General features: G+C 23.5%; 4 protein-coding genes and 5 long non-coding RNA genes across 10 annotated transcripts; 4 read left to right on the forward strand and 5 right to left on the reverse strand.

Moving 5' to 3' along the window:
* The first annotated feature begins 847 nt into the window (after positions 1-847).
* Positions 848-3,912, forward strand: LOC135143594 (uncharacterized). The gene is made up of 6 exons (XR_010282846.1): positions 848-914; positions 1,736-1,819; positions 1,967-2,095; positions 3,105-3,185; positions 3,602-3,710; positions 3,847-3,912. It is a non-coding gene; the product is annotated as an uncharacterized LOC135143594 (long non-coding RNA).
* Positions 3,913-4,461: 549 nt separating this feature from the next.
* On the forward strand, positions 4,462-6,381 carry LOC135143588 (uncharacterized). Of its 2 annotated transcripts, none has more exons than XR_010282840.1 (4): positions 4,462-4,547; positions 4,776-4,841; positions 5,982-6,064; positions 6,236-6,381. It is a non-coding gene; the product is annotated as an uncharacterized LOC135143588 (long non-coding RNA). The 2 variants fall into 2 exon arrangements; XR_010282841.1 differs by having other exon boundaries at positions 6,282-6,381.
* A 1,240-nt stretch (positions 6,382-7,621) lies between these two features.
* Positions 7,622-20,698, reverse strand: LOC135143595 (structural maintenance of chromosomes protein 5-like). Its single transcript, XM_064075484.1, has 22 exons — positions 20,636-20,698; positions 19,765-19,823; positions 19,612-19,693; positions 19,479-19,561; positions 18,937-19,010; positions 18,188-18,360; positions 17,857-17,928; positions 17,407-17,503; positions 17,240-17,331; positions 14,658-14,705; positions 14,457-14,600; positions 13,927-14,010; positions 13,191-13,298; positions 10,992-11,096; positions 9,379-9,443; positions 8,954-9,062; positions 8,808-8,897; positions 8,592-8,714; positions 8,463-8,534; positions 8,340-8,412; positions 7,955-8,285; positions 7,622-7,850 (listed from the first exon to the last, which is right to left on the reverse strand). Exons 3-22 carry the CDS (start codon positions 19,624-19,626, stop codon positions 7,622-7,624), a joined length of 2,187 nt encoding a protein of 728 aa, XP_063931554.1. The 5' UTR covers positions 19,627-19,693; positions 19,765-19,823; positions 20,636-20,698.
* A 15-nt stretch (positions 20,699-20,713) lies between these two features.
* On the reverse strand, positions 20,714-24,918 carry LOC135143582 (uncharacterized). The gene is made up of 4 exons (XR_010282837.1): positions 24,854-24,918; positions 21,778-21,928; positions 20,827-20,955; positions 20,714-20,770 (listed from the first exon to the last, which is right to left on the reverse strand). It is a non-coding gene; the product is annotated as an uncharacterized LOC135143582 (long non-coding RNA).
* Positions 24,919-28,174: 3,256 nt separating this feature from the next.
* Positions 28,175-28,543, reverse strand: LOC135143569 (uncharacterized). The gene is made up of 3 exons (XR_010282835.1): positions 28,491-28,543; positions 28,319-28,419; positions 28,175-28,260 (listed from the first exon to the last, which is right to left on the reverse strand). It is a non-coding gene; the product is annotated as an uncharacterized LOC135143569 (long non-coding RNA).
* Positions 28,544-31,313: 2,770 nt separating this feature from the next.
* On the reverse strand, positions 31,314-32,492 carry LOC135143584 (arginine/serine-rich coiled-coil protein 2-like). The gene is made up of 2 exons (XM_064075476.1): positions 31,786-32,492; positions 31,314-31,580 (listed from the first exon to the last, which is right to left on the reverse strand). Exons 1-2 carry the CDS (start codon positions 32,482-32,484, stop codon positions 31,326-31,328), a joined length of 954 nt encoding a protein of 317 aa, XP_063931546.1. The 5' UTR covers positions 32,485-32,492; the 3' UTR covers positions 31,314-31,325.
* Positions 32,493-33,702: 1,210 nt separating this feature from the next.
* LOC135143546 (uncharacterized) lies at positions 33,703-35,341 on the forward strand. Its single transcript, XM_064075422.1, has 6 exons — positions 33,703-33,969; positions 34,215-34,242; positions 34,299-34,485; positions 34,653-34,797; positions 34,857-35,072; positions 35,120-35,341. Exons 1-6 carry the CDS (start codon positions 33,823-33,825, stop codon positions 35,339-35,341), a joined length of 945 nt encoding a protein of 314 aa, XP_063931492.1. The 5' UTR covers positions 33,703-33,822.
* Positions 35,342-36,487: 1,146 nt separating this feature from the next.
* On the reverse strand, positions 36,488-42,608 carry LOC135143536 (phosphatidylinositol 4-phosphate 5-kinase type-1 beta-like). The gene is made up of 6 exons (XM_064075414.1): positions 42,545-42,608; positions 40,549-40,704; positions 40,376-40,494; positions 39,742-39,871; positions 36,646-36,838; positions 36,488-36,589 (listed from the first exon to the last, which is right to left on the reverse strand). The coding sequence occupies exons 1-6, from the start codon at positions 42,596-42,598 to the stop codon at positions 36,534-36,536; spliced, it is 708 nt and encodes a 235-aa protein (XP_063931484.1). The 5' UTR covers positions 42,599-42,608; the 3' UTR covers positions 36,488-36,533.
* A 10,056-nt stretch (positions 42,609-52,664) lies between these two features.
* On the forward strand, positions 52,665-53,631 carry LOC135143539 (uncharacterized). Its single transcript, XR_010282829.1, has 3 exons — positions 52,665-52,813; positions 52,894-53,101; positions 53,555-53,631. It is a non-coding gene; the product is annotated as an uncharacterized LOC135143539 (long non-coding RNA).
* The last annotated feature ends 8,232 nt before the right edge of the window (positions 53,632-61,863 follow it).

Consider the following 61,863-nt stretch of genomic DNA (forward strand, 5'->3'; position numbering starts at 1 on the left):
ACGTTTTTTATGAAAAAAAAGACTATTGTCAAAGAATTTAAAGCTCTATTTGAAGAGGCACAGAAAAGTTTCAATGTTTTAAAGTTTGTTTTTAAAAATTTATATTTTAAAAATTAAAATATTTTACTTCGTTTATATTTGTTTTTGCAGGGATGTACCACAGTATGGGCGTAAGCATTGGAGACCCTTTTTTGCTCAAGCTTTTACAGTTTATACAAAGTTATGGAAGTTTCAAAAAAAAAATAGGTTTATAATAGCAAAGAAATTTTACCTTAGACCCCTTATTTTAATAGTTACCTAAATTGTATAAAATTTACTTTACCAAAATATAGATTAATTTTTGTCATATTTTAAATAGAGAGATATTAAATAGCGAGTTTAAATTAAAAAGAAGTGATATTGGAGATATTGCTTCAAAAATTGCTCAGCTTTACTATCATTATTACTTAAGGACAAGTGATTATAATTCTTTACTAGAATCCTTCATCTTCTACGAAGCTATTAGGAAAAGCGAATATTTTGTCTTGACTGAAAGGGAACAGTTTAGATTTTTTTAATATTATTTTTTACCTTTTTTATTTTTTTTAACCAAAAAGTATATCTTGAAAGAAAAATTAAGTAAATCTTTTTGAAAATTTTCAAATTATAAATTTTTTACTATGTTTTTTGCACTTTTTAAAAAGTATTCTTGTGTTATTATTTGTATAGAAACTTTATTATTATTATCTTTTTACTGCCTTTTTTTCCTATTAATTGTTAAATTAAAATTATTTGTAGTGATTTGTTTACGTTTTAGATTTGTAGAAGATTTTACATATAAAAAGTTTCGGTATTACGCCCGTTTTATTGTAGTTTGTCTTTTACTGAACTTTTTTGAACTGGTGAAGGATTTAAAAGAAGAATGTAAAACTTTGGTAACTTTTCATTATAATAATTTTTATTTATAATTTTTAAAAGAATTTTGTCCGCTTTATCGCTAGATCAGAATTGTTTTTTTTTTTAACTTATTTAAATGTGTAAATTATTAATTAGAAAGTTAAACAAAGTTATAAAAAGGAAAGTTACTTTTCATAAATAATTTAGATCCCCCTTTAAATTTTTTTGGTGAAAAATAAAATATGCTTTTCTACGAGCTTTTATAGATCCTTAATTTACTTATTTATACTTTTTTTTTGGGATCATTTATATTTTTCAAAAGTTACTAAGTTTATATATAATATTTTTCAGTATAAATAAATTTCAATGTGAATCCTTTCGTTAAAAATCTTTATAATTTTTATAACAGTTTTTCTTTTTGGTTATTACTATTTACCTCAAACTAGTATAAACTTCTACAGAAATGGTAGAGTGTAAATTTAATTACAGGTGATTTCGTGAATCATATACATAAAAAGAGGGGAAACCGTTTTTGATTAGTTTTTGCTGAATTTCTTTCTGTAATTTGTGATTAGACTTTATAAAAAAACGATAAAATTTATTATTAATATTGTTAATATCACTAATACTAGTATTATTAAGTTCCCTAATTATAGATTTATTTATAATTCATAATTATATTAATTCAGTTTGCTTTCTACACCAAATCTTTTTTATGAAATATTTCTTTATCTATAATAATTTTTATTTTTAATAGTAATTTAAAAATATCTCCTTTATTTTTTGCTTCTTTTCATTATATAATAATATTATAAGAAACTTTATTATTACTTTTATAAATAATATGAATTATAAATAGTTAACTCAATCTTCTCCGTTTCTTCATGGCAACTTTTGCACTGATTGGATGCTTTTATTAAACCAACTTGACCATTTTTTAACGGTATTACTTATATAAATAAAATTTACAAATAATAAATAAATACTATAAGAAATAAATAAACACACATAAATATAAAACAAGTTATAAATAAAATTATAAAGAAATATATAAATATAAGCAAACAACAAACTTTTTTTTACTTAACAGCATGATCGTCTTAAAGTTTCTGGCAAACTCGTAAACCTTCGCGGTTGCTCTTCACGCCTCCCAAACTTTTTATTGGAAGATTCTTTAAAACTAAAAGAAGTTATTTTAATATCTAATAAACGTTCGCAGGTTTCTTATTTCAAAAATTCATTTTGTTTTCGTTTTTATGAAAGTTTTTTTTGTAATTATGAAAGTTAAGGAAAAATATAAATAAAGATATTAAAAAGTTTATAAATTTTACATGGATATAAATATAATAGTAATTTATTATTTTTCATATTAACTTATTTATATAAAATTATTAATAAAAATGATATCAAAAAATATTAATATTTCATAGAACTGAGGAACCTACAATAATATTTAACAAAATTAAGAAAAGTTTTTTTTTCTATAGCTGATTTTATACTAAAAAGTTTTATTATTATTATTATTATATTTTTATTACAATTCAACTTAAAAAGTTTAATTTTTTTGGTTTATTCTATTATTATGAAGTATTTTCTTATTTTTATAACATCTAAAAAGTTTTGTAGAAAGAAAGATTTTGGGTAGTTAGAGTTATATAATAATATTATAAAGTATAAATCAGTGTTATGTTTGTTATTATTATTATTTGTACACTTTTTAAAAGTTTAATAAAATACTTCTTAACAAACATTCCTTGTATATATATATTTCTTAATATTATTATTGCTAATATTTATACTTCCAGTATTATTATATGTACATCACTTTATTTTTATTTATTGATAATAAAATAATTTTTAACTTTTACTATTATAAATTTTTTATATCAATTTCTTTATGTTTAATTTTTATGTGTAAACGTTTATAACTTTTTTATTTTATATATTATTAAAAAAAATTTTTAACTTCATTATTTTACTCTATATCATAATTTAATATTCAAAACTTATCATAAAGTATATATTTTTTTAACTTTTGGTTATTATTCTAAATTTATATTCTTTCCTTTAGGAATTAATTTGTTTATTTATTATGAAACTTTTCTTTATAATATAAATTTTACTTTTATTATATTTATTACTATAATATTAATTATTATTGATGAAATTTTTTATAAATTAATAATTCATTATAAGATTGTAAACTATTTTTATTATTTATATAATAGAACAGTTTCAGTGAGCTGTCACTTGACTTATTTTATATGCTTCAAGTGCTCGAGCAAACGTCGTCAGCAGATCTTTTCATTGTATAATTTGCATACATTAGAGAAAAACACGTGCAGTGAATGTTTAGGAAAGTTTGGCGGGTTTAGTGTAGTACTCTAATCGCGTGGCTTTAGTCTCGGTTCGATCATGTGCTTTAAAGCTTTGATTAGCCAGCCACAATCTTTTACTTGGTATCAAGTTGTGATCGGTTGTCCACTAATTTACATAATAAAATATTCATTACCTTCGAATCAAAGTTTAATTTGAGCTCTTATATACATTTTTACTTTTATTCACCACTTCAAGCTCTTATTCTAACTTGAAAAATACTAAATCAATAAAGACTTTATAATGAAAATAATTTTATTTTCAAATTTCTTATGGACCCAAAACCTTTTATTTATTATTTAAATGTATTATTTATATTTTTTTTATATTTTTATGAATATAATAAAAGAATGAACAAGAAAAAATTACTAAAAACTTTCAAAGCAACCCTCATAAGTATATGCTTTATCCGTCCAGACTTTGCAACCCTTTTCTTGTTTATCTCTGCAGCATTAAAGGTTTTGAACTGTGATAATAACAATAATACAGAATATTATTAATATTAAAAAAACCAATAACCATAATAATAATAAATAAAATATTAATAAAACTAATATTAATAATAATAAAATAATAATATTATCACTATTCTAGGAACTTAATGATAACACTTCTGCTGTACTTTTGTATTTTTCGACTGAAGTATTAACTTTGGACGGTAAAAAAATAGTTTTAATAATAAAAATATTTGGAAAAATTATATTTTATTAAAAAATATATCTATGAATGTTTGGAGCTGAAGCATTTATTATTTTTTAGGTCGTTCTGAAGGACTTTTGTTAGGAGGAAATATAATAAAAGAAGAACAAACTGTTTTATATATTTTTTTATATTCATTAGATTTTGTTTATTTTTTTCTTCCCAAATTTTGAGGATACAAAAAAATAGTGTAGTTTTGGTATAGCAATAAATATTATTGGCACAAATAAAAAAAATACACTTTTGCCCAATTATATATAACTTCATATTTATATGAAAGAAAAATATTGTAACTGGCCACTGGATTTTGCCAGTATCTTTATTTGGTAGAACTACAGCTACTTGGTACCGAAAACCCCAAGCTTTTTAACAGGATGCATGCTTTTTTCACTATTTTTTCTTATTACATTATTTTATAAAATACTTTTCCAATATTTCTAATTTAAGCGTCCTTATTAAATTTTCATACCACTAAAAAGTAGAAGCTTAACACATGTTCACCAATAAAAGAACTGCTCTACCCGGAAGACTTACTTCGGCTCATTAGAAAGCCGACTTTGTTAATATTAGATATTGAAAACGTGAAACTTTTTAACGTACTTTTGTTCCTTCTTAATTATTATTATTGTATATATTTTATCAGGATTTCTGATATATTTTCAAAGGTTTTTTGTTAGTTTTTCTCTGTTATTATATAACTTTTTTACTTTATAATAATTTTTACATTTTTAAACTTATAAAGCTTTTTTATAATGATGTTATCTGAGGAACTTTTTTTTTATGTAGTATAAAACTTATTATATTTATTTTTAAATGCTTATCAGGATTTCTGCTCTCCTTTTAGCATACCGATATTATGCATTTCAAGTGGTCCAGCATTACCCCTGAGAGTATTTTTTTTTCTTGTTTTATTTGGACTTTTATATTAGTACCCACTAAAAGTACATCTATTTTGCACCCTTTTTGCACTAGCACCCCAAATTATATACTTTTCCACGTAGGCATGTGCTAAGGAAGAATTTTGATTTGTTAATAATTTAGTTAGCATGTTTTGTTGAGTTATATAGTTTTTCACCAAAAACGAAAGAATTGCAACAATAGCGAAGGAAATAATTTGTTTAGCCATTACTGTTTGAAATTATTCGGCTAAGTTAAACCCTTAAAAGAATTCTAGCGGAGTGGCAAGGCAAGTTTATTTCTTTGCCCATAAGGCGTTTGCTTTATAAAATCAGTAAAAATTTAATTTCATTCGCTTTGCGAAACTCCTCAGCTATTGTAATACGAATCAAAAATCTTCTGAAAAGATTATTTAAAATTGAGATCGTTAAATTCCCGTTAAGGCGTTTGCTTTTTAAGTAAATACAGGCACAATGTAAATTATCTCTTTGTAAGGCGCGTCATTTTCTTTCAAACGATTTAAACATATAAAAAGATTAATAAACGTATGAAGTAGTCTAGTCGTCTTTAACAAGTGCGACGATCTTTCATAATAAGTACTTCTGTAATAATAATTTACTTACGAGGGGCCAGGCGCAGGATATCTACATATATATTTAAGACGGTGCGAATTTTAGCATTTAGTAAAAACTTATATTATTGCTTCATTGGATGAAGTTTAAAGTAAAGTTATAACTTATTTGTTCTTTTTAAAATTTCCCATATTCCGATTCGGAGGCATACGATAGAATTTATGAGAATAGCCTAATTAAACTTATATCTAAATATTTTTGAAATTTACACATTAAAATGCAAGGAAGAAAATTATTTATATATACAGGATAAAACAAATATATTATTAACGGAAAATTACTTTAAGTAAATATTATTTTGTAACTTCTAGCAAGATTAAAAGTTCTCTTTATTAAGGATAATAGCTAACTGTTGGTGGCGACTAAAAAAATTTTGATGAGTGCATTTTTTAATATTTACAATATAAACCAACCATAAAAACTTTTATCTACCCTTTGCGGATAAAAAAATTTTTACTACAACTTTTTAATGAATTATCAATTTTATATGAATGCAACAAGGACTTTGGAGAAAAAGTAAAAACGGGCTCGACATTTACATGGTTTCTCTCCTCTCCCCTTGAAGCCGTGGCTCTGTTTTTTGGGTTTAACTTTTCTTTGTTATATTAGTATACTTAAAGAAAGCAAGAATCAGTTAATACTTATTTTTCTATGGTTTAGTTAAGGAGAGAATTTACGACTTAAAAATTTCTCAAACGTTAAGTCCTATACTTAAGTTTGGAATTTTTAGTGATTAAAATATTTTATTACCGAAGAAACATAATCGCTTATGAAAAGAAATTTATTACACTCGTTGAACAGAATACGTGAAATGGAGCGCAAATCTTATGAGCTTTGTGACGCTCGTTTATTACGGATTTACGGAGAAATTATAAAACTGATGCTCACTTCCTGTAAAGCAGACGACCACGACAGTATTATTTTTTTAAGATTACTTTTTACTTATTTGTCCAATTCAGTGACACACTCCCTATGTAATAAGTTTGTTAAAAAAAAAAGCGCAAATTGGGAAATTAGCTTGTGCTTGTTAATTTGTACGTTTTTGTGTCGTAAATGCTTTAAAATCTGCCTTCAGCCAATATGCTTAGAAAGATTAAGCAACTGCATCAATAGAGAATTATATACATATATATATACGTAAAATTGTAATCTTCACCGACTCCTTACTACTTGCTCTTGGATTGGTACGCAAACAATGAAGTTGTCGAGCCTTTTGGAGAGACTGGATTTTTCTTCACCTCTCTTTTAGGTTAGGAGGCATAAGGGTTGAGCAATCAAGATGTGGTTTGCATATTGATTGTGGTATGCCAGTAACAAATATGAGAGAAATAATATAAAAATGATTTCATTAGCGCTGAGAGGGCGTTGAAGCAAAACCGTTTCCAATTACTTTTTTCTGCTTTCTTATTGTAGGCGCTAAAGTTTATTACCTCCAAGCTAAGCGTTTAGAGGTCTTTATAACCAAGCCTTCAATATAGTCTGAAAAGGATTTGGATTAAAAAAGAAGCACTCGGTGAAATTCGTAACGTTGTAGTAATAATAAATATTTAATTACTGATCAACTGCAAGAGTTTAGCAAGGCAAGCGCGGATACTTTACACTACACCTAAAATAGGTTTTTAATAGAAATGCCTATTTATTTACTCAAGTTAGCTGGAGGCAGTTATTTTAAGCATCCTTAATGTGTGGATTCTATTTAAAATTATTTTTATTCTTATTTCAGTGTCATACTTAATAAATCTCACTAATTAAAAGGTTTATTAAAAAGCTCGTTTTGTTTAGTTATTCTTTATATATTTGTAAGAAAGAAAGATATAGGAAGCCTTCTATGATATTAATTTGAACAGTTTTTAAATTTTTTGAATTTTAAATTTTTGACACGTTTATTGCTTTTATCCTCCCTTTCACAAGCTTATATATTTTCTTAAATACTTGCTTTTGAAGGTGTGGTCTTGCGTTTTATAGGAGACAACATTATGCGATTGCTTATATGTCGGTTTGTGTTTTTTAACTCTTTTTTAAAAGAAATTAAAGTAAGTTTATTACTTTAATATTTATATTTTTACCTTTTTTTACTTTTTAATATAATTTTACATTTATAAAATTTTCAATTTTTTTGTATATAAACATAACTTTATTTTTTAGTAAGCTAAGCGGAACTTGATTAGGAATTCATAAACTTTTTTTTGCTCGTTTTCAGAAAGAGACCCAGCCCATGAGCAACTCAGATCTCTTAAACAACGTTTGCAACCACCCTCTTCTCTTAAACCATGTGGCAGAGCTACTAGCTTTGTTTGGTGTTGGGGACCGCAGAAGCACCAGTTGAAGTAAATATTAATGAAAAAATCGGCTAAAGATTGCTCTAGCCAACTTTTTTTTTACAAAAGAATTATTTTTAAAATAAAAATTCTAATTTTAATAACTTTTTTTAAGAACAAATAGTTTTTCTTGTTAAAAATTTTGACATGTCCCACTTTTTTTGGTTCATTATGGTATTACCGTTAAAAACGCATAAAATGGAAGTGTTTTCTGTAAACGTTAAAGAAGGCAAAAGTTTGGGGGTTATCAAAAAGTATTGTGAAGTCCCACTTTGACTTGCGACTGCTGATATTATACTGAAAACTCTTCGCTCGTTAACTGGATCCATTCCTTTTGCGGATTGGTTGATATAAGGTGGGGCAGAAGAATAAACTTTTTCGCTAAAAAACGTGCCTTGATTGATCTCATCAACGACCCGGAAGGGACATGTGTTTAACCCCTGCATGGCCATTAGATAAAGCATTGTGCTTACGCTTCTTTCTCCACCTTTAGAACCAATAAAGAGCTTGAAATTGGGCATGAGAGTAATTTTAGATGTACCTGATTGGCGATGGTGATCTAGAACGCTAAGCGAATCACAAGCACGGAATTTGACACGGATATCCAACCCGTACTGTGCAGCATTTATTTTATTATCAAAATTTTCATTATATTCATATAAACCATTGAAAAGTCATTATGCTCAGTTAAAAGCACTTCTCCTGCACATCCTATAGACCGGAAAAAAGTACTAAACTGCACAAATAAATAATTCACAAAGTAAAATAAATAAATAATAATAATAATAATAACCTTTTCATTAACTTCCTTCAACATCTCATTAAGAGGCGTTAACCATGTGACTTTGAGAGCTCCGATTTCGTTTGAAAGGGTTGCGTAACTGTCGAGGGATTGGGCCAAAGCTGACTTTCTTGTCTTTCAATTGGTAATTTTATAATAATAATTTATGTGAAATTAAATACGACGTTTTTATTATAGAAAAAAAAATAGTAATAATAATATAAACACGTGTATTTCTTTCTGGCGCTGTTCGTATTCTTCGAGCAAGCGAGGCTCTATTCCACCACTACAGCTAATAACAGCCTCTTTTTGGGCAAGCTAGTATGAATAATAATCCATTAAAAAAAAATGCTAAATAAGAGGATAACTAATACCAGATCGTTAATTTCTTCAAGGCTATTTGGAAGCAAAGAAAAAGCAGATGTGAAAGTTTCGTCTTGGCAGTCGCATTGCTCAAGGGCATCTTTTAGCAGCTTTCGTGCACTTTTAATTTTAATAAGAAGAATAAGAATAAGAATAATAATGAATGAAATATATTAATATCTTTTACTACAATATAAAGCTTTTTGAATTATTTAATTTAGAAGTAGAATTGTGCACTTTTTTTTGGTGAAGATTTAAGATAATAATAAATATTATAAACTTTAAGGCAGAGTACAAACAAATAACGACCAACAAAAAAAATAAGCCTCTATTGCTGACCGCACGAATTTTTTGCACGACACATTATATATTGCGTCAATTTTTTCATAAAAAGTAAAGCTGCCGCAAATATATTAAGAAAAGCAATTAAGTTTACTGTTCACGAAGTTCCTGAAGACGTTTTGAAATATTCTGGTAAGTATTTTCTAGATTGTTAAGTGCCTGAATAATAATAATAACAATAATAATAATATATAACGAAACGTAATAAGAATATTGAGATTGAAAAGCAAAAAGATAAGTAAAAAAAAGAAAAAATAGAAAACTTTTTTTACAGAAAAAGCGATCGTAACTTTAAAAAAATTGTAAAATTTTCTTAAATTTCTTTTTTATTATAAAATATAAAAAAAACAATTTTGTAAATTAGTATTAAGTATTTTTTAATTAGAAAATATTTTATTTAACTTTTTCAAGTGCTTATAAGGTAGTTTTAAAATTTGCTCTAAAGTTCATTATTTTTTCAACCGATAGAATACAAACAGTTAAATTTTTATGTTCACTATTTTTATAACCCATAATGACATTTTTCAAAATTTCCTTTATTTTTCGTTAACTTTATTTTTTATTATATTTTTGATTGTCAACTTTGTCATCAAAAGCAATACTTTTTTAGAATTTTTTTATTTTTTTAAAAATAATAACTTTTTATAAAATTTTCTTTATCTTCCATTTATATTTATAAAAAAATTTCCATTTTTAAGATTTAAAAAAAACTTTTTTAAGGAAAAAATAACTTCTAATAAATTTATTAAAATTTTTAATAGTTCTTTAATTTTTCACTTTACATAATTTTTATATAAACTTGAAAGTTTTTAATAAAAGTTCGAATTTTTAATTTTATTTTTGTGGGCTGAAAAATTTTTTTCTGTTGTAAAAATAATTTTCGTTGTTTCTCGTTTATTATATATTAAAATTTAATATAAATAAGAATCATAAGTAAATTATTTTTTTCTCCATATTTAAAAGTAAAATCATTAATAAAAACAAAAAGTAACAAAAAAACGCAAAAATAAAATTCATGTAAAAAAATTTTAAAAAAAGCAAAAACAAAAAATGATAAAAAACCTGAAAAAAATTACAAGAAAAATAATGAAAAAAAATACTTTATAAAAAGATTGCGCGTTAAATACTGATTTGCTTAGTTTTGTATATTTTTGTTTAAATTATTTTATTTAATGTTTGCGCGCTGTAAAACAAGTTTTTTTTTAAAATTTCTTATCGGGTGTTTCTTGTTTTTTAAAAAAAATTATTATACTCCGCTTTATAATATTTCATTTTTTATAAATTTCTATTAACTTTTTTAATTTTAATTAAATATAAATATACATTTTTACTTTTTTATTAGCATTCCTAATACTGTTTACATTTGAATATAATAAAATATTATTACATAAATATAAAATTAAAAATTCTTAAGTTTTTAATTATAAACTTTTAATAAATTTTATTCTGCGTATAAATATATAAATTTCTAAAATTTTTTAACTTTAGACAACCAATTAAAAAAATTCTCAAAGATTGATAATATTGGAAAGAACTTTTTGAAAATATATTTTATATAGTATATATGTAGTTGTTTCCTTTTTTTTTTAAAGTGCGGATATTTAACTATAAATATTATAAAAGGTAAAAGTCTTTTTCACAAACTATAAAATAAACTTTAATATATAAAAATAAAAAAAAGAACACGTATAAAAAAAAAAAGAAAACGTTAGTCAAGTCCTTAGTTTTTTGCTCGATAGCGACTTTTCTAGCTTGTAAAGAAACTAATTCAATAGCAGTATGAATGGCTTTTTCACTCATATTAGAAGCAGACTGTCAAAAAGTTATTGGTTAAGTACATATCATTAAAAAATGTGAAAAAAGTGTAAAAATTATTATTTTTTGTAAATAAAAAAAAATTCCGCAAAAAAATTATTATACTTGTTATGGAATCTATCTTTTTAAACTCATTAAAAAGATACAGATAACTTAAAAAAAAACTGCGCAAAGTTCATTAAATTCACTGATAAATTTTAAACAGCTCCAAAAAGATAAAAAAAGTGTAAAAGGATAGAAAATTAATTTTGTACAGCTTAATTTTTATAAATAACCATTAAACAACAAATATAATAATTTTAAAGTAAAAAAAGAAAACAGAAATTTAATGAAAAATTTCATGTTGGTTAAATATTTGTAATATAAACTATCCAATGCAAAGTTGAAATTAATAATTATAGTTAACTATTGGTAAGTTATTTTATTTTTATTCAAAGCCTCCAATACTGAAAAAAATTTGAAAAGCCACATAAAACTATTTGAAAATTCTTTTATCCACTAAAAAAATTATTAATTCCACATAACTTTTAGTAATTTAATTTTTTATTACCAAATATCCGACAGAAATTCTAGTTTATTAAAAATTATACTAAAACTAAAATATATTTTTTACAAACTAATAATCATTATAAACATTTAATAAAGGTTTACTCAAGTGTTCATAAATTAAAATATCAAAATATGAAATATTTAAATACAATATTTTTCGATCGAATCAAAAGCTTAACCTTACGCATAGCAAAAAATAATATGGTAAAAGTGTATATACGAAGAAAATTTGAAAAATTTTAATTTAAATTATAAGAAATAATAAAAATACAATAAATATATTTTTATTTTAATTAAAGAAGAACTTTTCTATTAAAATTTTGGTAGCAAACTATCTGACCAATTAGATCAAGAGACATTATCTTTAATAATGTTCGCACTTTTTATTTAATCAAATACTATTAACTTATAAAAGAGACTTTAAATTTTATTAATTTGGTAATTAATATTTGTTTTTACCTGACCAATAAAGTCCAGAAAATATTGTTTAACCTATTATCGCTTTTATTGGTCATATATAATAATTATATAATAAAAATTTTTAATACAAGACTTTTGATAATAAATTGCTTAACCGGTAAGAATAAACTAAGATGTTACTTTTATAATAAGGATTTTCCATACAATTCTTATACGGCCAATAAAAATAAAAAAGATATTAATTGGTCAGAAGTGTCAATTAAATTTTTATCTTTATATATATAAAAACATTGTAGAAAATATAATTTTTCCTTTAAAAAGTTTTGATACTTTTTTTTATTTCCCTACTAAAAAAAATTTTTTGCTACAAAAGGAAAAGTAATATAATCTATAATAAGAAAAACTTTTTTGTTTAACATTTATTAACTTCTTTATTGGTTCAGTATTCATTATTTTCATTATTAAAAATCATTAAAAATAGATCGTTTTAATCCCTTTATAATTAGCTACGTTTAGTTTGAGTTGTTTATAATAAAATCACTTAATATATATAGTTTTTATTACTTCTTAACTTCTACTTTATATTACTTCTAATATTTATTATAATATTTTATTTACTTTTTTGATAATCTTTCTAAATTATAACAAAATATTCATTTTTTGAAGTACCGACTATTTTTTAAATGTTTCTCATTATTATAAACAATTATTTTTTATTACGATACTTAATAAATTTTTTTTTAAATACCTAAACTTTGTTTCAAAATATATTTTTCTAAATCTTTTTAATACATATTTATTTATTAGTACGTTTATTCATTAAATATATTTATAAAAGTTATCGATAGGGGTATTATTTTTTTGTTATACGGTTCATTTAACTTCGTATAAGTAAAAATAAAGAAATATTCTCAAGTGATAAATGATGGACGACTCCTTACAATTTTGACATCTTTATTATAATGAACTATAAAGAACAAGAAAAAAAAGAAACTTTATAAATTTTAATGTAACAAATAACAAAAAATAGCGAATTAGTAAATCTAACAAAAATATAGAATAAAACATTATTAAAAGTAAAATAAGAAAAAATAATATTCAATAAATTAGAAAAATACAAACCAAAACATAATTTTTCATGGCGATAGCCTCAGCAGCTCTTTTTTCATTGCATTCTTGGACTTTCTGGTCAACAATCTTTTTTTCTTTATGGTAATCCCAAATAGTTTTCTAAAAAAAAGCCATAAAAATATTTTATAATTATTCTCCGCCTTTAATTGCGCAAAAAAGTTAAAAATATTCTTATAGAGCTTAAAAGTTAGCCTTTTCCTCCTTTTTATTGGTGCAAAAAGTTAATAAATATTTTTTTAAAATATCCCACGAAAGATTTTTACAAAATTTTAAGTTAACTTTAGATTTTCCTTAAAATGTTTTTCATTAAAAGATGTGCTTTATTCAACCTCTAATTGGTGCACAAAGTTCAAAGTAATCAATAAGATAACAAAAATCCCTTAAAAATATTCCTTGAAAAGTTTACTTCTGCCTTTAATTGGCGTAGTAAAGTGTAAGTTTTTCTTGTCGAAAGTATTCATTACAAAATTTTATTTATTTTGAATTCCAAAAAATGCCTTTAATAACCAATCAAACGGTGTTAACAAACTTTTTAGATTTTAATAACAATAAGAATAATGATTACTTAGAGTTTACTTATACTGGTTAAAAACGCAGTTTAAAAAAATAACAAAAATATTGATTTAATTATAAAAAACTACTTTATATATTATAATAATAATAAAAGTGTAAATTTTGAAAAATGTACATTTACTAAAAAAAACTTCATAATTGACTAAAAAAAAACCTTTAAGCTTTCCAGAGTCGATTGCTTTAAGTTCAAATTAGCGCGCAGTTTTTGTAGAGTATTATAAAAACATTTCAATTCTTCCTGATGAAAAATAAATAAAAAGTTAAAAAGTTTAATAATGGTTGCATAAACTTTTTTTTGGTCTATAACAAGTATTTAAATTAATGAATTCAACAAAAATAAATGCAAAATTCTTTATATTACGTGTTATTTTATTCGATAAAAATTGCTACCAAAGTATTCGAAGTAAAAAGATTCTGATAGTACGTAACAGTGTTTGTATCTTTTAATACCAATATACTACGACTTCGCGTTCGATTACATAATTTGTTACACATTGTAAAAAATGATGCGAATAAAAAAACAGCCAATTAGAAAAAAGAACAAGTTTTATGTATTTAGAATATAAATATTAAAAAAATGTTTCGTTAAAAAAAAGGAAATTAGCGCCAACATTTATTATGAATTTTTAAAAAAATATATAAATATTATAAAAGAAAAATATTCTAATAAAAGTAAAAAAAAACTTTTTCATTATTTTTTTCGTCAATTTGTCGTCGTAGATCGCCCAATAATTTTGTATTATCGTCCAACAATCTGCTTTTTATTTCAATATTTTCTTGTATCTCTTTTAGAGACTTTTCGAGAGATTTTCGATATTCCTGATCAACCTAAAAAAAAATAGCAAATATATATATATTTTATTTTTCATAACATTTTTTATTTACGCCTCGCTGAAGATATTTCGCTTTCGGAATAAGGTGAGTAGTAGTTATCTAAATATTTAATCAAAGTTTATATAAAAATAAAGAAATAATATAATAATAAAAGATTTGATAATATTCATTAAAATTAATGAAAATATAACCAAAAAGAAGTAAGGAAATTAAATATGTTTATATAATAAATATATTGAGTATTCATAAAAGATATAAGAAAAGAATACTAAAATTTCAAGTATTACTATAAATATATAATGATAATTTATAATATATAATGAAAAAATAAAATTCAAAAGATTAAATAATATTATATAATTTATAAAAAATGATGCAAAATATATACAAAATACAAAAAAGTTTAAATAATATTAATAATTTATAAAAATGATAAAAATAAGAAAAGTTTTTTATAATATTTAAAAAAATATATAACAATAATATATAAGAATAAAAAGTAAAGAAAAAAAATAAAAGTAATTATAAGATTTTGAATAATATTATGATATATAACAATAGTAATTTATATAAAAAAATGGTTTATAAAGATATTCATTAAAATATATACAATTTTATAAATGTATAACAAAATAATGATAACATTAAAATTTTAGGTATTATTATAAATATATTATAAAAACTTAAAAAAAAATGTCATAAATATATAATAATAATAATAATAATAATAATAATAATAATAATAATAATAATAGTAATAATATAACAATAATATATTATTATAGAATAATAAAATTTTTTAATATCATTAAAAAAATAGTGAAAAAAGCATAATTATTAATTAATATTATAAATATAAATATATTATAATAATTTCAAAAAAAAATAAAGAAACTATAATCATATGAATATATAATACTAATAATAATAAAAATAATAAAAATAGTCATTAACGTTTTTCAATTATAAAAGCAAGAATAATATATAAATAAATAATAATAAAAAGGCAACCATATAAGTTTTTTAATATTGTAAACATACAACAATTTATAATATATAAATCGATTATTATAATAAATAATAGTATAAATGATATAGATATAAATAATTAATTAAAAAAAGTATTAATTAAACTTTCTTATAAATATGTAACAATAGCATTATATAATAAATAATAATACAATAAAAATAATAATCTATGAATAAATAATAATAATAATAAAAATCACAAAAGTTTAAATAATATTATAAATTAAAACTCATGAACTTTACTAATAAAACAGTTCCATGCTTTAAAAAAAATTATAAAAAGTCATTCTTTAACAAGAAAAAGGTGCTCTCTATAAGTTAAAAAGAGTATTACTGGTTCAAAATTTTCAAATAATACATTTTACCCAATAATAAAGATGGAATTGGAAGTCAAAAATAAAAATGTCGAAAAAATATTGAACATAAAAAAAAAATAATGGCTTCTTTTCTTGGCAACTGAGAAAAATTATATTAGAAATTATAAAAGTAGGCAATTCATAAATTTTATTGTTTATTATTAGATAAAAAAATTTGTTGTCATTAAACTATTATATATATAATTACTACAATAAAATATAAAAATTTTAAAGCAATAATAATACCATATAATAAAATAAGCATGTTTTTTGTTATTATACGAATTATTTATATTTTTATTGTATTACAATATAAACAAAAATAATAGTATTAATATATAATTTTTTCTATTTTATATTTTTTAGTACTCCATTCATAAAACTTTTTTTAAATTATAAAAAATAATAAACTTCAGAAAAAAATAATTTTTTTTTTATAGATTTTGGTACTCCATTTTTAAAAATTTATATAAATTATAGTATAATAATAAACTCCAATAAAATTATTTTATTTACAATTTTTTAGTACTCAATTTTAAAATGTTCATAATACAGAAAAATAATAAATTTCGTAAACATAATATCAATATTTTCTTAAAACTCAACATTATAAAAATTATTATTAAAAATAATAAACTTTTATGATATAAAATTTAATAAATTTTTTTTATTTACTTTTTTTCTAGTACTCAATTTATTAAAATTCATTATATTATAAAAAAAAATAACTTCAATAAAAAATTATCAAAAAGTTTTTTTTCACATTTTTTTAGTACTCAATTTATAAAAATTCATCGTATAAAAAATAAATTTCAATATCGCAATAAATTTTTTATTTAAATTTTTAGTGTTCATTTTATAATTCATTAAATTAGTTTCAATAAAATATTTTTAATAAATTTTTTTATTATATTATTTTTATTACTCAACTTATTGTAATTCATATTATTATTTCATTAAATAAAAACTTCAACGATATAGTAAGAAAAAAAAGAATTATTATATAGTTACGTATTGTCTTTTATAATACTCGGTTTTTTATTATTCATAATAGTGTTATTATACTCTACTAAAAACTTCTATGGAAATTAATAATAATAGTAAAAAAACATAAAAGTATTATATCATATTATTTTATAGCTCTTCTTCAAATATTCATAAAAATATATATACATATTTTTTCATTATTATTTTATTTAGAAAATATATATTTTTTTAAGAACAATAAATATTAAAATAAAGTTTTACAAGTCCGCAATCTCCATAAATAGAGCGTTTGTTTTGAAAAAAAACGCCTTCAGAAAAATAATTGCGGACAGATTTTTCATATAATTGTTCGCCTTAAAAATAAAATAGAGTAAATAAAAATATGGTATATAAAATAAATTGTTGGGGGGAAAGGACAATAAAAATACCGAATTTTTGACACTTGGTGTCCCCAATAGCAATGCGGTAATGGGAAGCATATTCATTAAGTGCGCGCTTTACTGGCGCTGGCGCGTTATAAAGCTCCTTACAGTTGTTGAAGTTATATAAATGTTTAATTTTTCAACAAATACCGAAATAATCAGCGCCAACATTTTATAATTATAAAAAAAAAATTAAAAAATTCTGAAAAAGTCTATTTTAGAAAAAAAGACTTTTATTCAACAAGTAATAATCAATAATATAAAAAAAAAGTGCTTAAAGTCAAAATAGTAATATATCAATTTTTTAAGAGAACAGTAAATTACTAAAAAAAATTGTCATTAAAAAAATAATGAAACTATTTTTTATAGAACATAAAATACTTATCAAGTTTTCTTTAAAACAAATAGAAAGTAATACTTTAATAAAATTCATAAATAACAACGAAATAAACATACGGATATATAATGATGTAAGCCATACTGCTTCATTTGCTCGCGAGTCAAAGGTGTTGGGTACTCAACATTTTCCTAGTCGTAAAGAAAAAACACAAAAAATAATGAAAGCGTGGATACAAATATTAATAATAAATATAACAAAGAAATATATATAGAAAATCTCAATAACCCAACATTTAGGGAAAAAATATTTACCCCAAAAATAAACTAAAACTAGTTCCATGGTTAAAATAGTTATGAAGGGGCGAATGAGCGTTTAGTACGTTGAACAGTAAACATAAATATTAAACTAAATAAAAACAACATTATTGGCTGAATATATAAAACTTACCGGTGGCGCTAGAAGAATGTTAATTAGTAAATTTTGTTCGTCCTTGCATTTCTGCTTCAGCAGGAGCATATCACTTTTTGTTTGCACAATGAATGAAAATTTGTGGTGATTGGAGATCGACGCTTCAATAAATTCAGCGAATTTGATGTCCAACACATGAAGTTGGGTTAAAACTTTTAATAGTATAATATAGTTTGTTAATACAACAAGGAGTAAAATCATTGTACTACAGTAAAAATAGTGAGGTTTCAATAACCAATAAAAAGAACCAGAAAGTAATGTAAAATAGCCCTGGCAACAAATTTTGTTGAGGGTACAAATTTCGTTGTACATACTGACACGATATACATTTCTAATTGGTTTTTCAAACTATACTGGTAGCGATACTAATAACTGTTCCATATTATTTTCATAACGCTGCGCAATTTTATTCACTTACGCCTAATAGTTTATTCGCGATGCAAATAGGGTACCGCATCAGCCTAAAAGGCGCCAAATTATTGTGGAACATGAACACCGGGAGTCACATGCTGACTTTCATCCGTACCGACTTAAATAGCTTAAAAAAATTATGTACCGCAACAAAATTATTATTATTATAGAATATAATAAAGTTGAAGGGGGGGGGAGGGGGTAAATAATGAAAATAAGTAATATAGAATAACAAAGACAATATATAATGAAAAATAATAATTTATAAAATTTAAAAAAAAAATAAAATAAAAAAGTTGTATATATTTCTTCATTACTTGGCGCAAAAACGCGTTTTTCAAAGATACTCGCGTGGTCGCGCAGCCACATGGTTGCTTTATAGGCGTGAATACTATAAGAAAATATATAAAATCCATTCAATAAGACAAACCAGAATGTTAAAAAATTCGCTCAAAAAGTATGAAAAGAGTCTATAAAAATCACTATAAGTAATAATAGTTAAGTTGCATTATTACAAAGTAAATGTACTGAATAATAGTTTCATTAATACTTGTTTATAATATATATTTTTTAAAATCATATTAGTAAAAATATAAGTTTCTTTAAAAATATGTATAAAATTTTTTATTATTATTAATAATGCGATGGTGGCTCCGCAGGAAAGGCAAGCAAAATTTTAAGTAAACAGTTCTAATCTACAGTTAACCAATAAAAGTTAGGTTTATAGCTAAGCAACCAATAAACGATCTATTCTAAAATATTTCTCAGTTTCAATATTACATAAAAAAACTACTTTTTTTCATTAGAATTACAACAACCATTAAAAAAATTAAAGAGGCAATATTTATGGTGACAATACTTGTGCTCTTTTAAAACATTCAAAAGTCGGCTTTCGTGATCGTCAACTGTTTTTAACTTCTGTATATACTTGCTTTCCTCCTCCTTTTTTTTATTAGTGTTAAATTATTATTATTATTAAATAAAAAGTAAACTTTTAAGTTTTTCATATCTTCTGAGTGTTCATAAAAAATCCGCTCTTGAGTTTTATAGTCTAACGCTAACGCCCTACACTGGCTTTACATAAAAATAAATACACTTTTTATTATGGCAGAAACTATTTTAAAAAAGTTATACTCGTATATAACCTTTTTAGTTCTGCTAAGCGGATTTGCTGGTTTTCGGAAATATTTTCCTTTAGCTTTTTCTAAAAATAATTGTAATGAATAATTATAAAAGATACAAATATTTTAGGCTAGTAAATTGTAATTTTGATACAGAGACGTTTATATGAAAGAAAACGGATACCGAGTAGAGTTTAACGCACTAATCAAACAGTAGCCTTAGTTTTCATTCGACGTGTGATTGTAAAATTTTCTTGAGATTACGTTATTTATGCTAATTTTGCCATTTTAATGAAATTGTTGCCAATTAAACTATTGCGTCGTTTTTATTAAAACAACTTCTTTATTTGGTGTCAACTTAAATTATTTGTTGCCATTTCGAACAAGATTACTTAGTTTGGCATTTAATATTACATTATACTTCATTCTTTATTTGGCGATTTCTAGTTATTTGTTGCCAAAATAAGCATAGTTGAGTATTGTTAAAATTTTATCTTAAAAAAAACATTTATATTATAAAACAAAGTGATAAACTTTTTTACTTTTCTTATTTTATTATAATACCCTATACTTAACTATAATAGATTTTTTTAAAATATTATTTGGTGCCATCACAAAATTTAAATAAAAAATATATTTTGAATTTTTTTTAATTTTATAAAATATTTTTTTGTTTTATAATTATAATAATAGTAAAAGTAAAAATCTATATTTAGTTAAATATAACTTTAAAAGTATTAATATATATTTTATGTAACATAAGTAATAATACTAAAAATAATGAGCTTTCATGAGCCAATAACATTATTAATTTACGAATGAATTACTTTACCTTCTGATTAATTATTTTAGTGCTGCATTATATTTTTTTTAAAAAATCCAACCAACAACAAACCTCATTTTGCAAGGTATTAATTTCTTCTTCGAGCTTTATAATTCGATCTTTTTTAACAGTATCTTCACTATTTTTCCGCTCAAAGTCGTGCTCAATTTCTATTTTAGCTTCAATAAGTTTATCCAAAGTTTCTTCCTATTTATAGATAAAAATTATCATAAATAATTGTAATAGAAGAATATATTTTTCACTGAGTTTTTAATTAATTTTAATTGGTCATTGGCCAGCTCAAATAATCTTTCTCTTTCTTTGGTGGCTTCCTCAACCAATAAGGCCACAGATTCTAGTTCTTCCAATAAAGGCCCATTTTCTCTACGCTTCTGTTGGTAACATTAATAAATATATAATTTCAGTTAACAAAAGTTTATAATCGACCAATCAGCTCTTCTTATAGACAAAATCACGTGGCACAGTGAAAACTGTCTAGGCAACCAATAGATGTCATACTTATTAACAACAAATAACGATACTGAAGGATGCAAACATGAGCGCTATAAATGAAACAAGTAATAAATATAGTATATAAAGAAATTATCAACCAATGACGAACACAGCGCCATTTTTGGAAATCTAAGAACTGTTAAAAGAAGTTTACTGAAGACTATTTTTAACAAAAAAAAATAAGCAAAAGAAAGGCCCTAAAAATTTTCTCTTTTGCTTATAAAGTTTATTCAGGTTATTTTCTTATCATGAAGCATATTATTAAAAAGATTGAAAACTTATCAAGACTATTTTTTTATAAGTATTACAAAAAAAAGTTAATTTAGTATGATTATGCTATTAAAGATAAAAATAATAAATACAAAAAAATTGGCTTTATATATTTAAAGATGAGAGAATAAGAGCTTTTTTTTAATATCCTTTTTTTCACCGGAAAAAAAAAAGTAAACTTTTTTAACAAAAATTATCATGAAAACTTATATAAGCAAATAAAGATGCTAACACACGTGGAACAATAGAAGGTTTGAGATGCTGAAGCTTTGTAACTGGTCAAGAGGAACAAAACTTTACAGCTTATTATCGCTATAATTATAGGCGACCTGCCCCAACAAAATTAATAAGCTTCCCAGTACATTAGCGCTTTTCGAGCATATAAGCCAAATAAATTTTTTTTTCTGCCGTCCACCCTCCACGTGGCTAACCTGAGCAATTTTAGACCTCAAGTCCTTTTTGTGGTTCTTCACTTGAATGTATTCAGCACGTGCAATGTCGTAGATGACCCAGCTGCGTTTTTTTAAAATGAGTTCCCGCTCTTCCACCACTTTTTGGCGCTCTTTAAACTTTAAAATATCCCTAAAAATAGTGAATTTTTTAATATTGTTATATAAAGAAATTAAAAAAAAAATTTAAGTGGTTAAATTTTTTTACAATACATTTAAAAAATAAAAAGAAAAACTGTGAAGAGCCGCCATCACGTGCAAAAATAAGATCATTATAAAAGTGCAACCTAATGAGCAGCCCTTATTCAATTCTATTAGTTAAAACCTGGAGCACATAGTTACTCCTCTATAAAATGAGAAAAGCAAGACTGACGCTTTCCAAAAACGGTTAAATATTCATTAAAAAAGAAACTATTATTGGTCAACAACTGAAAGAATAGGAAAAGTTTTTTAAAATATAAATGGCTACAATAAACGCTTCACAATAGCAAATTCTATTGATAAATTTAGAAGTCGTTAAGCCTTCCAGCTAATATAAACAAATCTATAAGGACGATGTATGTCACGTGCACTATCTCATGAGCGGCTAATAAAAACTTTTATTGACAAAAATAAAACATCGCCCCTGAGCCCAGGTGACTTTTATTTCTATAAAATAAACTTTTACCAATTTTTATACTCTTTACTTTTTTCCCCCCTCTTATTACTATTTAAAAATATGCTGCAGTTTATTTTACTGAAAATAAACAAATTTACTTATAAAGTCAATGCAAGTAGGTAAATGCATATAATCAATATAATAGGTTGAGTCCGTTCATTAAAATTATTAATATATTTTGCGGTAGTTTTTTTTTTTAACTTCAAATGAAGAATTATTTACTTAGAAATTATAATTTAAGTATTTCGTTAATTTTCAATACTTTAATAATTTGAATTTCATTATATTTATTGAACTTTTTTACTGGAATTTAAAATTTACTAAAACGGTGCAAATTTGCTGATTTGTTTACAAACTATACAAATATAAAAGTAATTAATTTATTGGTAGATTAACAAATACATTATTTTTATTGGTTAATTTGCTAAATAAAAATAGCGTAAACTAGCTGTATAAATTTATTAAATATGAAATAAAAATTTATTCATTATATTTTATTTATAATAATAATAATAAAATTATATAAACTTTTCTAATATAATAAAAAAGTATATAAAGTAAAATATTTATTACATTTACTACATATAAATAATGTAAATATATAAAATTTATACATACTTATTGATATAAATTAATATATTTTTATAATAAAATAGTAACAAAGTTTTATAAACTTTTCTAATATAATTAAAAAAGAGTATAAAAGAAAAATATTTATTTTCTTCATATATAATAATAAATAAATTAAGTCATATAAACTTTTCCAATATGTATAAAAAGTATATAAGATATAATATTTTTAACATTTTACATACTTTTTATATATCTTTAAAAGTATAAAAAGAAAATTATTTATTTTTATGTATAATAATAAGAAAGTTATATAAACTATTTTAAAATATAAAAAAGTATAAAAAGAAATTTTGTATATAACCATATAAACTAAGTAAAGTTCCATTAACTTATTCAATATATTCAAAAAAAGTATAGAAAAAATATATTTATAATATTTTATATACATTAATATTATATTTAAAAGTAAAAAAAGAAAATATTTATTGCTTTATATTAATGAAAATAATAAAAAAAGGTTAAATAAACTTTTCCAATATATAAAAAAAGTATATAAATAAATTTTTTTAAAGTTTCTAAAAAGAAAGATGTTCATAAAATTTCATATACTTTTTCAATATATTTAAAAGTATAAAAAGAAACGAATTTAGTATCTTACATTAATAATGAAAGAGTTCTATAAACTTTTTTAATATAATAAAAAAAATTGAAAAAATATTATGGTTGTATAAATAATAAATAAAGTTTTATAAACTATTTTAGTATATCGAAAAAAGTGTAAAAAGAATAATATTTATTCTTATACACAAATAATAGTAATAAAAAGAATTCTATAACGCTTTAAATATAATAAAAAAGGTACAAAAAATTATTTTTTACAATAAATAAAACTATGCATCATTAAATTTGTTGAAAAAACATTGCTTCCTTGTTTTCTTTGATGATTATTTAATAATAAAAAGTTTTTATTTTCAAAAACACTTTTTTCGTAAAGTTTATTAATTTTTGACTTGAAACTTTTTTCTCTTTTATTTTTATATTTTTATTGTAATAATATACTTTTTAATATTATTATTTTTTAATTTTCATATATACTTTTTTACGTTTCTATTAGAAAATTTTTTCTGTTATATTATAAAACTCATCTAAACTTACAACTTTTAGAATATTATTTCTTTATATCATTATTATTTCTTCTTGACGTTTATATAATTTTTTTACATCCATATTTATTGTAAATATATTTTTGAACCTTCAGTATTTTTAAAAAAGTTTAAAAAAACTGACTTTTAATTTCTATTTCTTCATTATAACTACTTATAATTTATATATGTTTTAAAAAAGTATATACTTTTTCATTATTATTTTATTTTATTTTAGTAAAAATTATAAATTTAATTTCTTCATATTTTCATTATTTTATATTAATTAAAGTTTATAAACTTTTTCCTCTATTTTTAATAAAATTTATAAAAACTTACGACTCTTTTTTTCTTCATAATTATATTATTATAATTTCTTTTTCTTAAAATTTTTTATATTTTTTTTAATGTTTATATTACTTTTCACTAAATTTTATTTCCTCTATTTTTTAAAATTTAAAATGTTCATTTTATTACACTTTTATTATTACTATTATTATAAAGTTTATATTAAATTTTATTATTTTTTTCTCTACTTTTCTACGAAGTTAAAAAATTCATTTCTTCATACTATTATTGTTATTTTTTTATTTTACTTAAAGTTTATATATATTATAACATTTATAACATTTTTCATTAAAAAATTTTATTTTCCTCTATATTTTCATAAAATATAAAAACTTACGGCTCCAAAATTCTATTTTTCTCTTTTAACTGGCCAATCAACTGTTCTTCTTGTTCTCTTGATAAAGAAGACTCCTTTAACTTTTTTTGAAGCTCAACTAATTTTCTGAATTTCTTATTTTTTTTTTTTCAAAGAAAATAATGAAAAAGTTAGAATATAAATATTTTCTTTCGTTTTATTATTTATTAAAAGTAGTGAAAAGCAGATTTATTGTGAATTTCTTTATTCTTTGTATAGTTTTTATGTGTTTCTTATTAATTTACTTATATTTTTAAACTATACATATTCATTTTATATTTATTATAAATTTTCAATAAAAAAGTAAAAAAGTGATTTAAATAATAAAAAACACAATTAGTTATAAATAATATTCAACTTTTATAAAAAAATCATTATTGAGTTCAAGGGTAAACTTTTTAGTAATGCAAAGTTAAAGAAAAAAGTGCATTAAAAATAGTAAATAAGTTTTAAGTAATCAAAATTCTAATAACAAATTCTAGATATCGTAGCGTGCTTTTGGGAAGTAAACACGTGTTAGGCCATGTGCGATAATACTGCATACTAGCCAAGTGCTCATAATATTCAATTTTGTCAAGTGTTACTGCACATGTATGTCTTTTGCTCCAATTTTTATTTATTTCATTATTAATCGCTCAGGTTTTCTAAAAAGTTTTTTGGTTCATAATAATTATTTTACAGTAAAAGTGCATATACTTTAGATAAATGAAAAAATATAAATACAAATAGAAAAGTTTAAAATAAATATATATAACAATAAGTATGTACGCAGTAAAAATTTACAAACGATAAAAGTTTGGAAATTTCTCTAAAAATATAAAAAAGGAAATAATAACTTTATTAATTTTAATGAACCAAAAATAATTAAAAAGAAATATCTTAAACATAAATGTCAATAGTAACTTTTCAGACAAAAGTAAAATTGTCATAATCATTATATATTTTTAAGTTCATTATTACTTCAGCATTCTATTATTTAATCCTTTACAAGTTGTTATAAAAAATAATGAAATTTTAAATAAAGTAATAATAATTATAACAAAATATTTTATATAAATTGTTGTAAAAACTTTACAATATTTTAAGGATGCAAAATAGTATCCAAAAGCTAAAAGTATTGTTATTAAAAAATAATAATGAAAAGTTCAGAACTGCAGTCATTTCTTCTCCTCCAATAGACTGTTGAGTTTGCAACAAACGTTCTTGTGGGTTCAACTTAGCAAATTCCACAACCTAAAAACTTTCTGTAATTAAAAAATTCACTAAAAAATTTGTAAGTTTAATAAGTACTACATTCAAATGAAATTAGTGTAATAAATATTTGATTTTAATATTTTACTACAAGTGAAGTGAAGTATAATAAAAGTGTTTAAAAATAAATATAATATTAAGAACTAAAAAAAATTATGGTTGCCCCAAAAATAAGAAGTTTTCTTTAAAAAAATTTAAATTAATTAAAAAGATAAATAAATAAATAAAGCGAATTTTTCAATTATTTTAAAAGTATAAGTTTTTAATGCTCTTCCAAGTCACGTGATAATTAAAGAGAAAAGCAAAAACCGCAGATATACAAGTGCACTGAGCCAACATTACGCAAGAATGGTTAACCTCAGGAATTATTTTCCCGTTTTAAAAAGGAACAACAGATTAAAAAACTTTCAATTTATTCGTTTGCAAAATAATTGCTGTTAGTGTTATATTATAAAGCGCAAAAATGATTGGATAAAACCAGCAAGTTAAAATTTTACTTGGATTTGTTAATAATGCCAATTGGTCAAATTGAGTTAAACAGCCAATAAGAGTGGTGTTTTCAAATAACCGACAAAACAATATTCGTCTTCTATGCGATTCGTTAATAAGTAAACTTTTAAAGAATAACTTCCGAAAATTTCGTTATAATAAAAAATTAATATAAAATATATTTTTTATTTTAAATATTAACAGAAAATTATATTTATATAAGCTTTATTATAGTTTTAATAAAATATTAAAGATAAGTAATAAATAATATAAAAATAACGTAAAAACTTTTTTATTACAATAACTTTTATTAAAAAATAAATAAAGATACGGTTAATATTTTAAAGAAAATTATAAAAAAAGTTAATAATAAAATTATATAAAAATAATAAGCACCAGTAACAAGTTTTTAAAAACATACTAATAATATTATGTAATTCTGAATTTTTCATTAAGAAAAATATATAATAATAACGAAAAAGATAAACATCAATAGGTTTATAATAAATATTATAAAAGTACTCGATCTTGAGGAAGAAATTGGCAGAGATTGTCCAGCTTGACATTCTGGCTTTTCACAAAATCTTTAACAATTTTTTTGTTTACTAGTTAATAAAAGTTAATAGTTAAAAATATATGAAAAAATAAAGAAAATATTATAGATATACAACAAAATATATACTTTTTAAAAAAAGTTTGGTAACAATAAAACTAAATAATAAAACGTAAAATGGAAAAGTTATAAAAAATATATTTTTCTAATAAAGTTAAAATTTATAATAAAAAAGGTATAATAATATTAAATTTAAAAATAAAAAAGGGAAATCAGTATAGAGTAGTAAAGCGAAGGAATAAACAAACAATTACACAAATTTAAAAGATTTTAAATATTTATAAGAACAACAAAACAGTTAACAAAAAACAAAAATATGTAATTTATTTTTTTAAGATTTGTTGTAGGCAATATTATAAGTGATAACGAAATATAAAAAAACTTACAACTTCTTAAAGAATTGTTTTAGACTTTGACAAAATTTCGTGCAAAAGAAAATAATTAAATAAAATATTTAATTATATAGAGAAAAAATAAACTCACTTTTTAAAAAAAAAAAATTAAAAATATATAACTAAAACTAATTAGTAAATATAAAATTTTTAAAGGTAAGAAATCAATTTATATAGAAATCATAAATCTGTAAAATACGTTGTTCACAACAAATATAAAAGGGCACACAAAATAAAACTTTTACAAGTAACGCAGTTTACTTAAAATAAGACAAAAGTTAGATTTTAAAAGTGTGAATATATAATAATATAATAAAATAAGTTACATATGAAAAGAAATAAATATATATACGAATATAATTTACCAGCTTCCCCATTTAAATACCATTTATCATTGTTATTTAAATTTAATTCTCTACGAATCACATCGTTTTTTTTCGAGTTCTGGAATCTTTATAAAATTTTAAAACATAAATTAATGCAAGAAGCTCAAATAATTCCAGGAAATATTGGTATATATATATTTAGCAAAGTTATAAAATTAACATACAATTCAATTTCTATAAGACTTTTTTGATGCCCAGTTTTAATAAATTCTTGCACTTCTCGCGCTCGCCCTAATAGTTTGGGCTTACCGCCCAGTCCTAATTATGGGGGGCTTAACTTAAAAGGTAAATCTTTTAATAAACAAAAACTTAATACCTAAACATATACCACATACAAGAGCTGATTTACCGCTACCATTGGGCCCAATAACAACATTCAAACAAGGCCCAGGAAAAATTTCCACACAATCATAAGTTCTAAAAAAAAAAAAATTGAGAAAATAAAGTTGCCAAGTAAATGTTATATGTAAAATACTCTCAGGACTTACACAAAGTTTTTTAGTGTTACTCGTACAATACTTGCAGGCCTCCACAGACTCGAATCAGGCATCAGTACGTACGCTACATTTATAATTAGAAAAAAGGTTTTTCAGGCTAACTGGGAGTATTACTTTAGTGTGGTTTGCGTGGGTCTAAACGGTATTTGCGGTTAAGAATCTGTTCTTGTTCGCTTTATGTGAACAATAAATTTTACGTTAGTTTTTTGTTATGTAGTGTAATACCACAATGCCCATAATAACTTTCTAGTATTCTAGCCTTCTATTTCAATATTAACCTATCTAAATTACTTTTTAAGCTTACGTTACGGCAGCAGTTAATAATTTTATAGCGATATACACACACTGACCTTTATAATATTTATAAACTTTTAATGCATCTATAATAAAGTAGAGGCCAGAGTAAGGACCTTAAGCTCTAACCAGAAAACATAAGAAAAAGATTTTATGACTTCAAGTCATCTTTACATTTTTGTAGACTTTATAAATATCTTAAAGGTAAGGTGGTTAAGCTAAAAATTTTTACTAAAATGTACAGCACAATCCCGACATTCGTATTAAATTATTTTTTAAAACTTTTTTAACCTGCGCTAATTAGATGTGAGCTTTAATAATAATAAAAATTTTATATCACAAAATAAAAAAAATTGATGTCTACTTCTTTAAATGGTTTGGAAGTGCTGTTGTATCTCAGTCCTGTTTAAGTAGCTTGGTTACAAGCGGCAGAAGAACGATAAGAAAATAAGGATTGCCAAGGCGAGTATAACTTTTAATTTTTATATATGGCGCTCTCTTTCTGACAAAAATGCGATGCGTGCTCGACTATGATGTAGCTCTTTATAATTTTGTTTTGAGATCTGCCTACTATATAACTTTCATTTATGTATTAAAAACCCTTCTTAAAAAGCCTGTCCTAACCTACATTTCATATAAGGTATATAGGTACATTCGTAATAGTTAAAGGGTTATACCATTTTTCAACTCTACAGCTTGTGAATTATTAATTTTTAAAAAAAATTGATTCACCCTTTTCTTGCACGACTCTTTATGTTCTCTTTAATCACAAATTTCCACCAGCTTCTTTACATATTTCCTTATCTTAGAGGAATGATTTTATCCTATACACCAATCACACCTCGTGTTACTTTAATTTCCTTTCAAACTTAATAAAGCTAGACTTTTCTTTTCTAGTAACATTATTTTTGTTATCAAGAAGCCTCACTTTCGCCCTTAATTATATATGCATCGTTTTAGCATAATTATAATAAGAAATATCTTTATTTACTGAAAACCACGGCTTCTAACTTTTTAAGTTGTATTTCCAACTTCGAAGGAGTTCTTACAAGTTGGTTAAACGGTTAAACAAAAATGCAGCATACTAAATAACTAATCACAAATTTAAACCTCCTTAAATGAGCTTTACAACAACGTATTAACTGTATTATGGGTTGCTTTTTAACCTGATTGATGCTTTGTAACAGTATTTATCAACTTTTTTTTTATGGTGATAAAATTTTATTGTATCGGTGGTTGTTAATTTTTTAAAGTGACCTCGCTACCCTGAAAGTCTGAAGGGTTGTGTCGAAATCAGTTACAACTTCAATGAGGACGCCCCTAGTTGTGTTGCGATTAACTCGTTTTAAGGGTACAAATTCGTCACCCCCCTTACCTTAAAATGATGGGCAAGGTGTTCAGGCCTCTTTAGCTCATGCGCTCGTAGTGTTTAAAGAGCAGTAAACGGTAAAGTACAGTCGCTATTGAAATTCAGTACCAATAATAACTAGGTTTATTATGGGCCTTAATGGTCGTTATCGATAAATAAGCTACCGCCATTCTGAAAGCAATTTTATTTGTTCTCTTTTTCTACGTTCAAAAATTTGATATTTCCTGTATTCCTCTTCAAATGTCTTTTTAAAAGTGGTCTTTGGAGCTTCTATTAAGTTATCCTAAATATTTGAAAACTGAGGCACAACCGAATACCTGTAATAGTAGGCATTTTTTTTAGGCTTGAAAAACTACCAAACAATAAGTTTAAATAAAGGTAATAAGAATGTTAAAAAGGTTTGATTAATTAATACAATGGGGTTGAGAGTTTTTACATTTTATTATAACATCACGCTGGAACGATTTTTTTTAAAAGTGTTAGACATAATTTAAAAAAACGGTCGCACGAATTTCGTGCCACTGTAGATATTTTGTTATTTCTTTTAATTTAATATTGGTCAAAATCTCCGCTTAATAAATAACTTTTTTATTGTCTTAATAGTTTCCTTTTGAGTTAATTACCACCTGATTTAAACATCTTAGTTTATGCCCCCGCTCCTAATTTTATAACACTTTCTTTACTTTCATTTGTATTGCCCTGTTAATGGTATAAACTTATTTAACGTAAAACTCAGTAGCGGCTTACCAATATTACGTTTAAAATTTTGTTTCGTGAACAAATAAGTAATTTTTATTAAACCCACAACATAGTAAATATTCGAACTATTGAAACTAATTATGGACAACTTTTGAGTCGAGAAAAAAAAGGGAATATTAAGTGTTTTATAAATGCCCTCTAGTTTTTTACATCCTTACTTTTCACTAAATTAAAAAAAAATATAAACCTAAAGCTGTTTTCAAGCCAAAGAGGAAGGTATAACTATTACCAAGGATTTTGTAGTACACGAATAAACTTTAAAAGTTGTCATTTTTTTACTTTTAAAAACGCTGTAAGTAATAACGTAAACTTCCAATTTTAAGAGATCACATAAATTTTATTTCGGTTATAAAAAAAAGCCAAAACTGCGTTTTGTTATTTAATCTGATAGTATTTGAAAATTATTAATTTCCGAGGCCAGATGATCCTAAATACAAACGCCTCGTCGAGCTTTCAAATTGTTTTTCTAAATCTTCATTGACGGTTAAACTATTATTAGTTGCGCTATACAATTTATTTGAAGAGGTTAGCGCTATTTGATTTGAAGCCGAAGGACTAACTTTACTTCCCATAAGCTTTAAAAATTTTGCTTTCTTGCTTCCAGCGTCATCATCAAATTGAGTAGCCTCCCATTGATTAAAAGAACCGGTTTGAGAGGCCTATACCATACATAGAATAAATAATCTTGAATTAAATGTATTTAACTAAAAACTTTAACGAAATTTTTTTAAATTATATAAAGGCGATTCTAATTGGTAAAGATACAACTTTTTTAACAGTATACAGAATATTATCAAACAAATTAACTTTTTTAGCTTGGCATTTTTAAACGTGTAATATAAACAGCAACAATGTTTTTTTAACCTCTTTTTTGGCCCACAACAGCTTCCTCTTTTCATTTCTTTGGGCTACGTTATTATAAAAATTAGGTTTGGAAGATTTCATAAAAGATTGATGCTTGGAAGGAGAAGATTTTGAATCTTTGGCATATTTAGCTTTATCCTGGCTGCGTTTTTCAACTTTACTTCGTTCACTGTCATATCGACTACGATGCCACCTATCACGACTTCGGCTACGGCTGGAATTCCGTTTATCTTTATAACGTCTTCTGGAAGAACTTCGATAGGGTGAATCGTATTTCCTTTTACTTCTACTTCTTTTCCCTGTTCTCCCTGAAGCAGAGTATCCCTTTTCTTTATGGTGACTTGCTTTCTGTCTTTTGCCACTGCTAGCGCTTCTAGATTGACTTTCGCTTCTATTTGAGCTTATACTTTTATCCCTTCCTTTACGAGTTCTATCCTTACTCCTACCTCTTCTTTTATCCCTCTTTACTTCTTCGTCCAAAGTTTTTATTTCGCTACCGCTTCCCCTTGAATTTTTCGATAAATTTTTTGAATGATTATTTCTACTGCTTCTTTCTCGGTTACTATTGCTATCTAAAACATTTTTGAGGTTCCCTACATCGTTATCAGCTTCTTCTTCACAATCACTTTTACTACGAATCTCCTTTCTAACTTCACTTTCTGCAATGATGGAGGGGTCCTCTCTCCCAGAGTGAGGCATAGAATAAAAAAAAGAAGTTTCTTAACAGGCAAATGCTAGTAACCTTTACCACGCATAAGGCTAAGGCACAAAAGTTTTGACCCCATCGCTAAAAACCAATGAAGGTTTTTTTTAGATGTTTCTCCAAGTAAACTTAAGAAGAGACAACGAAAACTTCGATTTGCAATAAACATTTAAAGATAATATCACTCTTTTGTATAAAGACTAAATATTCACTTTAAATATAATTTTTTATTTTTGTAAACAGAAATTTATAATAATAGTTTTTTGTTAATGTTGGTAAATTAAAAAACTATGCAGTTTTCTCAAGAGATGAACTGTACATCTTAAAATATTAATTTTTAGAAACTATAGTATAGCTACCCTGGGTGTACTTTGAGAATAGATGAGAAAGGTTATAATGAGTATTTCATTGATAAAATGATTAAATTATATCTGTACAATGTTGATATATAGTAGATTCTGATAACTGTAATATCACCTTAATTGTTTTATATTATTATGTTACTTTATTGCATTAATATCTATGCCGTCATATGTTTGGTAAAATACATTTGTACTTTAAGTTAAAAGCTATTAGTTTCTCGCTACTAGTGATTTTTATACGTTTCTTCTGCAATATTTTTAAACTGTTCATGTCAGGACTGTTTTATAAGATTAGTGGAATTGTGTGTTGTCAACTCTTTTCGTGGTAGAAGAAATAAGTTTTTTTTTTGCAAGTCAAGACAGGAATTCGCTTATGAAACAATTTTATAGAGTGTAGGAATTATTGTAAAACACTGAACCTTAAAACATTAACTTCACTAGTATCATCCTTATACTAATAGCTTTATGAAGTATAATTAATTCAGTAAGTCAGTGGGTCCTTGGGCCTTCGTTTATATTTTAGATAATCTGGAGTACTAAATCCCCTGAAGCGTAGAAAATCGAAAATACGGAAAATAATTATGCGGTCATCGTGGCCTTGGCTCTAAAGAAACTTCCATAACTCTGGATATACAAAAAAAATTGTTTTTCGGAAAATGTCTACGCTGTCGCTTTACTTCTTTTGTGGCGCTTAGCATGCTTCTATCTTATTTTTGATGAATTAACATTAACTTTGGAACCAAAAAAGGTCCAATGTCGTAGTTGCAAAGGACAGCGTAAATAGAAATAAAAATTAACTTCTCTGCCGTCCCACTTCTTAAGCGTATTTAGAGTTTTATCTACGTCACTCGTACTTACTAGACAAAAATCTATTGAATATTACTCCTAAGCTTTGAATTAGCTTAAGTATTCCCGTCTAAAAAGTAATCCTTTCTTCTAGCTTTTTATAGAGGGAATTATTTAAAAGGTTTAATGCCCAAAATTACAATCTATTCTTGGAACACTTGGGGCATTCCTTTTGCTAATCCCAAGGCTTTAACTCAACCTGCTCAGTGCGCTGATGAGTTAAGTAAGATCTTAATTAACGAAGGGAAAGAAAATAAGGAAGATTTAATTGTAGTAAGTTACATGCTTGTAATTGTTTAACTCATAGATACATCCTGCAGCATATAATTAAACTATTAGGCGTGTCTTTGCAATTCACCATTTTTTTTGTGAGGATTAACCTATATTTATAGTGTTCACTTTTATATTTTTTGTGTAAAGGATAAATTAGTTATAAAAGTAACTTGAATAAATAAGAGTTTTCACAAATTTAATTTTCCTAAAGTTTTTACTCCTTTGTTGATAAGATTTGTCTACAGGAGTGTTGGTCTTGGCGTGCTGGTGTGGGTGAGTGAGCTTTTATGCCCAGTTGTATATACAAGTCTTTAGCGGAAATTTATTAGGATATTTCTTTATTTTCCTTGCACGACTTTTGGAACCCCTTTTTGGAAGACTTTGCACATTTCCTTTACTCAGCCTGTCATTACTACTATCTCTTGTGATCCCTATTCCACGATTTCTTGTGTATAACACTACGCGATATTTTGTGAAGGCGCTGCAAGAAATTTTTCCTCACAACACTAGTACAAGGTTAGTGGTTCAAACTTTTTAATAGGAAAAGTAAATTTCTTTATGTAAATACAAGTATGAACCTTACTAAGCTCTGAATATTTTTTAAATTTAATTTTTGATTTATTAAACTTAAATAAAAATTTTAGTTATTTTTTTTAATGATTTTTAAGATTGAAATTTATAAGAGTTAGGACGCTTTCTTTCTGGCGCCTTCTCGATTCTGGACTACTAACGTTTTCCTCCAAACCAATTATTTCCTGCGGATTCCAGCCTTATAAATCCAGCGGTGGGGAGGATATTTTTGCTAATAAAGGATTCATATGGGCACTTGTTTAATTTTTTCGGTGCATTTTAAAAACATGTGTAGCTTTTTTATTAAATTATTATAGATAGCAAGCGATGAGGGCCCAGTAATAGTCATAAACACGCACATGCAAGCCAGCGGCCACGTCGTTCAAACACAGCAAGTTAAAGAAATTGGGATTTGGTTGGATAATAGCGTCCCTTCTCTTTTTGAAAGACCCGTTGAGCATATTTTCATTGCTGGCGATCTCAACATGGATCACGCGAGCTTACAGAATTCACAGTGGTCGGAAGTAACTAAAGTAGTGCACACTAAAATTTAATATTTTTTGCATATTTTATTATTTAGTGCTTTTATCAGACGATCATTATAAATGATCCGACCCCGACTTGCTGCGATGTGTGTCTGGACCACGTGGCTTATGCGGGCAAATATAAAAATATTCTTTTGCAAAATAGCAGCGAGTTACTGAATTCCACTTGCATTTTGTCAGAAAATAAAATTCTGGAGTCGAAAATTTCGGATCATCACATTCAAAAAGTTTCCATAATAAAAACTAACTTAAATTAAACTGTAATTCGCGCTTATTTTTTTTTTTTAATTTTTTTATTCAAAGCATTTTAGCAGGAAAGTTTTTCATTTCCTCTGTTATTGAAGAGTTCTTGCAAGAAACATTTGTTTACTGTACTATTAAATTAATTCAGATTAATTAAAAAACTATTATATTTTTAAATGTTACACTAAAAATACTTAAACAAAAATTATCGTCATAAATAACTAAGAATTTCCTTTATATAAGTCAATAATAAATTTATTTTTAACCAGAAAAACACAAAATAAATTTAATTAAAGGGCATTGCGATGTACTTTAGTAGTATTTGACTTAAATTTTTTAGAACAGCTATTGCCGTTTCTAAAATTGTGAGCTGAGAAAAATTTTGAATTAGAAATCAAACGTTGAAGACTTTTATAACTTAAGATTTATATAAAAAGTCCTTAAACAACAAATTAATATTAATTGTACAATGCAATTTCTTAAGTTCGTTAAATATAAAATAATAAAATAATTTATTTTTATTTGCAATAGCAACCAATTCTTAATTTTTGTAAGAAAAGCACTTTTTTAAAAACAACACAACTTGTACTCAGTAGGTTTGATATTACTAATTTTAAGTATTGCCGATTTAATTAATAAATTATTTTAATGAAGAAATGAGCGCAGCGAAAAAATAATTTAAATAAAAAATTACTAATAAAAATGCGTAAATAGTAAAATTAGCAGCGCGTTTTCTTCATAGCAAATAAAAAAACATGTGAGTTGCCGATTTTGCCGTAAGTTCTCAAGATTAAGTAAAAAAGATGTATCGAAGGCCAGCATATTAATGGAAAATGTTTATATTCTGTAAGTTTTTATATTATACAAAACTTCAAATTAAAATGACGAGCATCCCGCACAAAGAAACGACATTTATATGTATAATTGGTATAAATATGTAAATATTTACAAAAATAAAAACAAATTGGAACACTATAAAGAAAGAAATTTATTTATAGAAAAATTTTAAAATCGTTGGTGTAAATATTTATTTTTAAAAGTAAAATTTTAAAGTGTATAAACTTTTTTATTAAAATAAAACCTTAAAAAAAATTAATATTAACTCTTTCGAATAACAGTTAAAAAAAGTTCATTAACGCTTGAAAAGAGTCTTCTGATTGGAAAACAGAAAACCTCACATTTTTAATTAAAATTTTCTAAATAAAATTAAAAACTCAATCTCCTTTTACTTAAACTATCTTCATTATTATTTCCAGTTTCCTCTATAATATATATAGATATATATAAGAACGAAATTTATAAACGAAATTTAAATTACCGGCTCTCACTTCGTCTCGAGGTTTTTTTTTAGAAACCTGAGTAGAAGAAATTCTCGAAAAACTTCTTATAATATTTAGTTTTCTAACCAGTGCGTTGTGCTGCTGAGAGTCCAGCTCATGAAACACGCGCTTGAGTACAAAATTTAAAAATCTTTGAGAATATTTTTTTGGAGGGCATACTGAAATGGAATCCTATAAAAGTAAAAAAGTAAAATCTTACAGGTTTTATATTTTTATGTAATATTTTTAATATCATGATTAAATACAAAAAAATAACACAAAATATTATTTACATCAAAAAAAATTAAAGTTTGGTGATAAATTTATTAAAAAAATATATTTTATTAAAATTTATAAATTTCTATATAATATAATATTATATAAGAAGATAATAGCAATTTACATATAAAGTAATTATTTTTTTTATTCTAAAGTTTTATGAAAAAAAGTTTTTATATATAAATCTTAATAGATTTATATATCTAAAAAGTAATAATAAAAGTATAATATATAAAAATTATTAAATATTTTACGTAATACTTTACTAACAACATTGTAATTAATAATAAGTAATATAAAACGTACTTAGAAATATGCTCTCAAATATATAATAAAAAAGTTAATTAATATAAGTTTTATATATAAATTTTATTAAACATTTATATAAGAATCTTAGATATATAAAATTTTGTTATTATTATTATTTTTATTATATATAAGAATATTTAAAAGTTATATAAAGTTTGATATATAGATATTAATAAAAATTTTTTATAGTAATCATACAAATGTTGTAAGGTATATTAAAAAATAATATATATATAATAGTTATTAATGTTCTTTAATACAAATAAAAAATAAAAAAGTTGTAAAAGTTTGATATATAAATATTATTAAACATTTTTATCTTGAATAATATTTTATTAACAAAATATATTAGATATAAATATTTCATAATAAACATAATATAAAATAAATCATAAATAACATAAAATATTATTAAAGTATAATAACTAAGACAACATTTTATCGATAACCAAATAATTGCATTATAATTTATTAATAAAATATAGTATAAATAATATAAAAATATTAATAAAATTTAATATAAAATTTTATTCTACGTTTTATATAATAATTATATAATTGTTGTAAAGTATTTTATTTATAAAAATATTATAAACTATAAATATTAAAAATATTAAAAATAATATTTTTAACAAAAAATATCTTTAAAATAAATAATAAATATATTTGAAAAAATATACACAATATAGTTTTTCCATAAGCGTTATCATTTATATTTAATAAAATAATAAATAATAAAAATAAAGAGATATTTCAATATTTAAATAATATTTACGGTGAGTATAACCTTTAAATAATATAAAAAACAAAATAAAGTACTCTTTAAAAAATTTTTACGGATTTTTTTAAAACATAATATTTACTTAGTAACAAAAATAATGAAATATTAAAAAATATTTATTAATTAATATATAAACGAAAATTTGTCATAAAATTTTTTTTTCAAAAGAAAAATATTTATTTCGTATTATAAATAATAAAAATTTTATAAAAATATTAAATAATAAATAAAATAAACGTAATAAAATATTCTATTAAAAAATTTCTCAAGATTTTTTGAAAAAAAAAATTAACTTGGTAACAGAAATAATGAAAATGTTATAAAATATTCAATACTAAATAATAAATAAATATTTTATTGAAAAAATTCAGAAGAGTGCATTTTAAAAAAAAATTTATTCATTCCGTAATATAAATAATAAAAACATTTATAAATTTTAAATAATAAATAATAAATAAAAATATTCTTTTACAAAAATTTATTAATAAATGTTATAAAAAACTTTTGATAATACAAGTAAGAAGTATAAAATTGATATAAAATATTTTAAGAAATTTTCTCGATAAAAATAATTTATGAATTTTTTAATTTATTATTTTTATGAAATAAAAAACAATTTAAAACTGTTACAATGAAAAACTTTGAGAGGGATTTTTTTTTGTATGTTAATAAAATATTATGTAATAAAATTATTATGATATTTTAGTATTAAAAAAAGTAACTATACAAATTATGATAAATATATTTATTAATAATATTTTCTATAACAGTGATATTTTAAAAAAACTAAATAGTGTATTAAAATTTATATTTACTTAATATATACATAAAAACATAATAAAAAATATTTATTATATAAATGTTTACACGGAAAACGAAAAAATATTACATAAAAATGTATAACAAAAAACTTTTTTAACTTTTTTATATTTCGCACGTATTTTGCATAATGATTCTAAATATATAAAAACTCATAAAAAATACATTATTTAAATAGTAACAATATATATATAAAGGCGTAATATATTCATAATAAAATCCAAAAAAAAAAGTTATATACTTATTGGCAAATATTCACACGAAGCATGACAATGAAAAAAAAAACTTTAATTAGAAATATTAAAGTTATTTTATTATAAAATAACTGAAAATACGCATTTCAAAATAATTTATAAAAATAACAATAATAATAATAATAAAAAAAATATAAAAATGTAGAAGGATTTTTCCTAATAATATAAATATAATATAAAGTTTAAAAATATAAATATTTGAAAAAATAATACTTATAAAAAAAATTAAAATATTTAATAAAAATAATATAAACTTATAAATAAAAAAGTACAATATTATAAATATTATATAATAATTATATTAAAAACATAAATAAAAGTATAATAATAAGAATCATAACTATTTTTATCTATAAAAATAATTATTCGCAAGCATTTATAATAAAAAATAACACACAAAAGTTATGAAAAATCTGAGAAAGAGTAAATATAAAAATTATTGAAAAAAATATTATAATATTGTTAAATATTATAAAAGAAATTATAAATATATAAAAACTCAATAGAATCTACAAAAAATAATTATGAACATTTATTATATATTTTACTTATTATTTATTCTTATTTTTAATTTTCTTATTTATCATTATTAGTTATTATAATTATTATTTGCTATTATTTATTTATTATTATTATTATTAAAAACAAAAAACCTTGTCATGCACAGCAGACTTGAGCCCGTATTCGAATTTTTTTTTTAGTTTGAAGCGTTGAAGAATATCAATAATACCCAAAAATATTAGAAACGACTCGCCATTTTCGTCAAAGCCAATGATGCCTTGCCTTAAACACGTGGTTTATTTAATGTAAAAATTTTATAAAGACTAAAAATATATATTTTTTAATCTGCTTTAAAAAAAATTAAAGTTAAAAGTTTTAATTAAAATATAATAAAAAAATAAAATATATAGTATAGTAAAAACTTTATAAAAAGAAAAAAAATTAAGAAAGCATTCAGAATCATAATAATGATAATAATAATTTTTAAGCTATTCTCTATAAATCCAAAAATAAAGTGAGCTCCAATATTAATAAACGCAACAAAGTTATTTATAAAAAGTAAAACCAATAAAAATTTTAAAAAAAATAAAATGAATAGTAAAAAAACATATAAGACAAGTCGTACAAACAATAAAAAAAATTAAAATTCTTAAAAAAAATTAATAATTAAATTAGAAAAAGTAAAAATATATATAATAAAAATCCGTAAAAAAAAAAATAATAATAATTTTAAATACTACAAAAATATTTCTCATAAAATAAAAAAAAAGTAATTAAAAAAATCACGATAACGTTTCCGGCTCGCTCCCAGAACCCACGTGGCTAAGTTGAGTAAATGTTTCTTTAGAAATCTGGTGAATCCCAACAAGCAGACTATAGTCCATTATTTTAAAGCTCCTTAAAACCTTTAAAAATAGTAGAAATAATAATAATGGTGATGATAATAATAATAATAATACTCTGCAGTCGCTGGAAATAGTTGTTTTCACTAATAAAAAGGTTTCTTTAGACAAAGCAATTCCGGAACTGTGAACTTTTAAGAAATCCAAATCCTTTAAAGTGGGCGAGGCTTTACTTAACTCTTTTTTGGAGGCAAATCTTCCAGAAAGAGATCCCTTTTAAGAAAAATATGCCAAATAAAAAGGGACCTAATGAAGTCAATAAAATTGTAATTTTCAAAAATTATATTAGATATAAATAATAATTCAAAAAAAAGAGATAATAATTGCGTTAAATCAAGTATAAAACTTTCATAAAAAATAAAAACAAAAGTTCACTAAACAATATAATAAAATTTTTGTACTTATTAGTAATAATAACACAAGAAAATATATATGTATATATATATATATATATATATAAATTATTTTATATAAAAAATTAAAATAGTCAATAAAAAATATATTAATAAATTAAAGTAGATTAAAATTTTAACACAAATTAAAAAAGTAAATTTCAATTAAAAATTCGCATCCATTAAAAAAAGTAATAATAAAAAGGTTTAAAAACTTTTTACTAGCCAAAAAAAAATTAGCAGTAAAAAATTAAAAAGTAAATAAATTTTTTTGTTTAGTTATAAAATATTGTCTATAACTAATTAGAAAAAGAAACTACAAAAGATATAAATTATAGGCATTTCAAAAATTAAATTATAAAAATAAAAATAAAAAATAAAAGAAAATTATTACAAAAGTTAAAATATCGGAATAATAAAAATTATTAAATAAAAGTATAATTTTAAAGTAAATAACAAGACAAGCAAAATATATTAATTTAAACAGATTTTAATAAAAAGAAAAAAAATTAATAAAAAAATTTAGTAGTAAAGATAATAATTACTGTTTTCTTACAAAAAAAATAAAATTTATTATATAAATAAAATATTAAAACAAACGAAAAGAATAAAAAAATTGTTTTTACTTATAACAATAATTTATATACTCAAAAAAAATAAATACAAAAGAGATTTAATAATATAATTTATTATAAATAATTATTTCAGATAAATATTAACTCAATTTAAAGTAAAATTTCGAAAACTAAAAATAATTTATAACTGCAGCAAACCATATTAATAAATATATATATTTAAAAAAAAATTAGTAAACAAAAAATTAAAATTTATATAATAAAATTATAAAAAAATAATAAAAATAGGCAAAAATAATAATTAAAATAATTATTAAATTGAAAATACCAAAAGATAGTAAAAATAAAAATAGATTAAATGTTAAATAAAATTTCATTATAAATTGAATCGTTTATATAAAAATATAAAAGTTGGTAAAGCATAAATTAAAACATTAATAAATTTATACAAATTAAATAATATAGTAAATCATAATTAAATATATTCATCAATTGAATTTTTAATTACAAATTAAAAAATAATTCAAAATAAATATATATTTAAAAAAAGATTAAATATGTTTAACAAATTGAATTGTTTAATTTCAAATTAAAAAGTATAATAACTCAAAAATAAAAATCATAAGAAATTTATTTATAATTAAAAATATACAATATATTAAATAGTTGTTTAATAATTATTAAAAATATAGTATAACATAAATAAAAATAATAATTAATTTAAGTGTTTGGTTACAAAAGAAAAATATAGTAAATCATAAAGAACAATAATAATAAACCTTAAAGTTTATTTGAAAATTATTAATATACAATTAATTATAAATATAAATATTATTAAATTTATTCGGTTAATTACTAATGAAAATATAATAAATCAGAACTAAAAACATTTTATTAATTTAAAAATTATAAAAATAAATAATAAAATATAATAAAAGTATTAATGCTGATATAAAAATTATAATAATACTGTAAATCATAAAAATAATTATAAAATTATTTGTTAAATTACAAAAATATAAAAATATAGTAAAACATAAATAAAAAACAAATAAACTTAAAATGTTTAATAAAAATTTATAAAACCTTTAAATCAAACTTTTCGTGTAAAGGAATTTCTCGAGGTAATAAATTATTCATAATTATTAAACGAATGTTTCTTCCTAAATTAGTCCCGTAAATGAACAATCCAAAAAATTTGGGTAGTAAAGTTGCTTGGCTTTGAGTCATGTTCTTTATAGAAAATTTAGAAGTTAAAATAAAATTATTATAAAAAATCACTTTTTTGATATTAGAATTATTAATTATTAAAACGTAAAAGTTAATAACTACAAAATTAATTTTAAAAAAATGATAAAAAATTATATATAAATTTAAGTAAAACTACAAAAGAAAATTTATAATTAATTTAAAAAAATAATATATTACTTCTTTAAACACCAAATATACTAACTAAAAAAAAATAAATGAACGATAAATGTAAGAAAATCTCAAAAGTTTAGAACAAAAATTATATATTTAAAATTAAGTAAAACCATAAAAGAAAATTTATTAAATTAAAAAAATATTTATTATAACTAATAATTTATTACTTTTTTTTAAAATCTAACTAAACGAAATTATAAGAAAAAACTAAAAGTGAAAGTTTTAAAATGTAAAGAAATTCTCAAAAGGAAGTTTAAAAAAATTATAAATTTGGAGTTAAGTAAAACAAAAGAAAAAATTAAAAATTAATTGTTATAATAAAAACAATTTATTACTTTTTTTATATCTCAATAAACTTAACTATAAAAAAATAAAACGTAAAAGTTTATATAAGATATACAATTATTTTTAATGAAAATTATAAATTAAGGTAAACCATTAAAAAATTAATAATTTTGATTAAAAGTTTTATAATTGAAATAATTACAAAATATACTGAAATATAAAGATAATAGAAAAAACTGATCGTAAAAGTTACTTAAAAAAATTTCTTAAATGAAAATTAAAGAGAAAAAAACTAAAAAAACTAAATTAATATATAAATCCAACTTAAAGCGTAAAAAATAAATAAAACAAAAACATACTAAATCATAACGATAAAAGAAATTGACTAAACGTAGAAGTTAATATTATATTTTAAAATAAATAACCTGAATGAAAAAATTAAAAAAACACAAATAAAATGAAACTAAATATAATTACATAGTAAGGTGAATAAGTAAATTTACTAAAACGTTTATGGTAAAAATAATATATTATAAAAATAAAACCATAATAAACTAATTTAACTAAAGCAAAAAGTTAATAAGTATTTTTAAAAAATATAAATAAAAGAAAGTTATTAATCTGAAGCTATAAAACTGAAAAAATAAGAAAATTATATAGTCGAGAAAAGTTTAAGAGTAATTTTTAAATTTACTAAACAATTTTATTTTAATATATCAAACCAAATATATTATAAAATAAATATTAAAAATTTAATAACCGGACAAATTAATAAATATTTTAAAATAATAATTGTAGATAAAAAAAAGAAGAAAGTCAATAAAAAATACTAAAAAATAGCCCGGAAGTAATTTTCGCAAGAATACAGCTTCCTTGTTTTCTAAAGTCTTCACGATGTACTGATCGTCATCAGTAACATAAAAGAGAGAGCCGCTTGCTCCAGGATTGCTCAATTCTTTTAAAGGCTTATCACATAAAGAAACCTGAATTATAATTAATTTTTAAATTTTATATTATTCTTTAAAAAAAAAAGACGACCACTACCATAAAATCTAAAATATCAATTTTGTAATAATTGCGAAAATAACGAAAAGCCTTCGGCGCAATAGAAGTAAACGTAAAATCAGGTGTATTGTGCGCAGGAGTCGTAGCGGAACCAACTCTTTTTGGTTAATAAATATATTATTTATAGTAAAGAATGAAAAAGATGATAGTTTTTTTATATTTTAAAAAATAACTTTAATTAAGAAACCTCGGAAAATCGCAGGTGACTACTTCATCAAAATCTGTTATAAGTACATCATGCTCGGGAATACGTGTCAAACTGCCAAGCTTCCCACACCCACAAAAAATATTAAAAAATTTGAGAAGTTGCATTATTAAAATAGTAACAATTTTTTAAAAGTAACTATAAAAAAAATTAAACTACTATTACTGCTTGGTGAAGCCCTAGTTGGATGCCGCGCATCAAGTCATCAGAACTTGTTTTTTTTAAAAAAAGCTGTCCTTCATCATCAATTTTCAGGTGCCCTATTTTCTTGGAACCTACCTTTTGAAGACCTTCAGGTTTATCTTTTGAGTTACCCATAGCCTTTACATTTCATATATAGATGCCACCCAAACCTAAACTTTTTCTTCTTGATAAGATTAATTAAAAACTTAATTTATCTTACTTAAGTTTCTTCAATAACATTAATAAGTAAAATCCTTTTTAAAAAATTAAAACTTCAAACTAAAGATTAACTTTTTTGATATAAATAAGTGAACTGTGGTATACTGTTGCACCCTTCCAAATATAAAGATTTAACAAAAAACTTCCGTAGTGGGGGAGTTTAACGCTCCATCCATTCTTAGCGATGCTATAAAAGGTTCACCCAAAATTGCTAGGCGCAGTGGTTTCAGTTTAAAGAAACATGATAAAATTTAGCAGGTAACGCTATTCCGTTTTTTTATTTCATGTTACATGCAGAGTTAGCGTTGTATTTATAGTTTTCGATTTCCTTCTCGTGGTTTTTTATTTTTTCTTCATTTTTGTAAATTGATGTAAAATTACCTCCTTAGTTTTATTTAATATTTTTTTTCATATTTTATCAATACTACCCCTTCGTCTTTGTCTTCGACCTATTTAAACATCCTGCTCCTTGCTTACTATTATAAATCAAAGGACAATTTTAGCTAATAACTTCATACAACCTTGTTTTAAATCTTTGTTAAAAAAGTTTAATAAGAGGATACCTTTACTCTAGGTGTCTATAGATAACTTTACAATCACTTTTTAAGCTAACCATCCATTAGCAAAACTAAAAGGCATAGCAGTTTATCCCTAATTTTTATAAAAAAAATTGGAAATAAAGAAACTCCCGCGTTTTTTTAAGTTAGGTAAAAAAGTCTTAAACAAGTCAATACATTAATGGGTTTTAAATTTTACAGCGTATTTTTTTTTTATTTAAAGAACTGGCTTACTACATGCCTAATTTCTGATCGATGCAGCTTTTACTATTTCCCTAGTAATAGAGGGTGCGGAGCTTCGACTTCTGTTAGAACTCGATATCCTAATAAATGATATCTTGTCCCCTTGCAGTGGGCGTCCACTTTATGGCATGGTGGAAAATCTAACAACTTTCTTAACGAAAACGCCTTTAACTAGAACGGAAGCTCTTTATTATCACAGTTATATATAGTATATCCAAGAAAAACGCAATATATAATAATAACTCAATATCACATATAACAGAATGGTTGGCGCCTACAGTTGAATAGGAAGAACTACGCGAGGTGGAGGTTTAGAACGAAAGAAGTGAAAAAGCGCGAAAATGTGATCGAAGTTACAAGAGTGTTAAGAGTTACTGTTAGGTAAAGAAGCCACCATTAAGCTATGTTGCAAAGGATGTCGAGCTAGTAGAACTAGGTCGTATGCAAAATGAAACTTAACGAGGACGCTAAGGGTAATAAGATCGTAGATATAGAATTAAGAAGTTCGGCAGAACAAAAATCGAGGGCAACAGAATTTAAAACAGTTAAAGAGAGCGCTTTTTTACGTAAAAATATAGCGAAATTCGTTTCATACGAGAGGAAAACTTAAATTACATTTCCGCAAAAGAAGAAAAAATAAAATTTTGCGTGCTTATTACAACTAAATAAAGTTATTATTTATCATAGGCACTTGAAACCTTCAAATTATAATTTAAAAAAAAAACGGGTAATCTAAAAAGGCGATAGAGAGCGCAAATAAGCTGCTGCTGCTTTAAGGCCACCACCATTCGCAGAAAAAAAGCGATTTTTATATCAGTAGTCGGTGAATATATCCACTCAAAAATTGACCCAGGCAATAGAGGCATAGAAATTCAGCGAGAGAATAGTCAATTTGTATTATAGAAGCATATTTCTTAAGCGCATTTGTTTCTCCTTCTTGATAAGAGATATAAAATGGCTATGGCTTGTTTTGCTTAGGATTCAAGGAAGATGCGAAGCCAGCTTAAGCTATGGTTTACTATCACGGGTATTTAACCCTCTTGCTTCGAGCAATGACAGTTAGGTTTAGTGAGAAACTAGGAATTTATTTAGGGAAGCATCAATCTTGTTATAATCATAAAGCGACTTTTTGACGGTTTAATTACCAACTTTAATGTTGAAAAGCTTGGCTTAAGCACTGTTAAATATGACTGAATCTTTTAAATTCCAACCAGCCGGATTGTAAACCATAATATAGGCGATGTCATCAGCGTACTGGGTCAAGTTTATTTTCGACGGATTTGCAATGGCATGTGAAGACATGTAGATAGAAAAATGTAAAAGGGATAGTAAGGAGCCTTGAAGAAAATTCCATTTAGTTGACTAATAACGAAATTCATCGAACTTACTAGCTGTAAAGGTTCTATCTGCTTAACGTTTACCCGTATAATGGATTAATGAAAGTCGGATGTCGTGATCGCGTAGATTGGTCGGCTGTCAAAGGTCGCAGGTAACATTTGCAGCCCCAGTAATTGGCGGAAAGGATTATTTTGAAACGTACCAATAAATAAAATGCATTTATTGCAGATAAAAAGGGAGGGAGCAGCGCGGATATTATATTTAGTATTAGTACTATAATAAACGACAAAGTATTATTAATTTAGGACATCATACGTAAATAATTAAAATTGATGCTACAACTAAAGCAATCCAAAAAGAGCCTATTATGTAAACGGTCTAACATTCATACATATTTATAAAAAAGTTTATATCGTACTAATGGCTTACTCCTTACGAATTAAAAAAAGTCATGTAATCAAATTAACATTGAAGCAACTCAAAACCTGCTCAAAGAACATGCTTCCTTATAGAATCCTACAAAGCATCACAAAAGTACTCAATAATCTGACTAGATGACTTTCATTCTGTAAAATATACGGCCGCAATAACTACAAAAGGTGCCCTATCATTATTAGAAAACGTGAAGCGATTGTTTAAAGTTTATACAAATTTACTTAAACATGAATGAATAAAATACTAAAATGAAAAATATTATTAACGCAAAATAAAAAACATATGTTTCCAATAAAACATTATCAAAAATATTATTGTCGGGCTTCAGGCTTAACCTAAATCCATTTAATCGAACTTTATTGTTAACTATTCAAAACTGGACTTCTAAGGCATCCACTTTGGCAACTGTTGATACTCGCTTTTACAATTGTCGCAGTGCAATTAATTTAACTTAAGTTCAGCGCTGTTTGCAAGGATGACAAATTAACTATTGAATACTTATAGGAATGTTAACACGGAAACATGCTTGTACGGAACCTCTTTGAACTTCCTTTAGTGCTTATACCTTTAACCTTTGATTTATCTTCTGTATCTTTAATTTTACTTGGTAGAAGCACTATTTTTGATTTTTGGAGGTTGTTTTTGGATTATTAAGCCCTCCAAAAGCACGTATATAGAGAACTAACTAATTAACTTGCTCCCGGTGCGCACTTTATCTCGTGCGCGGATCATTTTGATTCGTGTATAAGCTTGTGTCGCACCCTAAATTTGACCGCGAATGCAGCAGGTAAACTTTTAGAATTGTATAGTCAAATCCAATGGCAAATGCATAGGTTAGCTACTTTGTGGGTAGGCTAGGCGCATTTGTGCTTTGAACGGTTTGCTCGAATCTTGGGAGTATTCGTTAAATTTTTTTTATTACACACTATAATGGACGTAAAGATTACTGTTCCATCTCGAGGTTCATTATCCTGCAAGCGCACGAAAAAGATCGTGCCTATATATAAATTTCGTGTCAAACTCGAACGTTAGTCCTCGAAGGAGCCAGCTGGTTTCGACCTATGGTTCTCGACAGGTTGTCGTCCTAAGGTGGAATGTCGTTCGGAAGTAAATTTATCTTTGGTCGGGTCATGTCACCCTCTATTTTCCAATAGTGTCATCAAGGATGTTTCAGGAAGCCCTCTGCTGGGTCGGATTTGCATTAAACCCAGACTAAACATGGCTAGTATACGAGTTTATACGTGAACTCATAAATAACAATTCAAACCAATGGAACGTAATTATGGTGCCTTCCTGATTGAAGCTGTAAACTGTGAGCTGAACTGTACTTAGGAAAGTCGCAGGCTGCAATAACTAGCTAACCATAAATAAAATTATGCTAGGGACTCACGGTTGGAAACAACTACTTTTAAAACTGACAAAAACTTAGAGTTTGATAAAGTCCTTTGGCAGATGAAACCTTCTCTGTATCTTAGACGCAATTTTAGCTAACTAAAGCTGACAAGCTTGTCACGAGAAATTGTAGCTCGAAAGATGACTTTATAGCGTCATTTTAACAATAAAACACAAATAGATAACATACAAACTTATTACTTGTTGGATCGCTGCACGTTGAGTACTAGCATCGCCTTTCAAAACAGTTTTAAATCTAAATTGTTCAGAAAGATGTCTTAGTTAACTTGAAAACTAGGTAAATAGTTAATGAACACAGCTAAGTTGATAAACTAAGCTTTTTTGCCTGTTAGTAGCAAAGACGAACGCAGACGGAAGGACGGGTTTACCACTGAGTGATTTTTTACTAGGACTATTGCTCTGTCCCGGAGCCCTCGGTGCCTCGGACTCTTTGTAGCTCTACCTTTTGTTGCATTGGACTCGGGCGCCGGTGTGTACTCACACTTAATATTGTGAGTACTTTATAGTCCTAGTAACTAGTAATATATATATTATGGGGTCGCTCCCTTTCTCGCTTCATTCTCGCGTTCTTTGTTTTCTTACTTCGCTTTTCACAGTGGGCCCCAGTTCTATAGGTCTGGATTGGCCCTATTACAGTTAATAGTGTTACTAGTCCTGATTCTAGTTTATGTGGCCGAACAAAAGATTTATAGATCACCTATAGGAGGATAATTTAAGTAACTAATAGTTTAATATGGTTAATATGGTTAATAGTAATTATTTATTTCTATAGATAAAATTACTGATAGATAAGGCTTGGTGTTTATAGGTTAATAATATATTAACAAGGAGAAAGAAATTGAGAGCAAAATATAGGACCTCTTGGATTCCTAGCGATAAAAGACTTTACAACAAGATAAACAACTAAGTCAAAGTGGAATTAAGAGCTTGATTTAATGAGAGCTAGAAGAAGAAATTAGACCCTTCCGGATTATGGGACAACCCCCTATGAAATTAGCAATGGTCATTAGATCTAGTACTGACAGCCCTTCTATAGTTCTGGGAACCCTTCGGAATTGTAGAGGCATTTGCTGATTTATTAAAAACTCACTCATCCGGGTCAGAGCTTGAGGAAAACGAGCGTCAACCCAAACTCATATCCACAGTGGTCGCTGCTTATCTTCTAAACCTAATATATGTAGCAATGTTAAGCTTACTGCAGTTTAAGAACTTGAAATCACTACTCAACCCTCAAAGTACAAAGGAAACCGTGAGACCAACTATATTTTATTTTTTTGCTTAATATACCAATCTTAAAACCTGTCTTTTTAATGTCAAGGTTAATTAATCAAATACTTACCCTCCTGTTTCCCAATCTAGTGGAAATTAGCACAGTCATTTTTATTTCTATGCTTCTCAGCAGTTTAATGCTGTCACCCAAAAAGCTTGTGGTCATGCCTTTTGCATTTTACCAAATTTTTAATTTGGATTCTTAAGAAATTAATCGGCCGCGCACCAAATACTTGGACTTACGGAAAGGCTACATGACCCATAGGGTTTTATATAGATATATAATAGGAAATAACACTATTTAAATAGTGTGCGTAGCCGGTGGGCCACAGGAAACAAACATGACATTAATGTAGCTAGGGAACAGTAGAGTAGTAACAGGTGGGCTCGGTGATTTAAGTATTGAAGTGACTTTTAAAATATATGGCATGACGGCCTAGTTTATAAATTGATTACTGCTAGCTTTCTTTCTTATTTGATTATTACTGTATTACCTTCATACCTAACAAATAGAAAAAACTTTACTGCTAGCGTAAACTCAATGAAGTCCGTTTTCTCCGAACGGTGGAGGATACCACTGTGTGTGCGCGCAACAACCATTACGTAAAAGTATAACCTAAATTTTAGCCAGAAGTCATCATTATAATATTGTAAAACAGTCTCTTTATTATGACTCTCGCCACCACACAGAGTATTTGGATCCAAAACATTATTTAGACCTTTTCGAGGGATGAATATGGCTAAGATTATTGTTATATTGTATTAATTAATAATGTTACTAAAGTTTAACTATACCAATATGATATTTATTATTGTTGATTTTTTACTATTTTGCTGCTGCATTTTTCTTATTATGTAAGCCATATAGCTGTTATGATATAGCGCATCCCTTCTCAATACACCCTAAACTAACCAAAACTGCATGTTTACCTTACCACAAGTGATCCATTTAATTAAACGGAAAAAGTACCTTACTAACTTCCTCTTACTTGGCATAAACGATAACTCGTTTAAAAATTAGCGACTTTTTCATTAAGGTTTAGGGTTTGTGTTTAGAATTAAGGTAAACTTCAAAACGAAGCAGATAATTGTGAAGGCCTTTGGCTTTTTTTTTAGGCACTGGCATACTAAAACAGGTTAAATACGTAAAACCACTTTGCTGGATCGTTGTAGCTTAGCGGTTCAGAGCATTTACGCGCAGCTCAAAAAGTGAGTCTGATTCCCACCGACGCGACACCTCTTTTTCGGTATTTGATGGTCGCAAATTTAATCTCACCCGTATAAATTCTAGTAAACTACGGCCGGTCTTCTTAAAAGACCTTAAACCGCTTAATCTGAATTCCCCTCTTCAGCAGGGGTTAGGATTAGGGTTGCCCATCAGTTTACGCTCTTTATAAGGTTATAACAACTACCCAGAAGGACTGGAAAAGTGAGAAATCTTTGAACCGGGCACCAACCATCTGGTGTAGTTTAGTGGAAACCGCTAAAAACCACCACCATGAGAGTCGCCGTCAGGCACAAGACCCGTGACCACCTGGAGAACACCGGCCAGTCCCACTGCCAGTCAGGCCACCCCGACTATGAGCTCCTCATTCACAAGGAAAGAACCTCTTATGGGTTTTATTAGCTATATACATTATATGTATAGTTTAAAAAAAGATAGATTGGATAAACAAAAACTATTTGACTACTAGGAAATCAAAATGCATACATAATTTTAGCAATAACTAGGGGTATTAGTCAATCGACGTTTATATTTTTAGTGTTTTGTTATTTTCCTTATTCTTGATTGTAAATCACGTCTTTAGCAAGTCAGTGCTAGAAATAAGTACATAAGTAACTTAATAAATTAACTATTAATTCTCCTTTTACTATTCTCGTTTTACCCTCAAGGGCCGCTTTAGCGTATATTTTAAAGGCACTTAGTCAAGGTAAGTACTTATCCCAGTCCAGTATGGTTATAATATCCAAGGGACCTATAATATTTGAAAATTACAGCGCCAACTCTTTCTTCTATTCACCTTTATTGACTTGGTTAAGTTATGCAAAATTTTATAAAATTTTATCTCTAAACAGCTCAGCAATAATAATTACTATTATTTATTTTATTGAAGGCGATGAGGAAAACAGAAATATAAAGTAGCGAGTTGTAATTTTATGAAAACATTAGAGTATAACCTTTGTAGTAATTATAATAACCAATTTTTATTCAAAAAAACCGATTCTGGTGGCTAAAATTGTAATAAAATAACTCTACAAGGGTAACACTGGGTCGCGGTGGTACGTGCGCCTTAGTAGGTTTATAAGTATTATTAGTTGCTTGACATTCACTAACCACTTAAAATATCATCCGATGTTACTGTTTGAGTCTTAATTTCAGATAGTTAATGGGCGCACATGGCGCCCGAGAGGTATCATGTGCCTCTTTATTTGGATAAGGCAAACGCGTTCACAAAGTTAACATAAAACACTTTCTAAATGGTAAAAAGTATATCTCGTGAAAGGTTTTGTCCCCATGACTTGAATGAGAGCGAAAATGGAACTTATTTAGATGAAGTAGATACTTTTATGAAGAACAGAGATAAAATTTTACTCTCGGAGGACTCCTTTTCAGGAACAGATACAGAAGTTGTTCCTATACTTAATTCTGATGAAGAGGATGAAGAGACAGACGAGGAAAAAGAAATAAAACATTTTGAAATAGAGGAGAAAGATAAGGTATGCTTATCATAACATATTATAAGATCAAGATTTTACGATTTTTATTGCTTTTAATATAACGTCTTTATAATAAATAGAATAGAAATTATAGTAATTGGGGAAAAAAGAATTCCTACTATAACACAGACGTGGAAGAGGTGGAATATGGTAGTGAAGAGGATGCTCAAGATGAGGAAAAAGAAGCGTTAAAGTTACAAAAAGAACATTTAAAAGATCTTGAGGAATCTGATTTCTACAGTTTAGAAAATTGGAGACCTTTAAGCGATTCTAAGTTGGCCACAGCAAGTAGTTTTATTTTTTTAAGAACTTCATAATTTTGTAATGCGTATTATATTAATTTTTTTTTAATATTATTCAGTTTGTTTATTTAACTAATTTTTCTTTTTATTTTTTTACTGGCAGTTTTATTTTTTTGAAACGTAAAAATTTGTTTTTACATTTTTTTGCTTATTTATTAATCGTATGGAAGTAAAATATTTCTATTATAAGGTTAAGATATAAATTTAGTTTACAAACATATTATTATTGATAAATGTTATTAACTGAACACTTTTTTATTTAGTATTCTAGTGTTAACATTGTTAATATAGTTTATTTATAAATTTTAGAAATCAGTTGCTGGCTCAATGAAGTTAATATCGCTCTTTATTAGTTTTTTACTATTTTATTAGTTGTAATAGTTTTTATATAACATTTTTGCTATAAATTTGATTTATAACTATATGATTTTACTGGAAGACGGGGAAGTTTATTTGCCTGACTCTGATTCTGAACTTGAAAACAATAAACAGATTATAATTTCTAAAAATTTAAATAATTTAACCGTGGAAGAACGTCTGAAAATTCTTAAAAAAGATTCTCCTGAACTTTATGAATTTCTAGAAGAATTTCAGATGACTTTTTCTGAATTGACTAAAGATGTTTTTGTAATATTTTTTCTTAGTAATTTTTTTTAATTTAATTTTTTTGTTATTACATTTAGCCAGTTTTGAAACCTTTTAATTCTGAAAATCCCATTTCTTTGTATTATTCAGTAAAGGCTCATCTTTTGTTAAATTATCTTATGAATCTCTCTTTTTACTTTTTAATTAAATCTGAAGGCGCTGTTGTGAAGGTATTTAAAAATTAAAATTTTTAATTAAATTAATTTTTTTGAAATGTTTACATATACCTAGGAACATCCCGTTATAGCACAGATAGTAAAACTTCGCAACTTTATGGAAAGATTTCAAGAGCTTGATGAAGATGCTTTAAAGTGTCATAAATATTTATATAAATTGCTACTAATTATTTTTACTTCTGCATTGATTTTATTACTTATAAATGTTTTATTTAAAAAGTTTGTCAAGTCTGTATAATACTTGTATGTAATCAATTTTTTAATTGTAAATTAATTTTAAAAGTAAATTAATTTATTTTGTAACTATTAATTAACCTGCTTTTAATTTATGTTACTTTTGCATTTGTTTTACTTTTTTTTGTTTGGGTGTTTTAAATACTTTATGAATGTGTACTAATTTATGTTTGCAACTTATTGCTTATTTTATTTTAATAAACTAAATTAGATTGTTTTTAACATCCATAAATAAATTAGTTCATTTTTTATAAATTTTTTTTTGGTGAATTGATATGATTGTAAAAATAATTTTTAAAAGTAAATTTATATTTATAATTTAGAACTTGAAAGCTTCCATTTCTTTTTTTTTGCATTAATTTATTTAATTTATAAAAGTTACTTATTTACTTTAATTGATGATTGTAGTTTAATTTATTTACGTAATTTAAATTAATTTTAATTCTTTTAACGTTTAATTTTTCTACATTTTTTTTTTAATGTTTATATTTTACCAATGCAAAATTTATTCATGTTTGTAATTATTATCTAATTTATTTTTAAAATTTTAATCTAATTTCATTTATTCATTTTCTTATTATTTTTTAAATATAACTAAATATTAATATTTGATGTAAAATATTTTTATAGTAATTTAATTTATGATCGAAAAAACATTAAATTAATTCGATTGCTCCCAATTTTTTACTTCTACATTTTTATTAATTTATAGCTTAAGTAAAATATTTTATAATTGTAAATTATTTATGATTGTAATTCACTTTTAGGCGTAAACTATTTTTTAAATAATTTATAATTTTGTGTATATATTTTTTAAATAGTAATTTTTAATAACTTTTAGTGTTTCTGATTCTCCCGGGGATCGAAATTCCAAACGTTCAGTCAAAATTTTAAACAAGAAAAAATTAAAAAAAAAAGAATCACTTAAAAATCCGAAAATTAATTTCAAAGTTGATTTTAATGTGGATAATTTGTTTCATTCTTCTGCTGCAAATTTTAAATCAGAAAAAGAAAAGTTTTTCTTTTTTCTTATTAATTTCCTTTTTTTAAAAATATTTTGTTTCCCTCTTCTGCTGCAAATTCTGAACAAAAAGTATTTTATTATATATTTTATTGAATTTTATTTTTTAAAAAAAATTTGTTTCAGTCTTTCATGGCCATATAAATTCCGTATATAAAAAGTTTTTTAATTTTTTTCGTTGCCACATATTTTTATAAATTTTTTTTTACGTTAGTACTTAATTTTAGTTTTTAAAAATTCATTTACGATTTTTATATTATTTTTAAGACATTTACTTTTATTTTTAGTCAATTCCTTTTAAAATCTTTATGTTATTGTTACTATTATAATGGTTATTACTATTTTTATTGATATTTTTAGTTATAATTATTATTTGTTCTTTATATTTCAATTTAATTTTTATTATTTTATATCTTTAAATTTTTATTGTTTGTTTTTTTTTAAGTATTTTTATTAGAAATTTATTTAATAATAACTTTTTTTAATTAATTATAATTCGATATATATATATTCAATACTTTATTTTTTGTTTTTTACATTTCATTTTTATTTAAAATTTTCTTATCCAACTTTACGAGTTTTATTATTTCTTAAAAAGATTTTATAAATTTATTTTTAATTTATTTTTACCCCCTTTTTTTCTTATTAATTTTTAATTACACTTTTTTATTTAATATTATATTTTATTATGTAATAGATTTTTACGAAAATTATGATTTTTTTTAAATTTGTTTTGAGCAGAATTTATTTTTTTTAATTGTGACGTCTTTCTAATGTTAGATTCTTATAATCATTAAAATTAATATATTTTTTAGTAAAGGTAATCTAAAAAAATAAGTAATTATAAAATATATTATATAATTTTATTAATCCTATATTTTTATTAAGATCAAAAGATTTGGAAAATCATGTGGTTCCGAATCCACCACGTGGCAAATCGGCCTTACTGAAATATGAAGGTAATATTTATAGAAAAAATTATACATTAATCACTGGTCAGTGTGTTTTAATTAACTAATAAGAGGGTTTTAGTGAGTTTTCTATCATAATTTTTTCTTTTTGCTGGTAATTTATACTATTAACTGTCGATGTTTGAAGATTTATTTTAATAATAATTTTGTTAAAATATTTTATTATGTAACTTATAAACTTTTTTGTGTTTATTGGAACTTTTCTCGTTATAATTTTAATTATTAAATGATTGAATGAATTTTTTTTTACTTCTAATTAATTTAAATTTACTAAATTTTTTAATTTAATACATTATTATAAAGTTTTTTTATTTTTATTACAAAAATAGTATCAAAATTTATATATTTTTTAGTAGTAATATTAATTAACTTTTCGGACTTTTTATATTAATTATCTTTATAAATTTTTAAAATTATTATATTAACGATTAATCTTTTTATTTTTTTTAATATAAATTATATTTTTTATCTTTTTAGATATATTAAAATTTTTTATTATTTTCTTTTTTATTTAATTATTATTTCGGTTGATTTTTTAATATTATACTTTAGGTTATATTTTTTTTTCATTATTATCAAAAACAATTTTTTTATGTATGATATATAAAGTTTATATAGTTATAAAAAAATGAAAAAAGCATTACATAAAAATATTAATACTTACTAATTTTCTTTTTTACTATTAATTCTATTAAATTTTATTAATAATTATAATTTTACTACTAAAAGTTTATTTTATGTACAGGAATTTTATAGCTATTAATATAAAATATATTATATTTTGATAATTATAATTATATTTAAATATTAATATTGATAATACTTTATATTTTAATTTTTTATAATTTTTTATAGAATTATTATTTATAATAATTTTTTGGATAAATTTTTTTATATTTATTATTATTATTATTTTCATTAATTATATTTTATCAGATTTGTGTTATTTTTTTTGTTATATTTATTTTATATATATATTTATATTTTTTAAAAAAAAAAAAAGTTAAGAAAACTTTCTTTTTGTAGAAAATCTTAATTGTAAGAAAATGAATGAACTTTGCAAGCAGAAATCTGGCGATCACGACTCTTTTTATAATAATAATAATAGTAGTAGTGGTAATAATAGCAATAATAATAGTAATCATAATAATAATCATAAAACTTTGCTGAAAACTGCTGATGATAATATGAAAAGCGAAATTACTAGTTCTGAAAGTCTTTTAAAAAAAAGAAAAAAGCCAAAGAAACGTTCCAAGTCCAAAAAGTTTGCAACTAATAATAATAATATTTTGTTATATTTTCTTATTTGAAAGAATTTTTTCAAAAAAAAAAGTTTAAAAAAAAATAGTTACTTAAAATAATATTCAACATACAAAAGTATAAATAATATATTTTATTGTGTTTATGACGATTTTTTAAATAAGATTTATTATATTTATAATAAATAATAGTTTTCAAAAAATAGCTTAACTAAAATAATAATATTAAGTCGAATTCGTTATAATTTTTATACAATAAAAACTATTCTTTGAGACTTTTTGGTATACTTATTATATTTTTATAAAGATATTTATTTCAGTATAAAACTTTTATTATAATTATTTCTGTATATACTTAAATTGTTTTTCTACTTGTTATTATACTTTTATATGTTTTATGAAAGTTTTCATCTGTTTGATTATGTTTCTATCTAAGAATATTAGTTTTTTTTTATTTATGTTCTATATTATATATTTACTTATTCAATAATACGAAATAATAAAAGTTTTTCCACGATTTTTTTAAATTAAAAATATAAATAAAATATGAAATCTAATAATTAATTTTGTAAAGATTTATAAATAAATAAAATATTTAATAAACTTTTTAATTATATTACATGTTTAGAAATAAGTAAGTAATAGTGTTCTTTAAAATATAATAGTATGCGAGTTTTTTTATTCGCTAGTTATTTTTTTTGAAAACTTTTTCTTTTAGTGTGATTTTTTTTATAAAGTTTATTTTTTTCGTATATATAAAATAATAAAGTAACTATTATGTTTGCAAGTTTTTTGAAATTTTTCTTAATATGTTATTTTTTTATTTTGTAAATATTTTTTGGGTATGTATAACATAATAAAGTATTTATATTTGGAAAATTTTCTTATTGTGTTAATATGATATTTTATATAAAATTTCTGAGAAATCCTATACAAGTATCATAATTTTTTTTCTTGTATAAAAAATATTGCAATATGATTATAATATAATAAAAATTCGTAAACTTTTTTAATAATTTGTTGGTATTATATTTTCTTATAAATTTTTTTAGAAATATATGAAAAGTATAATATAATTTTTTTTGTATTAAAAAATAATAAAATATTATTATCAATATACTAAAATTCTTGTTTTCTATAGAATTTTTATTAAAATATATAAAAGTTATATAAATATAAAAATTATACTTTTTTCTAGTAATAAAATATTTTGCATTTTTTTAAAAACTTATAATTTTTATTTTATGGTTATTTTGTTTTTCTCTGTCAACTTTTTGAAATATATAATGGTGAATATAATAATTATATTAAAACTCATCTACATTTGTATTTTTTGTTATAATATTTATATTTTTGTTAAGTTTTAAAAAATTAAAAAAAAAATTAAAAAAAATGAAAACAATTCATTATTAACATAAAATACTTTAATTTTTCTTATTTCTATTATTTTATTATATATTATTTTTAACTATTCTATTTTTTTATTGTTATAATTATTTAATATATTTCTTTTAATATTTATATTATTGCTTCATTTTATTTTTTTAATTTTATATTTTTTTCATTATTATATTTTTATCAATTTTTAATATTTTTTCTTTTTTTATTATTATTATTTAGTATTTATATTTTGTATATATTTTCTCGCTTTATATATTTTTTATTTTTTCTTATGTATTATTTTTTATAATATTTATATTTTTCTTGTTATACATTATATTAATATAATATCTTTTACTTTTCTATTTTATTATTATTATATAGTATAGATTATTTTATTTTTTATCTTTATTATATATATTTTATTAATATCAATATAATAAAAAAAATAACCTTATTTATTTATACTCTTACATTTTTTAATTTTTTTTAAGTTAATAAATTTCTATATTATTTTTATTATACGTTAATACAAACTTTTTATAGTTTTTTTTATTTATATTCATTAGAAAATAACTTTTTTATATTTTTTTTAATTATATACTTTTTATTTCTATAACTTAATATATTTTTTTTAGTCTCATTTTTATTATAAAGCAATATTTTAACTTTTTACATTTTTAAATTATTATATTATTTTTTTATATTATTTTCTTTACATTTAGAGCTAAACTTGAAGCTTCTCAAAGTGTGCAAGAACGGCGAACGATAGGAAAAGATATTGAAAAAAATAAAGGACTCACTCCTAATAGAAAAAAAAATAATCCGAGAGTCAAGCATAAGGTTTGTATAATAATAATAATAGTATATATTGAATAATAAATATTAATTAGTAAATATTAATAATTATAATAAACAGTAAATATTAAAAAAAATAGTAATAAAAAATAATATTAATATATATTGAACAACAATAAATAATTATCGTATTTAGTAAATAATAATAAATAAATAATAAAAAGTAAAGTATAAATATTATAATGTAAATAATAATAAATAATAGATGATAAGTAATAAATAATAATGGTATGTAATAAATAGTATGAAGTAAATAATAATAACAAATAGTAAATAATGTTAAGTAAATATTAATAAAAAGGATTTAATAGTGAATAAATAATACTATTAAAGTATATTATTGACCAGCAGTTGCAAAAAATAATATCTAGGTTAGTGTAAATGTTTATTTTAGATTATTATTCAGAATTAATTTTTAATTTAATTATAACTGAAAAATTAATAAAAAGTAGAGGTTTCTCTGCGGTGTTTAGATTAATGATATAAATTATTATTTTTTTAGTTGAAATTTATGAAAGCACTGAAGAAGCGTAAGACTGTTGTTCCGGTATATAAGGAAGGCGAAGCTGGGCGTCACTACGGCGGAGAAGCCACAGGAATCAGATCTTACATGGTCCGATCGAGACCCTTGAGTGGATAATTTTAAATTAAGTTAGGAATAAAATTTTATTATAAAGTTTTCTTGTAATTAACTTTTTTTATTATTATCTTTTATAATATTATTGTTTGCTTTATTAATTATATATATATTATTCTGAAGTTAGTTTCAAAAAAGTTTTTGATAAAGAATTTAAACTTTTTTGGTCATAAAAAATTATTTTATTAGAGAAAAATTAAAGTAGTATTAAGTATGCTAATTTTATTCAGAAATTTAGAAACATTGAAATTAAAAGAACTTTAAATTTTATTTAGTTCTTTTTTAGATCCGCGGGAAAAGTGGTGGTAACTACTCGATAAGCGCCGGTTAGATTTTTTTAATCAATTACATAAATTATGCTACTGTGTAGTAAAGTCATTAAACTATAGAACTTTATAATAATAAAAGAGATAAACGCATGCTTTTAGCTTGAAATTTTTTAATTTGAAAAATTTTGAAATGTAAAGACAGTTTATTTTCTAATTTTGTCCCTTTAGAACTTCTGTTGTTTTTCTGTTAAATTTTAACAAAGTACAAAATTGCATAACGCCATCTTCTATCATTGAAAAACTCTCTTTATTGTTAAAACTTCAACAACTTTTAAGTTGTATAAGAAAGAAAAGTTCAGAGTTTGAGTAAACAGCGTGAAGAACGAATCATATTTTTTTTTATTTATTACTATTTTTTTAATAAGCTGGCCATATTAGAGCCCTGTAACTTTAATCAAAGTGATCGTGCGTAGAATTTGAGGATTGTGAAGAGCAAAATTGCACAGAAAAGCGAGAGAAGTCCGTCGTTTGAAGATTCCTTTAAAAATTTATTTAGTACATATCACTATGAGCTCTTATTTAAAGTTTAATAAATGTTTAGAGGATATATATTATTACTTGATAAGTTTAAAGTGTATTAAATCTATAAAAAATATATTGAAGATGAGTGCTATATTTCGCAAATGCAAAAGCATTTGCTACTAAAGAGAAAAGCATAGTCTGCCTCTTAGTAAAAAAAAAATAAAAAATTAAAGTATCTAACTAGTATCCTTCTGGATTTTTATTTTCATCTACCAATTTTTTTTTTTCTTTCTATTAGTTACCTTGTTTTTTACACAACAGCTCCTCATACGCTTTTTCTTTATTTTTGTTAGAAATTTTAGTAAAGATTAGTAATATATTGCTTCAAGCAAAAAAGAGGTATGTTTAAAAAAAAAGTAAGAAAGGAAAAGATGCAATAGTTGTTAGTTTGCTTTTAAATTCTTTGGCGTAACCCAAAAAGTTTAATAATATTGATATTTTACTTTAAGCGAGGAAGAGGGCTGCTACTGATAAAAGGGAGAAAACGGTGAGTAAGTACGAAAAATTAAAGTAAGCGCATGAAAGCTTATAAGATTCACACGTACAACTATAATTTTTAAAACGTACAAATATATTAACTTTTTTTAAATACTGTAAATCAAGGTTAGCAAATTAACCAGTTTCAAATAAAAGTAGATACTACGACTAAAGAGATTAGTAAAAAATTAAATAAATTTGTTTATGAGTTCTACAAGTTCCGGTGCTAATAAAGTATT

The sequence above is a fragment of the Zophobas morio genome, unplaced genomic scaffold (assembly GCF_036711695.1).
Source record: "Zophobas morio isolate AGI-343-1 ecotype UQ-CSIRO unplaced genomic scaffold, CSIRO_AGI_Zmor_V1 ptg000064l, whole genome shotgun sequence".
In the NCBI taxonomy this organism is placed as follows: domain Eukaryota; kingdom Metazoa; phylum Arthropoda; class Insecta; order Coleoptera; family Tenebrionidae; genus Zophobas; species Zophobas morio.

Excerpts from the sequence above, each read along its gene's own strand:
- LOC135143595 (XM_064075484.1), bottom strand. Across the intron at positions 14,011-14,456 it reads ACGAAAAAAATAATGAAAAA|GAAGAATTGAAATGTTTTTA; the intron begins GTTTTTTTTTAC and ends ATTTTTCATCAG. Across the intron at positions 9,444-10,991 it reads AAACTAAGGACTTGACTAAC|GCACTTAACAATCTAGAAAA; the intron begins GTTTTCTTTTTT and ends ATTATTATTCAG.
- LOC135143584 (XM_064075476.1), bottom strand. The coding sequence starts at position 32,484 with ATGCCTCACTCTGGGAGAGAGGACCCCTCCATCATTGCAGAAAGTGAA. Across the intron at positions 31,581-31,785 it reads TGTTGTGGGCCAAAAAAGAG|GCCTCTCAAACCGGTTCTTT; the intron begins GTTAAAAAAACA and ends TGTATGGTATAG.
- LOC135143536 (XM_064075414.1), bottom strand. The coding sequence starts at position 42,598 with ATGAATAATTTATTACCTCGAGAAATTCCTTTACACGAAAAGTTTGAT. Across the intron at positions 40,495-40,548 it reads CTATTTCCAGCGACTGCAGA|GTTTTAAGGAGCTTTAAAAT; the intron begins GTATTATTATTA and ends CTATTTTTAAAG. Across the intron at positions 36,839-39,741 it reads AGTCTGCTGTGCATGACAAG|GATTCCATTTCAGTATGCCC; the intron begins GTTTTTTGTTTT and ends TTACTTTTATAG.
- LOC135143546 (XM_064075422.1), top strand. The coding sequence starts at position 33,823 with ATGCCCAAAATTACAATCTATTCTTGGAACACTTGGGGCATTCCTTTT. Across the intron at positions 34,243-34,298 it reads GTCTTGGCGTGCTGGTGTGG|GATATTTCTTTATTTTCCTT; the intron begins GTGAGTGAGCTT and ends GAAATTTATTAG. Across the intron at positions 34,486-34,652 it reads CCTCACAACACTAGTACAAG|AGTTAGGACGCTTTCTTTCT; the intron begins GTTAGTGGTTCA and ends GAAATTTATAAG.